This window comes from Nicotiana tomentosiformis, chromosome 12 (genome assembly GCF_000390325.3).
Source record: "Nicotiana tomentosiformis chromosome 12, ASM39032v3, whole genome shotgun sequence".
Taxonomy (NCBI): domain Eukaryota; kingdom Viridiplantae; phylum Streptophyta; class Magnoliopsida; order Solanales; family Solanaceae; genus Nicotiana; species Nicotiana tomentosiformis.
The window spans coordinates 84,367,307-84,439,395 of NC_090823.1; the positions used below are offsets into that span (position 1 = coordinate 84,367,307).

The window sequence follows — 72,089 nt, forward strand, 5'->3', positions numbered from 1 at the left end:
AAAATGAGTAAAAATGGCTAACACCGATTTTTTGTATGTTGTCCAGTATTTTCGCATATGCGGACACCAGTTCCGCATCTGCGAACTCGCATTTGCGAGACAAAGCTCAAATTTGTGGAACAAGGCAGCCAAGCAGAGGACCGCATCTGCAGACCTTCACATCGCAGAAGCGATTGCGCAGATGCGCAAAGGGATCCGTAGAAGCGCGAAAGGTCACATCAACGATCATGGCACCGCAGAAGCAGGCATCGCACCTGCGTCCCAAGCTTCGCAAAAGAGAAGATTCTCCCTTGGCCTCAAAATCACAGAAGCGACACTGCCTCCGCCGAAGCGGTCATGCACCTTCGGCCAAAATTGTGCAGGTGCGACACACTAGAACCAGACTTGCAAATTTTTACAAATATGGCCTGAAACTCGTCCGAAACTCACCCGAGCCCCTCAGGACCTCGTCTGAATACACCAACAAGTCCCGTAACATAATACGTAATTAATCGAGGACTCAAATCACGTCAAATAACATTGAAACTACAAATCACAACTAGATTCAGACTTAATGAATTTCAAACATTTCACTTTACAAAAGACATGTCGAAACGTAGTAAATGTATCCGAAATGATTTCAAATTTGGCGCACAACTCATAAATGTTGTAACAGAGCTATTCTAACTCTCGGAATCTCAATCCGAGTCTGATATCGATAAAGTCAAATTCGTGGTGAAACTTTGAAATCTTTAAGATTTCAAACTTCTAATTTTCAATAATTAGAGATAACTCAAGTTAGGAACCTCCAAATTAAATTCCAGGTAAATTACGATATGGACCCACCGGGACCATCAAATTATTGATCCGGATCCATTTGCTAAAAATGTTGACCGAAATCAACTTAAGTGAGTTTTAAAGCACCATTTCTCATTTCTTATCAATTTTTCACATAAATACTTTACGGAAAAATATACAGACTGCGCACGCAAGTCGAGAAATGTTGAAAGGTGCTATTCGAGGTCTCAAAGCATAGAATTAAATATTTAATTTAAAGATGACCTATCGGGTCATCACAATTACCAAATTACTCGTAGCTATTAGTGACATGATAAAGAAGCAATATTGATTGGTACATAAAGATACAGTACAAGGTCAAAAGGGCATTCAAATAGAAAGTCATTTTTGACTTTCTGGGTTTGATGCAATCACTACTAAAAAATAGTAGGTTGCGACAGAAACATTTGGACCACATTTTCGATAATATTAGGAGCAACGATTGGTGCTAAAGTCTGAGAAAATAATTTCCAACCGATTCAGTCGGAAATTAAAAGTCAAATTCTTTTGTTTGGCCTTTTGCGACCGAAATGGAAGCAAAATAGTTTCAAGAAAAAGTCAAATATTTTGGTGACCATTTGCGACTGAAATAGTCGTAAATTGTCTTACAATTTTATCTTCGTTTGCGTCCGAAACGGTCGAAAAATACTTTTAAATCCAAACCCCCGACCCCTATTCTTTTTATTCTCTTTTCTTTCTCCCTCAATTTGTGTCGCCCAGCTCTATTTGCCGCCGACCTCCGCTACTCGCCGGAAAAGGTTAGCCTCTCTCTCTCCAGTCTGTGTTCCCTTCCGCACCCCTATATTCTCTCTCCCTCCACTGTCCCCACCCCCTTCCTCGACCCCTCTGTGCTCCCCCTGCCCCCATCGCGAACCCCTTCCCCTCCCCTATTTTTTGATTATTTTTAAATTTTTAAAATTTGTTTGACTTGTATGATTATTACTTTTCATAGTCAAGAATCTTGATTCTAGATAATTTTTAGATCCCTACGTGAATTATATTTGAAATCATTTTAGAATTTCCATAGATTTGTTTTTAGAATTGCCATAGATGTATTTTGAAAATATTTTGTTTAGGTAATTATATTTGTTATTCAATGCTCTTGCAAAATAGTAGTAGTATTATTTTGACTTAACTCCCATACAAAGGTGAGAATGTATCACGACCCAAACTCCCTCCGTATAACATCGTGACGACACCTAGTCTCTACGACTAGGTAAGCCTAACAAATTTCGGAAAATAACAAAACGAAAATAAAACTTGGCAACTAACAAGAGTGGATAAGTGAGTAACTAGTAACAATGCCGCACGACATGTACAATAACCAATACTCTATAAATACACAGTCTTCCCAAAACCCGAAACATCATAAGTCACCAGCTACAGAAGGAAAACTAATGTTTCTATACACCAGAGTCTAACAAAAGACGTACGGAAGGTAAATGACATAGGAGAGAATAGAGGGGGACTCCGAGATCTGTGGACGCGGAAGATGTACCTTGAAGTCTCTGTACAACAGCAAGCACTCTCAGCTAGTAGCAGGGCTGATAATAAGCACCTGAATTTGCACACAAAACATGTGCAGAAGAGTAGTACGAGTACACCAAAATGGTACCCAGTAAGTGCCAAACATAACCTCAGTCGAGTAGTAACGAGGTCAGGTCAAGCCCACTGGTAAATAATAAATAAGGTAGGATAATATACATTATAATAAGATACTAGAATTTAACAAAAGGAAACACAGCAAGGCAACAATACAACACTCAGGGGTAAACAGCAGGGGATCTCCCGAGATACCATCTCGTAGTCCCAAAATAAATTTACAGGGAGAACTTCCGAGATACTACCTCGTAGTCTCAAAAGTAAATATGTAGGGAGAACGCCCGAGGTACCGCCTCGTAGTCTTAAAAATAATTGTGTAGGGAGAACTCCCGTGGAACCGGCTCATAGTCTCAAAAGTAAATGTGCAGGGAGAACTACCGAGGAACCGCCTCGTAGTCTCAAAAGTAAACACACAACTCAAACCGATAAATACAACAGTTAACATCACGTTTTCTACAGTTATACTGATAAAGAACAAGGAAAAGTAGGAATCAACTAGGCATGCTTCGTAGAGTTCAAATAAGAAGTTAAAACTCATAGACATACGATATTAGACTAAATAGGGATAACTACACATACTGGAATAGCTCAATTAAGAATGAAAAACAGACTAATGCTCATTTAAATAGAATAACTCAAATTAAAAGGAAAACAGGTTGATACTCAGTAAAAATTGGGTTTTACAACAAAATAGCCCGTGTACGTACTCGTCACCTCACGTACACGACGCTCACATATGACAACAGTACCAAATCCTAAGGGGATTTCCTCCATACAAGGTTAGGCAAGCCACTTACCTCGAACCAAACTCAATTAGTCGGTAACAATGCCTTTTCCACGAATATCTGACTCTGAATGGCCCAAATCTGGCCAAAATTAATTACATATCATAAATAAAACTATAATAGACTAATCTAATTAATGAAATCAAGACTTTAACAAAAAGTCCAAAATCCGTCCTAAAATGTCGACCCGGGACCACGTCTTGGAATCGTCAAAAATCACAAAATCTGTAAGCCCATTCACTCACGAGTCTAACAATACCAAATTTATCAAAATCCGACCTCAAATGACCACTCAAAACCAAAAATCAAACTCTTCAAATCCCTAACCTCAAACTCTCAAATTCCACCTTAAATACACACTAGCTAGGTGAAAAATAAATGGGGAAGAAAGATTATTGATCTAAAATAAGTACAAGGGACTTACCTCACGAAATCGCTCGATAATGCTCTCAAGAAATCGTCAACCCGAGCTCAAAAATGAAGAAAATGGCCAACAATCTCGAAGCCTCGCTTAAAACGGTTCTGCCCAGGCATTTCTGCATATGCGGACCACCGGTCGAACCTGTGACGCCGCACATGCGGAATTTCCCTCGCAGGTGTAGAAATGACTTAAGGAGGCTGGGTTCGCATCTGCGAGCAAGGGGCCGCACATTTCCCTCCGCTCCTGCGAATATCTTCCGCTTCTGCTATCCTCACGCTCCAAACCCCGTCCGCTTCTGTGCTCCATCTTCCATAGATGCGGCTTCGCTTCTGCCAGCCAATCTCGCATCTGCGCCCACAGACCAAGATTGACCAAACCGCACCTGCGCTCCTCCTTCAGCACGTGCGAGTCCGCACCCGCGGTCTTCCCTCCGCAGGTGCGAAATCACCAAAAACCAGAAACTTCAGCAATTTGCATAAGTCCAAATTCAATCCGTTAAGCATCAGAAACACACCCGAGGCCCCCGGGACCTCAACCAAACATACCAACAAGTCCTAAAACACCGTACGAACTTAGTCGAGCCCTCAAATTACATCAAACAATGCTAAAAACACAAATCACCCTTTGATCCCAACTTAATGAACTTGAAACTTCCAATTTCTACAACCGATGACGAAACTTATCAAACCACGTCCGATTGACCCCAAATTTTGCACATAAGTCATATTCAACATTACGGACTTCCTCTAACTTCCAAAATCGAATTCTGACCCAGATATCGAAAAGTCCACTACCGGTTAAAATCTCCAAAAATTTGACTTTCGCCATTTCAAGCCTAAATGAGCTACAGACCTCCAAAACACAATTCGAATATGCCCGTAAGTCCAAATCACCCAATGAAGCTAACGGAATCGACGAAACTCCATTTTGGCGTTGTCTTCATAAAATTTCGACTACAGACAAAATCCTAAGACTTAAACTTTCGTTTAGGGACTAAGTTGTCCCAAAATACCCCAAAAGCAAAAAACAAAACCTCCCGGCAAGTCACATTAGCTGAAACAGATACAGGGAAAGTAGTAAATAGGGGATCAGGGCTATAACTCTCAAAACGATCGGCCGAGTCATTACATCCTCCCCCTCTTAAAATAACCGTTCATCCTCGAACGAGTATAGAGACATACCTGAAGTGGTGAAAAGATGAGAATAACGGCTGCGCATATCCTGCTCGGTCTCCCAAGTAGACTCCTCAACCGGCTGAGCCCTCAATTGAACCTTCATGGAAGCAATGTTCTTTGACCTCAGCTTTTGACTTGCCTGTCCAAAATAGCCACTGGCTTCTCAATATAAGATAGATCTTTGTCCAACTGGTCTGAGCTGAAATCTAACACATGAGCTGGATCACCGTGATACTTCCGGAGCATAGAAACATAGAATATTGGATTGACCCCTGCAAGACTGGGAGGCAAGGCAAGATCATAAGCAACGTCCCCAACACGCCGCAACACCTCAAATGGGCCGATAAACCTTGTACTCATCTTGCCCTTCTACCCGAACCTCTTAAGGCCCTTCATAGGCTAAACCCGAAGCAAGACCCGCTCTCTAACCATGAATACAACATCGTGAACCTTCCAGTCTGCATAACTCTTTTGTCTGGACTAGGTTGTGCGAAGTCAATCCTGAATCACCTTCACCTTATCCAGGGAATCCCAAACCAAGTTCGTACCCAATAATCTAGTCTCGCCCGGATCGAACCAACCCACTGGAAACCGACACCGCCTACCATACAGAGCCTCATACGGTTCCATCTGAATGTTCGCCTGATAACTGTTGTTGTAGGAAAACTATGCAAGTGGCAAAAACTGATCCCAAGCACCCCAAAATATATCACACAAGCACGGAGCATATCCTCCAGTATATGAATAGTGCTCTCGGACTGTCCGTCCGTCTGAGGGTGAAATGTTGTGCTCAGCTCAACTCAAGTACCCAACTCCTACTGTATAGCCCACCAGAACCATGATGTAAACTGTGTACCCCAGTCAGAGATGATAGATATCGGTACTCCATGTAGCCTTCTCGGAAATATAAATTCGAGCCAAGTGCTCGGAAGAATATGTAGTCATCACAGGAATGAAATGAGCTGACTTGGTCAGCCTATTCACAATCAACTAAACTGCGTCAAACTTCTGCTGAGTCCGTGGGAGTCCAACAACGAAATCCATAGTGATCCACTCCCATTTCCACTCCGAAATCTCTATCTTCTGAAGCAATCGACCTGGACGCATATGCTCATACTTAACCTGCTGGAAATTTAGATATAGAGCCACAAACTCCACTATGTCTTTCTTCATCCTCCTCCATTAGTAATACTGCCTCAAGTCTTGATACATCTTCGTGGCACCCGGATGAATGGAGTACCGCGAACTGTGAGCCTCCTGGAGAATCAACACATGCAACCCATCCACATTACGCATACATAGTACGCCATGCATCCTCAATGCACCATCATCCCTAATAGTGACCTCCTTAGTATCACCATGCTGGACCGTGTCCTTAAGGAAAAGCAGATGGGAGTCATCATACTGACACTCCCTGATATGATCATAAAGAGAAGACCGAGAGACCACACAAGCCAATACTCGACTCGGCTCAGAAATATCCAATCTCACAAACTGGCTGGCTAAGGCCTGAACATCTAACGCCATGGGCCTCTCTGCTGCTGGTAGATATGCTAAGCTCCCCAAACTCTCTGCCCGACGACTCAAAGTATCGGCCACCACATTGGCATTCCCCGAATGGTACAAAATTATGATATCATAATCCTTAAGCAGCTCCGATCACCTCTGCTGATGCAAGTTAAGATACTTCTATTTAAACAGATGCTGCAAACTCCGGTGATCGGTGTAAATCTCACAAGGGACACCGTACAAATAGTGCCGCCAAATGTTCAAGGCATGAACAATAGCTGCTAGCTGAAGGTCGTGGACATGATAGTTCTTTTCATACACCTTCAAATGTCTGGCGCGTAGGCAATCACCCTAGAATCCTGCATCAACACCGCATCGAGACTAATCTGCGATGCATCACAATATACAATATAAGATCCCAAACCTATAGTCAATACCAATACTGGGGCTATATTCATAGTTGTCTTGAGCTTCTAGAAGCTCTCCTCACACACGTCTATCCACCTGAACGGAGCACCTTTCCGGGTCAGCCTGGTCATAGGTTCTGCAATAGATGCAAAACCCTCTACAAATCGACAGTAATACCCCGCCAAACCAAGAAAACTCCGAATTTCCGTAGCTGAGGACGGTCTGGGCCAACTCTGCACTGCTTCAACTTCTTCAGATTCACCTGGATCCCATCACTTGATACTGCATGACTCAAGAATGCCACTGAGTCTAGCCAAAACTCACACTTTGAGAATTTTGCATATAACCTCTTTACTCTCAGGGTCTGAAGCATAGCCATCAGGGGCTGCTCATCATCCTCCCGAGTCTAGATAGGATCGGAACATACTGTGCATCAAGTTCATAAATGTTGCTGGGGCATTGGTCAGCCCAAATGTCATCACAAGAAACGCGTAGTGACCATACCGAGTCCTGAAAGCAGTCTTCGGGATATCTGGCTCCCGAATCTTCAACTGATGATATCCTGAACGTAAGTCAATCTTGGAAAATACCCTGGCACCGTATAACTGATCAAATATATTTTAAATACGAGGCAATGGATACATTTTCTTCACTGTAACATTGTTCAGTTGGCGATAATCCATGCACATATGCATAGAGCCATCCTTCTTCTTCATAAACAAGACAGGAGCACCCCAAGGTGACACACTGGTCCGAATGAAGCCCTTATCAAGCAACTCCTGTAACTTATCCTTCAAATCCTTCAACTCAGGAGGAGCCATACGATACGGAGGAATAGAGATGGGCTGAGTGCCCGGCAACAAATCAATGCCAAAATCAATATCTCTGTCGGGTGGCATGCCCGGAAGATCAGCTGGAAACATATCTGGAAAGTCTCTTACTACTATAACTCACTCAACTATAGGGGTATCAATACTGACATTTCTCACATAAGTTAGATACGTGTCACACCCCTTCTTAACTATTCGTTGAGCTTTAAAAAATGAAATAATTCTACTGGGAGTATACTCTAAGGTACCTCTCCACTCTAATCACGATAATCCTAGCATAACTAGCATCACAATCTTAGCGTGACAATCAAGAATAGCATAATGGGGTGACAACCAGTCCATGCCCAAGATAACATAAAAGTCTACCATACTGAGCAATAATAAATTGGCTCTGGTCTCAAAACCACTAAGAGCAATCAAACACAACCGGTACACGCAGTCCACAATAAGAGAATTTCCCATAGGAGTAGACACATAAATAGGGGAACTTAAAGAATCTTGAGATACGCTCAAATACGAGGCAAAATAAGAGGACACATAGGAATAAGTGGAGCCTGGATCAAATAAGACCGATGCATCTCTATGACAGACCAGAACAATACCTATAATGACAGAGTCGGAAGCAACTACCTCTGTACTAGTAGGAAGAGCATACTATCTGGCCTGGACTCCCCCTCTAGGGTGACCTCGACCTCTCTGACCTCCACCACAATCTGGCTGAGCAGGTGGGGCTGTAGTTGGTGCTGGAATCATAGTCTGTGGACCCGATAGAGCATACGGTGGCTGAGATGTCTGTGTAGGTGCACCCCTCTTATGTCTAGGGAAATCCCTCACCATATGGCGAGTGTCGCCACACTCAAAACTATCTCTCGGAGAGCATGGCTGATGTGACTGGCTCCGGCCAGGTTTGCTGGACTGACCGCTAAAAGCACCCCATGCAGGAGGCACACTAGATACTGGTAGTGCATAATAAGGCTGGAAGAGATGAATGAGCGGGGTGACTCACATAACCCCTACCATGGCGAGCTGCTAGGGCACGAGCACCATAATAAGAACCAGTCTCTCGAGACCTCTTGGTTTCTCTCTTCTCTCTATCCTGGGCAAGCATGCCCTCCAATCTCTTGGCGATACTCACAACCTGCTGATAAGAAATATCCATCTCCAACTCCCTGGCCATTTTAATCCGGATAATGGGGTGGAGTCCCTCAATAAACCGTTGAACCCTCTCTTAAACTATGGCAACCAATGCTGGTGCATGTCTGGCCAAATCACTGAAGCAGACTGCATACTCTGACACAGTCATAGCACCCTGGCGCAGTTGCTCAAATCCACGCGCCATGAGTCCCTGAGGCTCTGCCGGACATACTCTCTCAAAAACATGTCCGAGAACTGAGTCCATGTAAGTGAAGCTGCCTCAGCCGGACTACCCAACTCATAAGCACGCCACCACTGATAGGCTGCTCCTCTAAGATGGAATGTAGTAAAAGAAACCCCACTCGTCTCCGCTACGCCTATAGTACGGAGAATACGATGACACTCCTCCAGAAAACCCTGAGCATCCTCTGTAGCCAATCTGCTAAAGGTAGGTGGGTGGTACTTCTTATACCTCTCAAGTCTGAGCTGCTCCACCGTAGAAGCTGCTACCCTAACCTCGGTCTGGGCTAGAGCTACCGGCTGCATCTGTATAATCTCTAGAACATGATCGACCTGAATCCTCTGCTCAGGAGTACGAGTTGCGGGAGTCTGTACCCCTCCCCGGCTTGAGATGTGGTAGGAGCTAGTGGAATCAATCCAGCCTGAGCTAAGATTATGAACATGCTCATGAACTGAGCTAGAGTTTCCTGGAGGGCTAGTGCAGCAATAGGTACCTTAGGTGTCTGCCCTCCAGCTGGAGCTACTGGGGTCTCCTTTGTGGCAGCTCGTGCAGGTGCTCTGGCTGCACCGTGTACGTCCTCTGCTTCTAACCCGGGCTCTCGCAGGGGACGCGAGTGCCTGGTCATCAGATCCGCCTATATATTTCGTCACTGTTTAACCAAAGGATTAGATTCTCAGTCAAAGCCTATTTTTAGAAGTACCAAGGTTACTGATAATCAAGAAATTCAATATTCTCTCAGAAATAAGAAATGACAAAGTAATCAATAGAAAGCACAAGAAAGTAATTATCTTCCAATAATAATCAGAGCCTCCCTGTACAATTGAAATCTCCTTCCCTTATAGAGGAGTCTATAAGTACAACGTCTTTTCCCTTTTATGACGGAATCATTATGAGCATTAATGATATTAATGAGACGTTATAATTGGTAATCATAACTGTTCATGAAGATTCTGTAACGTTTGTGATCATTCACGCTCATTAATTGACGATTCATGGATTTTCCCTTTTTACTGTCTTGATTCATTCCGCCGATGCCTCTTAATTTAACTATTTAGAATCGAGCGACCATATCCTTTCATCTTGTGGGTGATTTGCTCGTATCTGTTATGACTCGTGTCTCTTTTAATGAATCTCTCCAGCTGTCGTGTTTTAATAATCCACGTGTCTTGCCATATCAATCACATATTTAATTCCACGTGTAATATTATTTTTTACCAATACAGATAGTCCCCCCACTTACCAATTATTCAATAATTGAATATTTGGGATGTGGATCATATTTATGGCGGGAATATTTTGCCGCCGGTTCTCATGTATCATTGTGTCTTCATTTGAACCAACGTATCGTATGTCACATTTATTTAATCCATGTGACATATGGCATTCATTGATTGGCTCTGCAACTCTTCAGCGGGTTTTAGGGCTTTTTTGCGGCTGCGTCAGTCACAAAATGACTGTTTCATTATGACGTTTCCATCATGACCCCCTTTATATGATTGTTTCTTCTTCGTATAAATACCTCATTTGCCTTTTTTTTACGAAAAAGTTCCTACAGTGTTCTTTGTTCATAATAGTTCTTGTTCATCAGTACATATTACCTTCTTATACAACTATGTCTTCTCCAAATCCTGATTCTCGTAAAGTACTTAGAGTAGATGAACTTCCCCCTTCATCTACTCCTATCAGAAGTAGAAGAGATGGCAGGTTACGTAGTTTAGGGTCTGTAGCTATCTGTAGTTCTTCTTCTCAACCCAGTATTACTACCCTTTCGTCTTCTAGAACTGGGACTTCTTCTTATCTTCTGCTAGATATAGAGATTATTCCCGCTCAACTTTCCTTCTTTACTGATAGGGAATCGATTAGAAATCAAGTTACTTCCATAACTTCTCATGATCGTGCTGATGTTTACCCTTCCTAGATTACTGAGGTCTTGATTTCTCTTATGCGAAGAGAATGTCATTAGAAATTTGATTTCCCAATTTTAGTCCCTAATGAAAATCAAAGGATCACTTCATACAAAGCTGGTTATTCTTTTGTTTACACATATCCTTTTACATTAGGCTTCAGACCACCTATCGACCCAGTCATCATAGAATTTTGTCGTTTGTTCAACGTTTGCTTAGGACATATTGGCCCTATTGTATGGAGAGTTGTGGCATGCTTGAGATACTTGTCAAACTTGACCTCTTTACCCTTTACATTCTATCATTTGATTCATCTTTATTCCCCCAAGTTATTTCGTTTTGGGTTTTTTACTCTCGTGGCCAGGAGTAAGAGGGTTTTAGTGAGCCTCGAAGATGACAAGGATCGTGGTCGGTATGCCCGATTCGTTGCTGCTCCCACAAGTGGGTTAGTGGGTAAAGAGAACATGCCTTTTCCAGAAAAGTGGAACTTTGCACGTATGTTTCTTTTCAGATTTTTTTCCTTCACTTCTCTTTTTTGTGAAGAACCTGCAATCTCGTGACTGTTTTTCTTTTCTCTTTTTCAGCAACTATAAAAGATGTTAAGGAGATTCCAAACTTCCGTGGTTGGGTAGAAACATTGTTAACTATTCATCCTATGAAAGAAAGGTCCTTGAAGTACCTTTCTAATAGGTTTGGTTGGAAAGTGAAGACTCATGGTATCTTTCTCTTCTACTTTCTACCTTACTTCCATACTTAAAAATTTACTAACTCATCTCTTTACTAGGATTTCCCATTCAAGGTGTGAGTGCCGCATCTATTGCTGCTTCGAGACTCTCTCTGTCGATGGCTTAAGAGATGATCTTGAGTTCCTCATCAAAAAGAAAAGCTGATAGAGCACAGAGTTTTGAGGGTGAAGAGGAACGAGATAAAGGCTTGATAGTTCGTAAGCCTCGAGCTAGGAGACGTGTCATTTCGGATGACGAAGCTACTCCTCCTCCCAGTTATGTTCCCATGCACAATCCCGAAGGTGCTACCTTAGTGAATTCTGATGAAGAGATGCCTGCCGCACCCCGTGACTCTACAGAACAACTCTTTTCTCGTGGGTTTGATAATGAAGACTTCGGCTTTATTTCTGAGGAAATGCCACTTGCCTCTTTTTCTGTATTTGTTCTAGTTGATCCTCAGTTCCCCGCACCTGTTGCTTCTACCACTGCTCCGCCCGTGGCTATTTTGACTCCCTCAACTGCCCCTACTATTACAACTTCCCATGTTGAAGTTGGTTCTTCCAGTAACAGTAGGGTAATGAAAAGATTTACCATAGAGGTTCCTGAGGATGGTAATCTCCTGAAGAAATCTGGCCAAGCTGATGTATGCCTGAAACCATTGATTGGCGCAGTTGAGAAGTCCAAATTGGAAAGCCACAGTTCTTTAACGTTGATGAATGATATTGTACATTCATCTTTAAAGGTATAAGCCTTAGTTTTTTATTTTGCATGTGATTTCCTTTTCATCTCTATTTAATAATCACATTTTCCTTTTCATTGTTTAGATCAACCTAATTGGAACGGAGATGATGAAGAGGATCGTCCATACTGAGCAGTTAATGAACGACTATCGTACCAAAGCGGACAACTGGAAGGAACAGTTCGAAGGTCTTTCAACTTGAGAAAGAAGTCTTAGAGGAAGAAAAGTGTACCTTGGAGCAGCAGGTGAAGGTAATGGCAGCAGAATTGGCAGTTGAGAAAGCCTCATCCAGTCAAGCGGGCAAAGATAAAGACCTTCTCGAGTCTTCATTTGCTGAGCAGTTTTCCAAAGCCTCTGAAGAAATTAGGGGTTTGAAGGAACTGCTGAACCAAAAAGAAGTTTATGCAGGGAGCTTGTTCAAACGCTTACCCAAACTCAAGAAGATCTCTGTGCGTCTTCTAACCAAGTTTTGTTCTTAGAAAGGTCTCTTGCCCCCTTAAAGGCTTCTTATGATGCTACTTTGAATGAGAACATGGAGCTAAGAACTGAGATTGAGTAGTGGGAGAGGGATTATGAAGCCCTTGAAGACAAGGCTACTATTGATGTTAGTTGGACTTTCTTGAACACATGCCTCGAAACTTTAACGGAGGCAAGCCGGGAAGGCTTTGACTTAGCTGCTGAAATAGCAAAAACTAAAGAAACTATTGAGAAAACTCAGCAGAGTCAAAGCTTTTCTTCACTTGAGGTCGGCATTCCCGAGGGTGATGAACTTACTCCTCATGAAGCTATTGTTTAACCCTCCTCTGCTCAAGTCGTTCCCTCTGTTGTTGATGATGCCAATTTGAATCCTTCTGATAATACTGGTTCAGATCCTTCCCCACAGTGAAAGTTTGATTGAAAAGTTTGAAGTGTTGTTTTGTTTTTTTTATTGTTGAGAGTTTACCCCTGATCCGTTTTGGGGTTTGGTAATGATTTGGAATGTTTTACCCCTGGTCAGTTTTGTGGTTTTGTATAAAACAATTCGGTTGGAACTAAGTTTATACTTAGTTTTAACCAATTTATTATAATATTACTTTTTGAGTTTTTGTTCAACTCTTATAATATCTTATTTTGAGTTTCTGTACTACTCTCTTATTATGCATTTAAAATGCTTCAATACTCCGTGACTTTTTGAACCGACATGAATTATAAAAGAGGGCCCTTTTATAAATGACACTTAATGAAGAAGACGTCTCAACTACATATTGGTGTAAACATACGAAAGAAGGGATAAGAACATATATGTTTATTTGAATAATTTGAGGAAGTTTTGTATTGTTTGAACTTCCAAACTGCATAATACTTTACACATATTCAAGGGTAACACATACTCTACAACTCTTTCGTAACTGTTTTCCTTATAACAAATTTTACAAAATTCAAGGGTATATCTTGCAACCCATGACTAAATATTGCCTTTAACCTACATAATCGTAAGATTTTGTAATTTAAATCCACGAGTGTATTCCTCATCATAGGTTTTTTAAATCAAGCTTGTGTTTTTGCTCTTAACTTTCGATTTGTTGGGTAGATTGCCTCAGGCTTGACTCGAATTCTGACTTTTCCAGTCTTCTTTGCCTTTCATATATATAGTCCCCCAAGTGTTAGAGATTTGAAGCATGAAATCTCGAGCACTTGATTATTCCTTCCATGGGGTCCATTTCCTTAAAAGGAAAAACATACGGGACTCGGAGGTATATATATTTTAGATGATGACTGCTTAAACTTTTTTATTTCCATTAGAAAGGTTGCAACCCTAGACCGGAAATAATGTTTCTTCTGCATGTCTTTCAGGTCTAATATCATCATTTGGTGTGGGCTAGCTTTTTGTCTATCATCTAAAATTGTTAGCATAATTTTAACTGTACAAAACAAAAATTGTAATTGAACGATACCTGACTGTGGGAATTTCTTTTGCTCAGAAATAGTATTTGTTTAAATGAACAGCATTCCAACTCGAGGATAAAATCTTTCCATCCATGGTTTCTAACTCGTAGGCACCTTTTCCAGCGATATCTCGAACTTTATAGGGTCCTTCCCAATTTGGATTTAACTTTCCTGCTCCGGATGTTTTCATTGATTGGAAAACCTTTTTATGAACGAATTCCCCAATTTTAAAGTACCCGAGGTGAGCCTTTCTGTTGTAATATCGTTCTATGATTTGCTTTTGTGCTGCCATCTGTATTAAAGATGCTTCTCTTCTTTGTTCGAGTAAGTCCAATATTTTCATAATTCCTCATCGTTCGACTCTTCCGTTTCCAATGTGAATCTCATGCTTGGTTCTCCTATTTCAACTGGGATTAAAGCTTCTGAACCGTACACAGGCAAAAATGGAGTTTCTCCCGTGGCTGTTTTTGCTGTGGTTCTATAAGCCCATAACACTCCTGGTAATTCTTCAGGCCAATTCCCTTTTGATTTTTCTAGTCTCTTCAAATTATTGATGATAATCTTATTCGTTGACTCAGCTTGTCCATTTTCCTCGGGATGGTAAGGTGAAGAGGTTATTCGTTTGATTTGCCAACTTTGAAAGAAATCCGTGATTTTCGAGCCTATAAAAATTGGGCCATTATCACATACGATTTCTTTTGAAACTCCAAACCGGCATATAATGTTTTGCCAAATGAAATATTTCACCTCCTTCTCTCGTACTTGTTTGAAAGCTCCTACCTCTACCCATTTTGAAAACTAATCTGTTAACACTAATAAGAACCGTACCTTTCCTTTAGCTTGTGGTAAAGTCCCTACTATATCCATTCCCCATTTCATAAATAGCCATGGGAAAATAACTGTATGTATTAACTCTGCAAGTCGATGCATATTTTTCGCATATCGTTGACACTTATCACATTTGGCTCCAAAAGATTAGTGTTTTAACTATAGAACTTCCACCTGCATGATTTCCACAATGTCCTTCATGTACTTCCCTCACACGTACTCTGTTTGATTGGGTACAAGGCACCTTGCTAAAGGACCGCCAAATATTTTTCTATATAAATTATCTCGAATTAGGCAGTAACGAGCAGCTTTTCGTTGAAGCACTTGAGATTCTTTCTTGCCTTCAGGTACGATCCCATGCTACAAAAAATTAACAATCTCGTTTCTCCAATACCAAGTTAAATTATTAAAGCTTACCTCATGTTTATCATGGTCAAGTGCTGAATGAAATAAATATATTACAATAGCATTTTCTTCACTCGTTACTTTTGCAACTGAAGCAAGGTTAGCCAACGCGTCAGCTTTTGCCTTTTTTTCCCTGGGTATTTGCACGATCTTCCATGATTGGAATTGCCTGACCAGTTCTCTGGTCTTTTCCAAGTATTGTTGCATTCGTGCCACTCTAGCACTATAAGTCCCCTGCATCTGATTGACTACCAGTTGAGAGTCACTTTTAATCATGATTTGCTCTATGAAGAGTTCTCGTGCTAGTTCCAAACATACAATTACAGCTTCATACTCTGCTTCATTGTTAGTAATAGGGTAACATTTAATTGCTAGTCCTATACTTTCACCTGAGGGTGGGATTAAGACAATACCTAAACCGGCTCCTTTGACATTTGAAGAGCCATCAGTAAATAAAGTCCACATACCTGGATTAGCTCCAGTAAAAATTTGTAATTCCTTTTCTACTTCAGGAATTATTTTGTATTAAAATCTGCGACGAAATTTGATAAAACTTGAGACTTTATTGATGTTCTATGTTGATAAATAATGTTATATTCACTTAGTTCTTTTGCTCACTTGGCTAGTCTGCCTGACAATTCTTGTTTATGCAAAATATTCCTTAATGGATATGCAGTTACTACGGAGTTAGGATGGCATTAAAAATATGGTCTCAATTTCCTAGCTGCCATGAGTAATGCTAAAGCTAGTTTCTCTAGATGAGGATATCTAGTTTCATCATCTAATAAAGATTTACTAACATAATAAATAGGAGATTGTTTACCTTTGTCCTCCCTTACTAAAACTGCACTTACAACTACTTCTGCAACTAGAAGATATACAAATAGTCTTTCTCCATCCCTTGGTTTAGACAGTAGGGGAGGATTTGTTAAGTATGCCTTCAAATATTTGAGGGCTTGTCGGCATTCCTCAGTCTATTGAAACTGATTTTTCTTCTTCAATACTGAAAAGAATTTAACGCTTTTCTCTGAAGATCTTGAAATGAATCTTCCCAAAGTTGCAATCCTACCTGTCAATCTATGTACCCTTTTTTTGCTTGTGAGTATATCAAGTATTTCTTCAATAGCTTTAATCTGAACAGGATTTACTTCAATTCCTCTATTAGATACGAGAAAGTCTAGAAACTTACCTGAAGCTACGCCAAAAGCGCACTTTTCTGGGTTCAGTTTTATATTATATCTGCGGAGGATTTCAAAGGTAGTTGAAAGATGTTGAAAATGATCTTCCGCTTGTGTAGATTTAACCAACATATCATCAATGTACACTTCCATCGTCTTCCCCAGGTGTTCTTGGAACATCTTGGTCACCAACCTCTAATACGTGGCTCCAGCATTTTTCAAGCCAAAAGGCATGACTTTGTAACAATAAGCCCCCCTATTTGTAATAAATGAAGTTTTTTCTTCTTCTAAGGGGTCCATTTTTATTTGATTATAACTACTATATACATCTAGAAATCTTAATAATCTGTGGCCTGCGGTAGCATCAATCAATTGATCTATATGCGGAAAAGGGAATGAATCCTTCGGGCATGATTTATTTAAGTCAATGTAATCCACACAAACTCTCAAGTAACCGTTCTTTTTCGGAACTACCACAATATTAGCTAACCAATTAGGATATTTTACCTCTCGTATTGAATCGATCTTTAAGAGTTTCACTACCTCTTCATTGATCACTTGATTTTTGAACGATCCTTGCTTCCTCGTCTTTTGTTTGACAGGTATGAATGATGGATCTTCATTTAATTTATGAGTCGTTACCTTCGGAGGTATACCTGTCATATCTGAATGGGACCATGCAAAACAATCCGCGTTAGCTTTTAAATATTCAATTAACTTACCTCTCCTTTCTGGGTTTAACCTTGCTTCGATATGAATTCTTTGATCTGGCCATTGTTCGAATAGTGGAATAGCTTCAAGCTCCTCAATCGTTGTTTTAATGTTTTCGTTCTCCTATGGCTCTTGAATTACATCTGGTCTGGAGTCCACGTCTGTTTGTTTTGATACAATTTCTATTGAAATTTGATTTACCGCATCTTTCTCACTTGCACCCGCATCTTTTTGACTTGCACTCGTATCTTTTTGACTTGCATTCGTATCTTTTTTACTTGGTTGTATCACCGAATTGATGCTTCTTGAAGTTTGTTGATATCCTCGAATCTATTGAATTCCCCATTTTGAAGGGAATTAGATAAACTGATGTAATGTGGATGGCACATCATCCATATCATGAATCCACGGCCTCCCAAGAATCACATTATAGGCCATATCTGTGTCTATCACTTGAAATTTTGTTTCTTTGATGACCCCTTCTGCATATGTGCTTAGTTCAATATTGCCCTTTGTAATAACGGTAGAGTTATCAAACCCAGATAAGGAACATGCTTTTGGAACTACACGATCGCCCATCAGCATTTCGTTCACTACTCGTAATAGAATGATATTCACAAAGCTACCTGGGTCGATCAAAACTCGTTTTACATTAGTATCATGTATAATAAGTAAAGATATTACCAGTGCATGGTTGTGAGGAATCATTAATCCATAGGCATCTGCATCATCAAAGGTTATGTTGCCGTCTTCCAGAGTTTGGCGAGTTCGCTTCCCATGAGTTATTGTGAACTTTGTTGTTTTTCTCGTGGCTGTATAGGTTATGCCGTTGACTTCTTCTCCGCCGTTTATCACATTTACTGTTCTCTTTGGAGACGGAGGTATTGGGGGCTCTTGCCTATTTTTCATGTAAGCTTATTTGTCTTTCTCGCTAAATAATTCCGTCAGATAGCCCTGCTTCAATAAATGTTCCACCTCACATTGTAATAATCTGCATTCTGATGTTCTATGGCCGTGATCATTATGGAACTCGCACTAAAAGTCTGGGTTTCTTCTATTTGGATTTGATCTCACCTCTTTAGGCCATCGTACCTTATCCCCCATGCTTCTTAAAATAGCGACCAACTCGGAGGTATACACGTTAAAATTGTAGTCCCCAATCCTTGCGTTTGTATTAGCATCTCAGTTACGTTCACCTCGATCTTTTCTGAATCTCGACGATGATGAACCTGAATCTCTATTTATGAACCTGTGATCAGCCAGCACGTTTTCGAATTTGGAACGAGCTTCTCGCCCCGAAGGTCCCATATACTGCTCGTACCTATTCTTTCCGCACCTCTTCTCAGATTCTGACCGCCTCGAACATGTTTTTTCTTCAACCCTTGACTGAGCTACGATATCTTCTTCGATCCGCAACTTGGTACTGTACCTATTATAGACATCATTCCCTGTCGTGGCAGGGAATTCTCATAGGCTCTCTTTAAGCCTCCTCGTAGCTTCTAAACTTTTCTTGTTTAAATTGCTTACAAATGCCATGGCTGCCCAATTGTCAGGTACTCTTGGTAGCAACATTCTTTCACGTTGGAATCTGTCTACGAATTCTCGAAGCAATTCTGTATCTCCTTGCTTTACTTTAAATATATCCTCCATTCTCTTTTCAACTTTTTGTGCACCCGAGTGTGCTTTTAGAAATAGATTTACAAGCTCAGCAGAAGAGTCAATAGAATATTCAGGCAAAAGAGAGTACCATGTTAACGCTCCTTTGGTAAGTGTTTCCCCTAACTTTTTGAACAACACAGATTCAATCTCTTACTTGGTTAAATCATTGCCTTTTACTCCCGTGGTAAATGCAGTAATGTGGTCACATGGATCAGTTGTTCCATCATATTTCGGGATGTCAGGCATTTTGAACTCTTTAGGAATTGGTAATCAAGCTGTGCTTGGTTTCCATGGTTGTTGTGAATATTTGTTGATATCAACTCCTTTGATCACAGGTGGTACGCCGAGTATTTGCTCAATACGGTCGTTTTATTCGGTTGTTGATATCAACTCCTTTGTTTCTGCAAGGTTAGTATTAAAGTTTGTAAATTAGAATTATTAGGCGTACATGATCTCCCATTACGTGACCCGTTGGGAGATCTTCCGCTTCCAGAATTAGCCAACCCTGATCGTGGAATTTCCACAGTTGCAGTATTATTTGGTGGAGGTGTGGGTGGCACAACTGGTAGTCCCCTCACAAAAGCCTGGAGAGCAACATTTCTCTGCTCGACAGTTTGTTCATTTCCATGTTGTTTATTGTTATGAGTAGTGGATCTTTTTGGTGATGCTTCTCTTGAATTGCGTGGGGTTCCTTGAGGTGGCGGAACTAGGGTTCCTTCCACCTGTTGGTTGTTGTCATTGACATTCGACATGATTCAGTTGAGAGAAAGTGATTTGGAAAGTAAGAGAAGATTATTAGAATTCCCGGCAATAGAACCAATTTGTTTTACCAAAGAATTAGATTCTCAGTCAAAGCCTATTTTTAGAAGTACTCGGGTTCCTGATAATCAAGAAATTCAATATTCTCTTAGAAATAAGAAAGGAAATTAGAATAATAAATGATAAAGTAATCAATAGAAAGCACAAGAAAGTAATTATCTTCCAATAATAATCAGAGTCTCCCTGTACAAGTGACATCTCCTTCCCTTATATAGGAGTCTATAATTACAACGTCTTTTCCCTTTTATGACCGAATCATTATAAGAATTAATGATATTAATGAGACGTTATAATTTGTAATCGTAACTGTTCATGAAGATTTTGTAACGTTTGTGATCATTCACGCTCATTAATTAACGATTCATGAATCATTCCTTTTTATTGTCTTGATTCATTCCGTCGGTGCCTCTTTATTTAACTATTTAGACTCGAGCGACCATATCCTTTCATCTCGTGGGTGATTTGCCCGTACCTGTTACGACTCGTGTCTCTTTTAATGCATCTCTCCAGCTGTCATTTTTTAGTGATTCACGTGTCTTGCCATATCAGCCACATATTTAATTCCATGTGTAATATTTATTTTTACCAATACACTCACCATCTGTGAGAGAATAGAATATAGAAGTTTAGAATTTCGAAGTCAACAATTTCGCACGACAAGGAATCAAAGAAGTGTAATTTTTCCTAACAGTTTCATAGCCTTCCGAAGATAAATACAGACGTCTATGTACCGATCCACGAGACTCTACGAAACCTTCTTGTGACTCACGATACCTATGAACCTAGAGTTCTGATACCAACTTGTCACGACCCAAACTCCCTCCGTATAACGTCGTGATGGTACCTAGTCTCTATGACTAGGTAAGCCTAACAAATTTTGGAAAATAACAAAAATAAATTAAAACTTGGCAACTTACAGCAGTGGATAAGTGAGTAACTAGTAACAATGGCGCACGACATGTACAATAACCAATACTCTATAAATACACAGTCTTCCCAAAACCCGGAACATCGTAAGTCACAAGCTACAGAAGGAAAACTAGTGTCTCTATACACTAGAGTCTAACAAAATACGTACGGAAGATAAATGACATAGGAGAGAATAGAGGGGGACTCCGAGGTCTACGGACACGGCATATGTACTTTGAAGTCTCCGTACAACAGCAAGCACTCTCAGCTAGTAGCTGGGCTGATAAGAAGCACCTGGATTTGCACACAAAACATGTGCAGAAGAGTAGCATGAGTACACCAAAATGGTACCCAGTAAGTGCCAAGCATAACCTCGGTCGAGTAGTAACGAGGTCAGGTCAGGCCCACTGGTAAATAATAAATAAGGCAGGATAATAAACATTATAATAAGATACTGGAATTTAACAAAAGGAAACACAACAAGGCAACAATACAACACTCAGGGGTAAACAGAAAGGGATCTCCCTAAAAACCATTTCATAGTCCCAAAATAAATATGCAGGGAGAACTCCCGAGGTACTGCCTCGTAGTCACAAATGTAAATATACAGGGAGAACTCCCGAGGTACCGCCTCGTAGTCTCAATAGTAATTGGCCAGGGAAAACTTCCGAGGAACCACCTCATAGTCTCAAAAGTAAATGTGTAAGGAGAACTCCCGAGGAACCGCCTCGTAGTCTCAAAAGTAAATGTGTAGGGAGAACTCCCGAAGATTCGCCTCGTAGTCTCAAAAGTAAACACACAGCTCAAACCGATAAATACAACAATTAACATCACATTTTCTACAGTTATACTCATAAAGAACAAGGAAAAGCAGGAATCAACTAGGCATGCTTCGCAAAGTTCAAATAAGCAGTTAAAGCACGTAGACATGTGATTTTAGACTAAACAGGGATAACTACACATATTGGAATAGCTCAATTAAGAATGAAAAATAGATTAATACTCATTTAAATAGTATAACTCAAATTAAAAGGAAAACAGGTTGATACTCAGTAAAAATCAGGTTTTACAATAAATAGCCCATGTACGTACTCGCCATCTCATGTACACGGCGCTCATATATGACAACAGTACCAAATCCTAAGGGAATTTCCCCCACACAAGGTTAGGTAAGCCACTTACCTCGAACCAAGCTCAATCAATCGGTAATAATGCGTTTTCCACTAATCTAATTAATGAAATCAAGATTTTAATAAAAATTCCGAAATCCGTCCAAAAAAGATGACCCGGGCCCAGGTCTCAGAATCAGAAAAAATCACAAAATCCGAAAGCCCATTCACTCATGAGTCCAACCATACCAAATTTATCAAAATATGACCTCAAATGACCACTCAAAATCCAAAATCAAACTCTTCAAATCCCTAGCCTCAAACTCCCAAATCCCACCTTAAATACACACTACCTAGATGGAAAATAAATGGGAAAGCAAGATTATTGATCAAAAATAAGCACAAGGGACTTACCTCACAAAATCCCTCGATAATGCTCTCAAGAAATCATCAACCCGAGCTCAAAAATGAAGAAAATGGACAACAATCTCGAAGCTTCGCTTAAAACGGTTCTGCCCAGGCATTTCCGCATATGCGGACCACCGGTCGCACCTGTGACGCCGAATCTGCGGAACTTCCTTCGCAAGTCCAGAAATGACTTAAGGAGGCTAGGTCCACATCTACGAGCAAGGGGCCGCACCTGCGCGCCCGCTCCTGCGATCCTCACGCTCCAGGCCCCATCCGCTTCTACGCTATATCTTCTGCAGATGCAGCTCCACTTCTGCGGGCCAATCTCGCACATGCGCCCATTGACCAAGCTTGACCAAATCGCACCTGCGCTCCTCCTTCTGCACGTGCGAGTCCGCACCTGTGGTTTTCCCTCCGCAAGTGCGAAAACACCAAAAACCAGAAACTTCAACAATTTGCATAAGTCCAAATTCAATCCGTTAAGCATCCGAAACACACCCGAGGCCCCCAGGACCTCAACCAAACATACGAACAAGTCCTAAAATACCATACTAACTTAGTCGAGCCCTCAAATCACATCAAACAATGCTAAAAAAATGAATCACCCTCTGATTCAAACATAATGAACTTGAAACTTTCAATTTCTACAACCGATTCCAAAAACTATCAAACCACGTCCGATTGATCCCAAATTTTTAACACAAGTCATATTCAACATTAAGGACCTACTCCAACTTGCAGAATCATATTCCGACCCCGATATCAAAATGTTTACTACCGGTCAAAATCTCCAAAAATTCGACTTTCGCCATTTCAAGCGTAAATGAGCTACAAACCTCCAAAACACAATCCGGACACACCCCTAAGTAAAAAAATCATCCAACGGAGCTAACAGAAATGACGAAACTCCATTGAGGAGTTGTCTTCATACTGTTTTGACTACGGACAAAATTCTAAGACTTAAACTTCCGTTTAGGGACTAAGTGTCCCAAAACACCCCAAAAGCCAAAACAAAACCTCCTGGCAAGTTACATAAGCTGAGATACGGGAAAAGCAGTAAATAGTGGATCCGGACTATAACTCTCAAAACGACTGGCCGGGTCATTACAAAATGATTAGGTGGATATGCTAAAATGAAATAATATTTAACCTTTTAAAATAAGAACCTTTAAATGAAATAATATTAAACCTTTTTGCGTAGATGTAATTTGAACATCGTAGATCGATGTATAATAGGAAGCATCCTAATCATATGGGATTAATGGATGAATTTAAAGAAGGACTTGCTGGATTTATTGCTAAGGCAAGGACACTTGATGCTTTTTGTGTTGAAGGAACGATTAGATCTCCTTGTGTGAAATGCAAGTGTCTTAATTTATTAGGATAAAATTTTATTACATGTCATCTTTTTAAAGAGGAATTTATGGAAATTATTATGTGTGGATTGCTCATGGTGCGAATTGTGATAGCGTAGATGATGTTGATTTTTATAATTCTTTTGGCGGTGAGGAGGGTAGTCCCATAGTGGAAAATAATGTTGAAAATTCTTGCTTCAATGAAATTATGAGGGATGACTTTGAGTTGTTCTTGGGAGCTCAATCTAAACCAAATGATGAGGCTAAACGGTTCTTCAAACAGTTAGAGGAAGCTAGTTGTCCATTGTATGAAGGCTCAATGCATTTCTGTTGTTGTTCGATTATTTCAGATTAAGTCGGATAGTCTATTTCTCAAGCGGGTGTGAAATCTATCATTGGGCTTATGAATGAATTTAATCCGAGTAATATTGTCCTACCCAAAGATTTATACACGGCAACAAATTGATTTCCAAGTTGGGTCTTTCAATAGAGAGGATTTATTATTGTGAGAATGGTTGCATGTTATTCTATAAGGATGATGCATCTCAAGAGAATTACAAATTTTGTAACAAGTCTCGTTACAAGGATGTCACAAATAATAAAAAGAAGAAGATTCCATTGAAGTCGATACACTACTTACCCCTTATACCAAGGTTAAAGAGGTTGTATGCATCAATGAGCTTCACTCTTCCTATAAGATGTCACTATGAGCATAGAAGGCCAGATGGTGTTCTATGTCATTCGTCAGATGAATAATTATGGAAGCATTTTGATAGGATGTTCCTCCACCTATACCAAATATGAGCCCTCCTCCTGTTCCTCCTTGCCCTTCCATACCGGCTTCACAACCAACTGACTTTTTAAAAGTTCCTCCCCCATCTAGCTCGCTTTAGTATTACTCTATGTCTTATCATGGTGGCTTATATTTAAATACTATTAATTTTATTCCCATACCACATTTTTCAGCTTGTTCCCTGCGTGATCTTGCTTCTCAGTTTGGTGGCTCCCACCAATTTCATCCCCGAGCTATTATAGTAGCTAGCATGATGGTTTGTCTTTTGTACCTCAAACATCGTCTATTCAATTATCATCTCCAATGTCATCCACTACAAGTATATTTAACTTGGATATTGGAGGCTCTCACACAGTTGCATTCCCATCTATAAGTACTTCTTCAGTTGCTGGAACCTTGAGACAGTGTACTTGAGGGACTGTACAATACGATTCTCTTCATCGGCTGATTATCGTTCCCTATGGTGATGAGTGAGTTTTCCTTTCCTTTTATAATCTTTCAATTTTTTTTTGCATATAATGAATTTACTGAATGCTTATTTTATATGTTAAATTTAATGCAGGTTTTTGCCATCCTATCAGGCCGCACATATGGTGGTATAATCTATGAAGCTATTTTTTCATGAGCCGTTGAATTCCTGGAAAGATATACGATACCAGATCAGAATAAATATATGACAACAATTAAGGTAATAATAAAATATATTTTTTCAATATTTATCCTTATTTGTCTAATGTTATTAATTATTTTTTGCATGTTAGGTGCGTATGAAAGCCTGCAATTAAAAATGAGGTGAATGTTAATTTCGAGAAGAAAGCACAAAAATGGATAAAAGATTCATATCATGTTGCTAGGAAAGATAGAAACAAGCTTGATTGAATATGTGAAGATGTCTAGAATCGGTTCTTGGTGAAGTGGAACACTGCCGAATGGCAGAAGAAGAGTGAACATGCAAAAATATATAGAGCTTCTAATAAGGGTGGAGTTGATTTCATATTGGAGGTTCAATTAGTTTTATGGCTCATCATTTGAGAATGGTAATTTCATTATCAAATATTTCTTAGTTTTTCAAGTATGCACATAGAACATACATACATATATATATATATATATATATATATATATACACCCTTTAATTTTGTAGGAAAAGGAACATGGGTAGAGAGATGTGACTCATGCTCAGGTCTTTGTGGAGACCCACAAGAAGAAAAAAAAGGATGACACAAGAGAAGAATGGTCGAACCGCGTGCTTCAAAGATATTTGTATGATCCGAACTCCAACATTATATTATTTTTCTACGATTATTTTGTTTATACAATGTGTATAATTTTTATTTTAGGAAAAGTATTAGAATAATCTGGATGAATGGCAACAAACTTAGCTTGATGAAACTTAGCCGGCCCAGAGGATATGACTATAATATGGACACAAGCGATGTGTGATGTGAATAAAGGTATAGAGGTATGCAAAATTATCTATTTTATATTAGTTTGAAATTTGTGTGTTTATTTTCTTACTCATTTTACTGTTTTTCTTTGTCTTTCATGAAAACAAATAAAGTTCGAGTCGATGGGCTTGGAGTACATCCATCCTATAGTCGTTCAGCAGCATTATTTGCTGGTGCATCAGTTTTTCAAGAAGACATGGAAGCTATGCGTCAAAAAAATGATGAAATATCGTAAGAATGAAGCACAACTCAGGCTTTTATTCAGAAATTATTTAAAAAGAAGGCAGTCAACCTACAAAGAAGAATCTGAGAGTGACGAGTAGACTGAGTCTGAATAGGAGTAGCTATTTGAGTTGTATGTTATGACATGGTTGTAATATGTAGACATTCTTGGAATATTTATGATTTATACTTGAATAATCATTTAATATTTTAGGCTTGAATGTGGATGTTATATTTTAGACTTCATTATGATTTGGTTAGTATATTTAAAATATGAATGTGAGTTAGTATTTTGATTTTTGAATGTTATTTGGCTTTGATATAAGGTGTTTTGTTTGGTTTGATGTGATATTAGGTGTTGGATTGGTGGATGATTAATTAGGTGTTTGATTGGTTGGTTGTTCTATTTGGCAGGCGATGTAGTTGAAAATATAAAAGAATTTTACTAAATATTTTCCAGATGTGGGGCTTATTTGCGCCCGAATCAGTTGTTGTCACGACCCGGTATTTTCACCGTCAGGACCGTGATGGCGCCTAACATTTCACTTGCAAATAAGCTATAACGAGTTTAAAATGAGTGTGAAACTATGTAATAGCCTCATTATATATATACTACTACCCATATTTGGAGTCACAATTCACGAACTTCTAGGATTTACTACAAGTAAAAGTTTGAAAGAAATACAACTATTTGAATGAAAGAAACAGTAAAAAAACAGAAAAGATAGACGTGGAATTCAAGGTCTGCGAACGCCAACAGATCTACCTTGAGTCTCCGATGAATCAGTCTGAGCTGCTACGCCTCTCGATCAGCTGGGACCAACACCAAAATCTACACAGGAAGTGCAGAGTACAGTATCTGTACAACCGACCCTATGTACTGGTAAGTGTCGAGCCTAACTTCGACGAAGTAGTGACGAGGCTATGACAAGACACCTACATAACAAACATGTGTAATTTAATAGTATATGTACAAATAACAGCAAGGAAAAACTTGACAGGTAATACGAGATAGAGAACTACAACAGAATGGTAACTTGAACAACCAATATACTTTGAACCAATAAGAACAAGTAAACACAGTAAAGGAAAAATGTACGGCATCACCATTCGTGCTTTTACTCTCAACCTCACCATAAAATCAATAAAAACAACACGACATCACCCTTCGTACATTAACCCTCATAACATGGCACGACATCACCCTTCGTGCATTAACACTCATAATATGGCACGGCATCACCCTTTGTTCATTAACACTCATAATATTGCACAGCATCACCCTTCGTGCATTAACACTCTCCCTTATCATAATGCAATGAACAAATAACAACAGGGAGATAGAATAATAAGTACAAGCCTTACTTCAACATTTGGTTTCCATAATATCAACCTCAACTTCAGAATCAATACTCAATTATCACCAGGAGATCCGTAAACATGATAAGAACGATCAATTTAACAATACTAGTCTAAACACGGATAACATGAACAAAAGAAGCTATAATTGCGAGAAACCAAGCCCCACCCGCATGCTTTAACCCGACTACAATGCATAAGTACTTGTCACCTCACATATACATTGTTTCCCAACATTTAAACATGTAGAAAATAGACAAACAAATCCTATTCCCTCAAGTCAAGGGTAACAACGACACTTACCTCGCTCCAAAGGCCACTCAATGCTAAATTACCGCTTTTCCTCTAGAATCCACCTCCAAACCACTCGTATCTATCCACAAACGACTTAATAATATCAAATATTGCTAAAGAAATCAATTACAATGCATAAATTTAGATTCCCCAAACTTTCCCCCAAAAGGTCAAAAATAGACCCGGGCCCGCTTGGTCAAAACCCGAGGTTCGGAGCAAAATCCATTCACCCATTCACCCCCAAGTTCGATTACAAAATTTATTTTGAAATCCGACCTCAATTCGAGGTCTAAATTCCAATTAAGCAATAATCCCTAATTCTACCCAAAACCCCAATTTCCACCATGAAAAACCTAGATTTTAGGTTGAAAACTGATGAAAGGTAATGGGTAATTGAACGAAAGTAGGTTAGAATCACCTACCAACGAATTGGCAAGAACATCTTATGGAAGAATCGCCTCTAGGTCTTTTAGTTTTGAAAATTTTCAAAGAATGGCAAGAATCCCATAATTGGGACTGTTTTATCACTAAGCGTCAGTGTTCATCGTGTTCACGTGAACACTGACGCGTTCGCGAAGTGCACAGCCCTAGTGGATTACGCGATCACGGGAGACACCACACGTTCGCGAAGGTATAGCTCGCTTCACCTTCGCGTTCGCGAGATAGGGCTCGCGTTCGCATAGAGTCACCTTAAGCCCCCTGCCCCGCCTAGCTAAAGCTACGCGTTCGCGTATGACGGGTCACGTTCGCATAGAGAAAACTCCCCAATGTTCTGTGTTTGCGACCATGGTCTCGCGTTCGCGTAGTGAAAAATCCTCCCCCAACCCAGATCCCCTTCGTGATCACGAGAGTTGTTTCGCGATCGCGAAGCACAACGGACCAGAACACCAGTTGCAGCAAAGCATTAACTTTGTCTAAGTCCAATTCACCCCATAGCCTATCCGAAACTCACCCGAGCCCTCGGGGCTCCAAAAACAAATATGCACACAAGTCCTAAAACATCATACGTATTAGCTTGCGCGATCAAAAGACCAAAATAATGCCTAGAACTACGAATCAGACACCAAATCAAAGGAAATTTTTAAGAAGACTTTAAAACTTCTATTTTCACAACCGAATGTCCGAATCACGTCAAATCAACTCCGTTTCTTACCAAATTCGACAGACAAGTCATAAATATTATAGTGGACCTGTACCGGGCTCCGAAATAAAAATAACCCGGTAACAATAAATCTAAACTTCAGTCGATTCTTAAATATCATAAATCTTTCAAACTTTCAATTTTTAACAAAAAATCAATAACTCGGGCTAAGGACTTCCGAATTCGATTTCGGGCATACGTCCAGATCTCAAATTACGATACGGACCTACCGGGGCTATCAAAATATGGATCCGGGTCCGTTTGCTCAAAATGTTGACCAATGTCAACTTAAATGAATTTCTAAGGCAAAATATCTTATTTTTATTGGTTTTTAACATATAAGCCTTCCGGAAGAACACCTGGATTGCATACGCAAATCGAGGTAGGCTAAAATGAGATTTTTGAGACCTCAAAATACAGAATTAGATTCTAAAATATAAGATGACCTCTCGGGTCATCACAGTTGCAAATCTTACAAGATATTTCCCAAAATTGCGAACGATTCAGTGGAAAATATGAATTTCTTTAATTATTTTATTCTCACATTCTATGACAGTTTTGGCCGGTAAATTTAATTAAGTTATTTTATTATTTAATTTTTTGACCGAATTGGTCAGAATACTTATTTATTTATTCATTTTACTATTTATATTTTGACCGATTCGATCAGAAATTTACCAACCAATGCAGTCGCAAATCCCTAAAAATTCAACAAGTCCTTGTTTATCCATTTTGCGACCAATTCAGTCGGAAATTTTCGATCGTTTAAGTCGCAAAATATTTTCGACCATGTATTTTCTAACTGATCATTTTCGGTTGGTAATCCGTAGGGAAAGCTCGATTTCGACCATTTTGATGGTCAAAACTTATCCATTTTCTAGTAGTGAATGAAGAGAAGGGATCCATTCTTCCATTAACTCATTGGTCGCTAAACACACATGGTATGAAATTCGTGTTATGGTATTCTTGCCTTGTATTGGCACACGTGTCTTATTATTTTTTACATATTCAATATCTTATAGATCTTGGACTAGGCGCCTACAAATGTCTAACCTGAATTTCTCACTTCGATAATCCTCAATCCATCTTCTTAGAGAAACTCACATCTAGCTTACAAAATAAGTCATAAACGAATGGTGGAATTCGTAAATCTGGCTAGTTGCCTACACCTACCTTTACAAGTGAAATATGCGCTCGCACTATTCAAGGTTTTTGTCATGACCCAAAAACCACACCAAGTCATGATGGTACCTAACCTACCCCCTTATATAAACTAAACAATATAAATTACTACTACTATGATAAATCATCAATATTATAAATGAAACTACACAAGAAGTCAATACATCTATCCCAAGGACTGGTAGTACAAGCCATGAGCCACTATGATTTGGATTTATAAAGCTGGTAAAAGAAATATATACAATAGCTATTTGAAGGTTACATAAATAAAAATGAGATCATATTCTACCATGAACAATGGTAGTTCAAAACTGGAACGAAACTACAACTTCAATGCATGCCTTTATCATCCGCAGCAACTCAGTTTCAAGAATCTGCATGCAAGGTGCAGAAGTGTAGTATGAGTACAATCGACCTCATGTACCCAGTAAATATCTTGACTAACCTTAGAGAAGTAGTGACGAGGTTTTTAAGTCAAAAGATATTCACGTTGCAGAACCCGTACAGCTCAATAACATGTATAATACAGAGAAAAATATTCTAAAAAGACAATTATAGAATAAAAAATATCAACAGTAGAGGTGCACTAGGATAGGGTAATAAACAAACTCTACCAATTAGACAGGTTAAACAAATACAACTTGAACCAGCCCCCGCTCACAAGAGGTATTCACCGTATCATATGTGTGTTAAATACCCATACATGACTGTAAACCTATTCCCAACATGGTCCGATTACATATCAATTTCCAAATGACACATCCAAGAGAACCTTTTAAGAATCAAATACATCAATGCATGATGACAATGTTTTTTACACATCAATCCGACACTAACAACTCAATAGAACATGAGATACCAACTCCACGTAGGTAAATCCATATTGATAACTAAATCATCAAATAATAATAGAGGCATAGATTATCATGTTAGAAGCAACACAACAAACCATGTAAAAATACATGACACGCATAAAGAAGTCATATCCACAATCAAGAATACCACTTCCGTACCACCACACAGACATAATCAATAAAATCTCCCCTAGACCATCACATAACCTCCACACAATTCCACCCTTATTTCTCCGCATGTGTATATCACCATGGCAAAGACCTCGTGCTGACACCCCCAATCACAATCGCACTAAAAAGTCCTCGTGCCAAAATATCATCACAATCAATCCTCTCAACATGTCCACAATTCTAGAATCACAACAATGCAAGACAATAATTTATCATCAAGAGGCCTATCCTCATAACTTATCAATAAAGCGCACAAGGACATGATAACAATAAAAATGCGGATAAGGAATGACTACGGCTAAATCGATTACAACAACCAAGTTCAGTAGTCATATAGAGGATTGCATATGTATCAAAGATTGCACAGGTCCCAACCAAGGCACAACAAAAGAACATGTACAGATGTGTGTTCATAACATATGTGTATGTACATCTGAGGAAAGTTTAGCATAAATCTCAAGATTTGCTCATCATGTTCTGCATAAGGTACCAATTTCCTCAACATTTCTCTAGCATGATTTATTGTGCTCACGTCGTCGATTAATTAAATAATATATAGAATCAAGTAAAACAAACAAACAAATAAGACATAGAGTAAACTAGAATCTACCCCGAGTATGAATACCGATGACACATGTATATACTCTTGTCACATCATATATACATCACCCCCGCATGTAACAAGTAATACTAATTATTAAGAAAAATTTCTTAAACCAAAGTTAGACAAGACACTTACCTCAAACAAGCTAAATCAATACTCTAAAAATGTCTTCCTGTATGAATCGACCTCTGAATGGCTCAAATCTAACCAAAAACAACTCAATAACATCAAATAATACCATAGGAATCAAACCCAAACGATAAAGGTCGAATCTTTAATCAAATGCTCAAACTCAACAAAAAAGACAACCCACATCCACACCCCAGAACCCGATAACAATCACTATGCCGAACACCCATTCAAATATGAGTCCAATCATACAAGTTTCATCCAAAACCTACTCCAAATCGGGGTTCAAATCTCCATTTTTCACTCTAGAAAAGTGTTGCCAAAACCCCCAAAATGCACTTTCTTTTCTTTCAAGCCAAAACCCTCTTTTCTTCTTTAAGATCACTTGATTTAGAGCTAAAATCAATGATAGATTCATGTTTTAATTATAAATTAAAGATAGATTTACTTACCCCAATGAAGTAGATGGAAACTCCCTAAACAATCGCCACTTCTCGAGCTCCAAAACCTTGTGAGAACAAGTAACTAAATTTCAAAATAAGTAAAACAATGCAGCAGCTGTCCTAGCCCGAATCAGATCCTACATGATTCAAAAACTCACATTTTATAAGCCCAACATAATCTTTGCAAGATAGCCTTCTGAATCACCCAATTTGGCCTCAAAATGAGGGAGATATGATGTTTTTAAGTTTAAAGAAAGTCTGAATATTTGAGGGACATAATCAGTATTTTTCAGAACTTTTACACCATAAAAATCAACAATCGTAAAAGCTTTATTCTAGTATCCAAAACTCATTCGCAACCTCCTGGATACAAACCATATATGCACTTCAATCATAAATAGGCTACGAATCTGCTTGCACGCTCAAACACCAAAAAAGGTCATCTTGACCCGATATGGACCGTGGTCAAACTCCAAATCCTTAACTTAACTAGTCTCTCAAACAATGATCCAAAATTCATAAAGCCCCTTATGACCCCATCCAATAATACTAACAAGTACAAATACATTATCCAAAATTATTCAAAGGCTCAAACCACCCACGGGAACATCACAACAAAGAATCTAGACTCAAACAGAATAGAACTTCCCTTAAGTTGTTAAATTTTCATTCCTTCAAAAGAGTGTCTGAATCACACTTACACACTTCATATTACTTCCAAACTTTGTACACAAGTTCAATTCAACTAGGTAGACCTTTCCAAAGTCTCGGAACAACAATTGGAGACCCATAATATCAAAGTCAACTTTTGATCAAACTTATGAACTCTTCAAATTGTCAACTTTCTACAAATAGTGTCGAATTCTTCTAAGAACTTTCAAAACCAAACTCGAATATACGTACAAGGACAAAATTATCATACGAACCTATCAGAACAATCAAAACCCAATTACGATTTTGTTTACCTAAAAGTCAAATCTTGGTCAACTCTTCCAACTTAAAACATCCAAATTGAGAGTCATTCTTCCAAATCAATCCCGAACCACTCGAAAACCAAAACCGACCATACACGCAAGTCATAATATATCATATGAACCTACTCAAAGTCTCAAACTATCGAATGGAATGCTAAATCTCAAAATGATCGATCTGATCGTTACATTCTCCCCCACTTAAATATATTCATCCTTAAATGTAGTAAAAGTCATTCCAAAGTCATCAAATCACATTATTAGCTCACCACACACAATACCCATGAGTAATCCCATGCCACCACAATACATCTAAGACCATTGGCACAACCCTCACTGAAGATCCTTTCTTCCACCTTAGCCCATAATATTAGGACAAAATCCCAACATCCAGAATTCCATATAAGATCTGATTCTCGCATATACACCCCGTACAAGTCTCAACAAGCTGCATCAATCCATAACTATTTTCCTAGGATGTACCCACACAATGTACCACATAACTCATGTATTCATAGTAACAACTTTCGACCATAAAAGCTTCTAATTATCAAATCTGGTATCAGTAATATACCTCATATCAAATAGAACCTTGTTTGAAACCTCCAAAACGCTGCAAATGATAAAAGAAACATGTAAAAACTCTTAACAACCAATCAACAAGTCATGGAGCTCGCTCGCCCGATAAGGACCGTTGCTAAATTTTGAGCTGACTAATGACTTTATTCTTCTAAATATACCTTACCCAAATCTCATTGCTCTAATTCTAAGTGCAATAACCTTATCTCACCTAGTACAAGCTTCCCGACCGACATGCGACACACAGTGCCACCTAGAGCCAAATATGACATAATTTGCACCCAACAAGCAACAAATCGAATATAACCAAATATGGAAGGAGAATCAAATAAGAGAACCACCCAACAAGTTTAATAAATACCACCACAAAGCACAACGCTATGAACCCATCTCACAAGGGAGAAACAAAACACACGAAGTAAGCACGAAGAATCATGTCCTATCATAACTCCGCCATGACATGTTGACAGATCCAAACATACCAATCCACATGGAATACCCATCTAGCGATAATGCTCACAATCAACAACCACATGCGTATCAACAACAAGCGCACGAAGTGCATGACTATAACCATGGAGAAACAGATAGCACAATATACCATAGACAGGGAAATATACGACCAAGGTAAAATAAGCAACTAAATACCCTAAGAGACATCTCACTCAATTCTCGCTACAAGGCCTAAGAAGAATCATATCGTGGGTGTGAATAGTCAAGTAGCCTCACAACCTATCGTAGCCTAAAAGAGTAACACATAAAACAAGGAAAGACATGAATGAGATCAACACTAGCCATTGACTCACCCCCAGCAACAATTGTGCTGAGTAAACAACCCGATTCGATGCAGAATACACACTCCTACATGGCCTACCAACAGACCCCTATATCAAATCTGATCATTCAAGAATAAATAAATAATCTTCCAAAAGTCTAGAGTAACATATCCATAAGAAATAAAATCAGCTGTCTAACCCTAAACATACCTTCACAGTCTGCAACTAAGGAATTGTTTGCCTCTTAAAACATCTAGTCTCAATAACTCAAGAATACCAAAATCCCCATATTTGATCCCGACTCTACCACTCAAAGGACTGCCACATCACTCATACACAATTAACTCATAAGAAATATTTCCATAAGCCTTTCACCCCACGTAGAAAAAAATGATCTCATCAACAGTCAACAACCAGGCGATCTCTGTAGTACTAGTCAAGCATCCACAAGTCAAAATACAATGCGTCTTCGACAACACACACTCTTCTAAGGCGACAAAATATAGTTCTAGCATCCTCTGAATATATGAAATCTCTCATGCTATCTAAAACTCATTACCTTATTTTAATACTGAACCACAACCTTGTCCATGAAAATCGCAATCCCACACGGCGCAATGCATATTATCAATGCTAAATTGTAAAAATACAAAAATCTCATAACCAACTCTGAATCACAAGAAGGATAAATACCCTATCAATCAGAAACCTTCTACTTAAACCTAATCCAGGAGAACATCACAACACGCATTAGACCTTATATACTCGTAGAGGACATCAGTCTATAATTGTGGTCATAACCATCACGAACTCTTCAAAACTTGTTATCACATAATCAAGCCATTAGAACTGTGTCTATCCACTCATCCAAACCTCGCTGACTGCCAAGCCCAAAAGTAACTCAAATCGAAATGCTCGCTCTTATGAGACCTTCTATGAATTCGAATCATTTTCTTGTATCTCTCTAATACTTTCATGTAGATTCAATAATGATATACAAGTACCGCAAGTCTAGAAACCATACAACACAGATCTCAAAGAGAATCCTTAAATTCCACATAGGAGTCTTAAACCGATTTGAACTTTCTCGAAGATCATTCACCTTGCTCTAATCCCCAATGCATAGCCAATACATATCGAACAATTCGCGCTCCTCTAGCACATGAATATCCAAGAGAAGCAACCAAGAAATTTCTTTTCCTTGCACACTATATCCATAACGAGTATCAAACCTGAATCATCCCAAGACCTTTATATACCCACATGGTGTAGTACATCATGCATCCATCTGATACCTTGATAAAAATCATCATTGATGAAATCTTTCTCAAATCATAGCTAATTAGAAAGCATATCCTAGTCCAAGAACTAATATAACGCATGACTATGTGTAAAGATCCGACCGATCATTTTATGTATTTCATTCATTTTGGTATTTTAAGTCCATGAGTAGCTTAATATGGTGTATTATGACTTGCGTGTATGGTCAGTTTTGGTGTTTGAGTGGTCCGAAATAGATTTCGAAGAATGATTTTTTAACTAGTAAGCGTTAAGTTGGAAGAGTTGACCGAGTTTGACTTTTGGTGTATATGAACTTGGATCAAAGTTTTTATGGTTCCGTAAGGTCGGGATGGTAATTTTGGACTTGGACGTATGCCCGAATTTGCATTTGGATGTTTCTAGAAGGTTTTGTTTCTAATTGGCAAAAGATTGGAATTTCAAGGTTTGAAAAATTCATATGTTTGACTTTGATATTATCGGGTTCAAATTGTTGTTCAGGGAGTTGTAATAGGTTCGTTATGTCATTTGGAACTTGTCTGCAAAATATGAGGTGATTATGAGTTGTTTGGACGTGTTCGACATAAGTTGGGAATATGGAAATTCGAAATTGTTCATTAAGCTTGAATTGAGGTGTGATTCATGGCTTTGATGTTATTTTGTGCAAATTTGAGGTCTTGAGTAGGCTCGTGTTATGTTTTGGGACTTTTTGCCATGTTCGGGATCCTTAGGGGATCGAGTGAATTTCGGGGTAGTTTAGGACCATTTTGGAGATTGCATGAGATGCTGGTTTTCTAGTGCTTTAGTTGATCTTTGCGATCGCGGGAGCAGAATCGAGATCACGTAGAGTATTTGGCTACTTGTGTTGGTAGTTCATCTCATTTGCAGAGGATCCATCACGTTCATGGAGAAGGAGATTGGATTGGAAGAGATTGCTCTTCTTGTTCGCGTGAAGCCAGTCACGTTTGCGATGGGGAGATACGAGTTGGTGTTGTTGCTTTGGCATTCACGTGGTCACAACTGCGATCGCGGAGGTTGACTGAGTTGTTCATTGTGATCGCGATCTTGGAACCGTGAATGCGTAGTATTTTCCTAGGCAGTGTTCCTTCAGTGCTTCGCGATCACAAATTGTGTCCCGCGATCGCGAATGGTACACCTGAAGTAGAGATATAAGATATTTGTTTTGAACTTTGAGCTCATTTTATCATATTTTGTGTTTATCATGTTTCGATTGTATTATTCATGCTCGGGTAGTGCTTAGACTAAGATATGTCTTGGGTTGATTACTAAGCTTCATGTTGTGATGATTCTTATATTTCTACCCCCGTTGTGAGCTATTTGAGCCATGTCTGAGGTTTCATAGCGGTTAATCTCCTGATTGAACCTGATAATTGCTACTTCGGTGATATAACTGCCTGATCTATGCAATGATAGCACACTTTGCACATGCCTACACTTTAGCATGTCAGTTTTATAATTCCAAGAGTATTGTAACGACCCAACTTGTCGTTTTAAAAATTAACACCCCGTTCAGTGACTTAAGGTCTCGAGAAGCTTTGTAATATGTATTATAACCCGCGGGTGTGGTCAAATTTTATTTTCGGAAGATTCAGGATTAAATTGAAAGAACAATTCTCATTTTTGAAGCTTAAATAAAAAGAGTTGACTAGAGTTGGACTTTTGACTAAACGACCCCGGAATAGAGTTTTGATTATTCCAATAGCTTCGTATGGTGATTTTGGACATAAGAGTGTGTCCGAAAAATTATTTGGAAGCCCATAGTTAAATTAGGCTTGAAATGGCAAAAACATGAAGTTTAAGTTGGAAGTTTGACCGGGGAGTTGACTTTTTGATATCGGGGTCAGAATCCAGTTCTGAAAATTTTCATAGGTTCGTTACGTCATTTATGACTTGTGTGCAAAATTTGAGGTCAATCGAACTTGATTTGAAAGGTTTCGACGTCGAATGTAGAAGTTGAAATTTCTTAGTTACATTAAACTTGAATTCATGATTTTGATATTGCTTGATGTGATTTGAGGCCTCGAGCAGGTTTGTGTTATGTATTGGGACTGGTTGGTATGATTCGATGGGGTCTCGGGGGCTTCGGGTTTGATTCGGTGTGGTTACAGACAAAGTTTAGGTGTTTTGATGATGTTGGTTGCTGGTTACTGATTCTGGTGTTGTTCGTCGCGCTCGCGAGGAGCCTCTCGCATTCGCAAAGAAGGATTTTGCAGTTGGGACTTTGTTCTTTGCATTCGCGAAGAGGCTCTAGCGTTTGCAAAGAAGGAATTTTTGATGTCTGTCGTTTGAATTTGGAGGCTCATAGCTCGAAATCTATAAAGAATTTGATAGTGATACAAACATGAAAGTTGTAGTCCTTTGTGTCTAGTATTTAGAAACATAAACCATTTGCCATTTGGAGTTATGTACAAGAAGTTATGGTCAATACACTACAGTCTATCTGGGAAGAGTTTGGAAATCTCTATTGCATAGGGCTGACTTTGAAAGCTTATATCTCACAATATATAAGGCGTTGAGATGATAAATAAATTAATGTTATAGCCCTTGGACTCTAGTTTTCAGAAAGTTAAACCATGCATCATTTCAAGTTTTGTACAAATAGTTATGATCATTATACTAGAGGCTGTCTGAGAAGGGTTTGAAAATGGTTGTTGGAGAATTTGTTCATCGCAAACGCGAGGGGAGGGTCGCGAACGTGAAGAACAAACCCCTGGGCAGCAGATTAAAGTCCAAATTCATCTCATTCTTCCATTTTTGGTCCAAGGAAGCTCGGGTGAGGCCATGTTTCGATAGTGTTTCAAGGAAAACATTGATGTACGAATTCCTAACTTGATTTTGGTTAAATTACATGAATCTATAGTTGTTTTTATCACTAAATTAGTGAATTGGGTTGAAAATGGTAGAAATTCTCTAGACTTTAATTTAAGATTTGAAAGGCGATCCGTTACCGAAATTTGTTAATTTTGGTATGGTTGAACTCGTATCGGAATAGGTGTTCGGATTTTGTAAAACTTTTGTCTGGTTTTGAGCGATGGGCCCCGCGCTGACTTTTTAGAATAAAATTTTAAGTTGGTGCTTTATTATCCGGAATTGTTTTCGATGAATTTTAATGAAGTTATACAATTAATTTGGATAGATTTGACCTGTCCGGAAGTCAATTCAAACAAGAAGGCTATTTTTGAATATCGGACTAACTTCAAAAAGGTTAGTATGTTGCCTAACCTTGAGTGGGGGAATTACCCCTTAGGTATCGAGTATTATGTGCCATATGTGAAATATGAAAAGCCGTGTACGCTAGGTGACGAGTACGTACTGGGGCTTATATGTGCAAAATATATTGGGAGGTCTTATGCATATTGTATAGTAAATTGGATAATTGTTGACATTTATTAAATCATCTATTTAGCCATGCCTCAATTCGTGTTTGTTGAATTTATTTTTATATGACAATTTGATGTGATTATTACTTGTATATTTATGTGGATTCCGTGAATTGATGATTTGATATTTCTTGGAAATTAATTTCATTATGGATTTTTCATCTGCAAATAATTAATTAAATAAGCTTAAGAAGAGGTGTTTATATAATTATTAAGAATTTAGATTAATGAAGGCATTGCCCTATACTGAGTATTTTCCATCTCTGTTGATTGTTTGAGGTTTTATATACGTTGCGTGCAGCCTTGGGCTATTTGTTAAGAAATGTATTGATTCTGCTACATATTTGGAATTTGAGTGTGGTTAGTGGCAAATTGTGAAATGAATTGTTGTATTGCGTTGTGGCTTAAACACTCTCCTTCATGTTATTTATGCTTCCTACCTTGCTTGTTAATGATATACATGTGCTTGGTAAGGAAGAGCGTAAAGCACGAAGGGTAATACCGTGCCATTTGAGAGTGTAAAGCACGAAGGTTGATGCCATGCCATTTGAATTATATTATCATATGAGGGAGATTGTAAAGCACGAAGGGTAATGCTATGCCATTTCATTTATATTATCAGACGAGGATGAGAGTAAAAGCACGAAGGGTGATGATGCGCCATTATTTTTTTATTATCATATATTCATGGCACAAAGGGTGTTTCCGTGTAGGGGAGGATGAGAGACATACATTATATTGTGATATCGTTTTGTTGTGTCTACATTTATGCCTTTATCTTGAGATGCTATTGTGCACCTATGTTTTCTATGTGACTTGTAGTCATTGTTGCTTATTGTGTGCCTCCCACCTTATTTCTTTTATTGTTATTGACTTTTCTCCCACCTAGTTGATATTGTTATATGTATGCACAGTGAGAAAGAGATAAATGCACGAAGGGTGTTGCTGTGCCAATTGATTTGGTCTACATATATATATATATATATATATATATATACTGGGTGAGAATGAGACAAGTGCACGAAGGTATTGTCGTGCCATTTGATATGATATGTAGAATATATTTCTCACGCTAGGAAAGTTAAATGAGGTATCACATGGTGACTTTAATTTGAAAGAATTATATTTGAAAGATATTTACTTGAAATAATTATATTTCAATGATATTTTACTTGAAAGAATTACATTTGAAAAAAATTTACTTGAAAGAGTTATGTTCGGAAGATATTTATTTGAAAGAATTATGTTCGAAAGATATTTATTTGAATGAATTATAATGGAAAGATATTTATTTGACGGAAGTATGTTCGAAATATATTATTGAAAATGATTATATTCTAGAGACTTTTATTGAAAAACTTATAGATAAAGGATGTATATCTTGAAGGACTTGATTAATTGGTTGTACTTGTGTTTATTATTCGTTTGAGAAATATTTATGGAGTTCATGTTGCCTTGCAGTTTAAATCACTAGTTGATTGGTGTTGCTATCACTGCTATTTGTTTTCTATTATTTTTGTATTCTATATTGCAGATGTTATTTGACTAGTGAGTGTCTTGACTGTATCTCGTCACTACTCCACTGAGGTTAGTCTTGATACTTACTGGGTACCGACCGTGGTGTACTCATACTACACTTCTGTTCATTTTTGTGCAGAGCCAGGTATTGAAGATATCAGATTCGGACAGAGATTTCAGTATGATTGCAAGGATTCAAGGTAGGACTGCTTAGTCATCGCAGTTCCTTGGAGTCTTTCAATTTTATTGTACAGTTAATTTCTTATTCGAACAATATTGTACATTCGGTCCTCGAGATCATTCCTTGTATTCAGTTAGAATTCGTGACTCAGTATTACCAGTCTAGGGAGGTTGTATTAAGTTATATGTTTTTTAAAAAATGGCTTGAATTATGATTATAATCGGCTTACTTAGGCTTAGAGACTAAGTGCTATCAATACGCCTGTGGTGGGAATTTTTGGTCGTGACAAGTTGGTATTAGAACTCTAGGTTCATAGGTTTTATGAGTTACGAACGAGTCTAGTAAAGTCTTGCGGATCGGTACAGAGACATATTTACTTATCTTCGAGAAGCTACAAAACTGTTAGGAAATTTCCACTTATTTCATTCCTGTCGTGCAGAATTTGTTGATTTTGGAATTTGAGCCTTTGTATCTCTATCCTGGCACAAATTGTGAGGACACATGCTACCGGGTCATCTGAGCAAACACCCGCGCACACTGCTAGAGCCGCAAGAGGCTGGGGGCGAGGTAGAAGCCGAGGTAGAGGCTGAGTCAGGGCACGTGTCATAGCTAGAGTACCTGTCAAAGTAACAACTGAGGAGCCGTCAGTAGCTCCGGTTGGGGGACAAGTACCGGAAGCACCTGTTGTTAACCCAGGATTTCAGGAGACTTTAGCACAGTTCCTGAACATGTTTGGTATATTAACTTAACCAGGGTTCATCTCCGTTGCACCAAATATTTCACAGATTGGGGGAGGAGCTCAGGCTCCTACCGCTCGTACTCCAGAGCAACATGTCTACATTGGTCAGGTTCTGGTGTAGTGCCGGTATAATATGTTATTCCGGTCTAGTTTGAGGTCGGGCCAGATGCATTAGAAGAACAAAAGGGGATTGAGAGGTTTAAGAGATATAGTCAACCTACTTTAGTGGCACAACTACCGAAAATACCCAGGGATTTCTAGGAAAGTGTCACCATATTTTCCGCACCATGGGTATTGTGGAAGTGAGTGGATTTTCCTTTACTACATTTCAGTTGTAAAGAGCAGCGTATCAGTGATGGCAAGTTTATGAAGAAGGTAGACTTGCCGGTGCAATGGCACCAACCTGGGCTCAATTTTCGGAGATGTTTTTAAAAGGGTTTGTCCCCTAAACTCTCCGGGATGTGTGGCGCATAGAGTTTGAATTGTTGTGTCAGGGCATGATGACGGTGTCAGAATATGCTATCAAGTTCAGTGAGTTAGCCTGCCATGCACCTAACTTGGTTTGAACAGTTAGAAAGTGAGTCCGCAAATTCATTGAAGGGATCGATTATGATTTTAAAATATGTATGGCTCGAGAGTTGCAGACTGACATTCCATTTCAGCTAGTAGTAGATATTTCTAGGATGTTAGAACATGTTCGAAGTGAGGAAAAGGAGGCTAGGGAGGCCAAAAGGTTTCGGAACTTTGGAGGATTTAGTGGATTTTACTCTGCAGCTATGACTCATCATGGCGGAGGCTCGGGCATCGGTCAGCTCAATCTGCAATTCACAATACTCGTAGTGCTCCAGTAAATAATTTAATGTGCCATTGGAACTAGGTTCTTACGGTGGTTATTTCAGTTATCCAACACAGACTCAGTATGAGCAGTCGCGGCCTTAGATGGGTTGTTATGAGTTTGGTGATACTAGACATATCAAGAGAAATTGTCCCAAACTTGGGAGGGGTGGATTTCATCCGAGCACTCAAGCTAAAAGCTTTATTCCAGTTAATACTCCACGTGCACAGCCAGTTAGGGGTAGAGGACAGGCGGGTAGAGGGCGCCTAAGAGGTGGAGGCCCGACCCGTTGATATAATTTCTATGACTTGGCTAAGGCCGATACACCAGATAGTGTCATTATAGGTATGAATCAATTTACAATAAAAGGAGCACTATTCCTATTTTGATTCAATTCCGATTATCGAGGTGAGAACTCCTTTCATGCTCCTTATATGGTGGATTAGTTAATTTGTACTCCACTCCCGTGTTTTCCCTGTTGGGAGATTTTATGGTGTTATCCCGTGTGTATCATTTTGTTTTGTATATTATTATGGGCTATGAGTCCAAAAGGTGACTTCTTATAACTCACTACAATGGGTTTTGATGCGATTTCGGGATAATTGATTACAATTTTATGAATTACATGCACTACTGGTTTGGGGGTTCATTATGTATTGTGGAAATTGTTTACGAAATTTATTGAAAAGAAGAAAGAAAGGAAATTGAAAATTTCAGTTGGCACAATATGCAAAAATTTTTGTGATTCGGAGTTGAGGACGAGATCCTCGCATTTTTTTATATGGTGTGAAATAATTAAACTTGGCTATAAGCAGCGGTGGAAATTATATAAGGACGAGGTACTTGTGGTGAAAAACTTATGAGTTTAAATTCTCCTTTTGTGAAATTAAAATTTGTACTATAGTATTAATAAAAGTCATGCCTTTTAGGCTTATTTGATAATTCTTTTATGTGTTTATGTGCATATTTATCCATAATTGTTAGGATAATATTGAGTTTTAGCCCATGAGGTGAGTGCCCAGGCGGCGTTAAATGTAACTCATTAAGTCAGGTAAATAGTTATGAGGTCTTCATGCCTCACATTTTGTTGTCAGTGTTGTGAAAATTCAAAACGAGGTTTTGGTTATTATGATGTTAATTGGCGATGTTGTAATCGATTATGAACAACTATTAAGACCAGAGATGTGGAGATGGGAATACATATGATGTGCTTCATGTCCTAATATCATTATGATAATGCAGTGCTTGTAATGCTGAGATTAGTGTTATTGATATATACATTGTGGTGCTTTGTTGGGTTGAGGATGTGTTGTTAGGATTTGTTTGGTGTTACTCTGGCAGGTGGATAGGCCCCATTCATAGGGGAGATTCTGTCGAAATTTCTGATAAATTTGGGAGTTAGTAAAATTTGGGGGATTGAGACGTGCGAAATACGAGATAAGTTATGTTATGTGTTTGAGGGCGGACTCTACTTCTCATTCAAGGGAGAATGATCCTAAGTGGGAGATAATGTAACACCCTGAAAAAATTTTAAAGTACTTCAACACTATCAAGAAAGTTGATGTGTGCGTATGCACGAGTTGCTATAGCCAATTGAGACTAAGACCATGCGTTGATGTGAAAATCAGGCCATTTGAAAATGTTTGGAGTGTAATAAATTGGTTTTAAAGTTTATAAGTATGGATAAAAGAAATAATTTTAACTGAGATAGTGTTGTCGGACCCATGTTAAATTGTTGAAAATAGAATCACTAGCGAGTATGTGTGTAAGAATACATTCAGTAATTTCATGTCATCAGAAAGATTCTTGGCACGTTCGAGGACGAACATATATTTAAGAGGTGGAGAATGTAACGACCCGACGTGTCGTTTTAAGAATTAACGCCCCGTTCAGTGACTTAAGGTGTCAAGCAGCTTCGTAATATGTATTATGACCCGCGGGTGTGGTCGATTTTAATTTTCGGAAGATTCAGGATTAAATTGAAAGAACAATTCTCATTTTTGAAGCTTAAATGAAAAGAGTTGACCAGAGTTGGACTTTGACTAAACGACCTCGTAATAGAGTTTTGATTATTCCAATAGCTTCGTAAGGTATGTTTGGACTTAGGAGTGTGTCAGAAAAATTATTTAGAAGCCCGTAGTTAAATTAGGCTTGAAATGGCGAAAATATGAAGTTTAAGTTGGAAGTTTGACCGGGGAGTTGACTTTTTGATATCGGGGTCAGAATCCAGTTCTAAATATTTTCAAAGGTCCGTTATGTCATTTATGACGTGTGTGCAAAATTTGAGGTCAATCGGACTTGATTTGATAGGTTTCGACGTCGAATATACAAGTTGAAATTTCTTAGGTTCATTAAACTTAAATTGGGGTGCGATTCGTGGTTTTGATGTTGTTTGATGTGATTTGAGGCCTCGAGAAGGTTTGTGTTATGTATTGGTACTGGTTGGTATGATTGGACGGGCTCCCAGGGGCCTCTGGTTTTATTCGGGGTGGTTCTGGACCAAGTTTGGGCATTTTGATGCTGCTGGTTGTTGGTTCTGGTGTTGTTCTTCACGTTCGTGCGGAGCCTTTATCGTTCACGAAAAAGGATTTTGCTGTTGGGACTTTGTTCTTCGCGTTCGCGAAGAAGGAATGTTTACTGTCCGTCGTCTAACTTTGGAGGCTCATATCTTGTAATCTATAAGAAATTTGGAGATGATCCAAAAATGAAAGTTGTATCTCCTTGTGTCTAGTTTTCAGAAAGGTAAGCCATTTATTATTTGAAGTTGTGTACAAAACGTTATGGTGGAGACACTACAGGCTATTTGTGAAGAGTTTGGAAATCTCCGTTACACAGGGCTGACTTTGAAAGCTTATATCTCGCAAAATATAAGGAATTGGGAGATGAGCAACAAATGAAAGTTATAGCTCTTGGAGTCTAGTTTTCATAGAGTTAAACCATTTCTCATTTGGAGTTTTGTACAAAACGTTATTATGATTATACTAGAGGCTATCTGAAAAGAGTTTGAAAAGGGTTGTTGGAGAATTTGTTCATCGCGAACGCAAGGGGAGGGTCACGAACGCGAAGAACAAACCCCTGGGCGGCAAAATAAAGTCCAGTTCGTTTCATTCTTTCATTTTTGGACCAAGGAAGCTCGGGTGAGGCAAGTTTTCAAGATTGTTTCAAGGAAAGCATTGGGGTAAGAATTCCTAACTTGATTTTGGTTAAATTACATGAATCTATTATTATTTTTATCACTAAATTAGTGAATTGGGTTGAAAATGGTAGAAATCCTCTAGACTTTAATTTAAGATTTGAAGGGCGATACGTTATCGGAATTTAATAATTTTGGTATGGTTGAGCTTGTATCAGAATGGGTGTTCGGATTTCGTAATTATTTTATCACGTTTCGAGGGGCGGGCCCCGCACTGACTTTTTAGAATAAAATATTAAGTTGGTGTTTTATTATCCGAAATTATTTTCGATGAATTTTGTGTAGTAAATTGGATAATTGTTGACATTTATTAAATCATCTATTTTGCCATTCCTCATTTCGTGTTTGTTGAATTTATTTTTATATGATAATTTGATGTGATTATTACTTGTATATTTATGTGAATTCCGTGAATTGATGATTTGATATTTCTTGGAAATTAATTTCATTACGGATTTTTCATCTTCAAATATTTAATTAAATAAGCTTAAGAAAAGATGTTTATATAATTATTAAGAATTTAGATTAATTAAGGTGTTGCCCTATACTTAGTATTTTCCATCTCTGTTGATTATTTGAGTTTTTATATACGTTACGTGCAGCCTTGGGCTATTTGTTGAGAAATGTATTGATTCTGCTACATATTTGGAATTTGATTTTGGTCAGTGGCAAATTGTGATATGAATTGTTGTATTGTGATGTGGTTTAAACACTCTCCTTGATGTCATTTATGCTCCCTACCTTGCTTGTTAATGAAATACATGTGCTTGATAAGGAAGAGTGTAAATCACGAAGGGTGATGCCGTGCCATTTGAGAGTGTAAAGCATGAAAGGTGATGCCGTGCCATTTGAGTTATATTATCATGAGAGGGAGAGTGTAAGCACGAAGAGTGATGCCGTGCCATTTCATTTATATTATCCGGTGAGGATGAGAGTAAAAGCACGAAGGGTGATGTCGTGCTATTATTTTTATATTATCATATATTCATGGCATGAAGGGTGTGTCCGTGCAGGCGAGGACGAGAGACATACATTATATTGTGATATCGTTTTGTTGTGTATACATTCATCCCTTTATCTTGAGATGTTAATGTGCACCTATGTTTTCTATGTGACTTGTAGTCGTTGTCGCTTACTGTGTGCCTCCCACTTTATTTCTTTTATTGTTATTAACTTTTCTCCCACCTAGATGGTATTGTTATATATATGCGCAGTGAGAAAGAGATAAATGCACGAAGGGTGTTGTCGTGCCAATTGATTTGGTCTCCATATATATATATATATTGGGTGAGAATGAGATAAGTGCACGAAGGTATTGCCGTGCCATTTGATATGATATGTTGAATATATTTCTCATGCCAGGAAAGTTAAATGAGGTGTCACATGGTGACTTTTATTTGAAAGAATTATATTTGAAAGATATTTACTTGAAAGAATTATATTTGAAAGATATTTAGTTGATAAAATTATATTTGAAAGATATTTACTCGAAATAATTATATTTGAAAAATATTTAATTGAAAGAATTATATTCGGAAGATATCTAATTGAAAGAATTATATTCGAAAGATATTTATGTGAAAGAATTATAATGGAAATATATTTATTTGAAAGAAGTATATTCGAAATATATTTATTGAAAATGATTATATTCTCAAGACTTTTATTGAAATATTTATAGATAAAAGATGTATATCTCGAAGGACTTGATTAATAGGTTGTACTTGTGTTTATTATTCGTTTGAGAAATACTTATGGTGTTCCTGTTGCCTTGCAGTTTAAATCATTATTTGATTGATGTCGCTATCACTGCTGTTTGTTTTCTATTATTTTTGTATGCTATATTGCATAGGTTATTTGACTAGTGAGTGTCTTGACTGTACCTCATCACTACTCCACTGAGGTTAGTCTTGATACTTACTGGGTACCGAACATTGTGTACTCATAGTACACTTTTGCATATTTTTGTACAGAGCCAGGTATTAAAGATATCGGATTCGGACAGAGATTTGAGTATGATCGCAAGGATTCAAGGTAGGACTACTTGGTCATCGCAGTCCGTTGGAGTCTTTCCATTTTATTGTACTGTTAATTTCAATTATATTATCAGGTGAGCATGAGACGACGTTAAATGTGAGTCGTTAAGTCGGGTAAATGGTTATGAGGTATTCATGCCTCACAATTTGCTGTCAGTATTGTGAAAATTCAAAACGAGGTTTTGGTTAATATGAGGTTAATTGGCGATGTTATAATCGATTATGAACAACTATTAAGACCAGAGATATGGTGATGGTCATACATATGATGTGATTCATGTCCTGATATCTTTATGATAATGCAGTGCGTGTAATGCTGAGATTAATGTTATTGATATATACATTGTGGTGCTTTGTTGGGTTGAAGATGTGTTATTAGGAGTTGTTTGGTGTTACTCTGGCAGGTGGATAAGCCTCATTTATAGGAGAGACCCTGCCGAAATTTCTGAAACAGTTGGGAGTTAGTAAAATTTAGGGGATTAAGACATACAAAAGACGAGATAAGTTATGTTATGTGTTTGATGGCGGACTCTACTTCTCATTCAAGAGCAAATTATCCTAAGTGGGATAGAATGTAACACCCCGAAAAAATTTTGAAGTATTTCAACACTATCAAGAAAGTTGATGGGTGCGTAGGCACGAGTTGCTATAGCCAGTTGAGACTAATCCGTGCGTTGATGTGAAAATCAGGCCTTTCGAAAATGTTTGGAGTGTAATAAATTGGTTTTAAAGTTTATAAGTATGGATAAAAGAAATAGTTTCAACTGAAATGGTGTTGTCGGACCCATGTTAAATTGCGGAAAATAGAAACACCAGCGTGTATGTGTGTAATACACTCAGTAATTTAAAGTCCCCAGAAAGATTCTTGGCACGTTCGAGGACAAACGTATGTTTATGAGGTGGAGAATGTAACGACCCAACTTGTCGTTTTAAGAATTAACGCCCTGTTTAGTGACTTAAGGTCTCGAGCAACTTCATAATAAGTATTATGACCTGCGGGTGTGGTCGATTTTGATTTTCAAAAAATTCGAGATTAAATTGAAAGAACAATTCTCATTTTTGAAGCTTAAATGAAAAAAGTTAATTATAGTTGGACTTTTGACTAAACGATCCCGGAATAGAGTTTTGATTATTCCAATAGCTTCGTATGGTACTTTTATACTTAGGAGTGTGTCAAAAAAATTATTTGGAAGCCCATAGTTAAATTAGGCTTGAAATGGCGAAAATATGAAGTTTAATTTGGAAGTTTGACCGGGGAGTTGACTTTTTGATATCGGGATCGGCATCCAGTTCTGAATATTTTCATAGGTCTGTTATGTCATTTATAACTTGTGTGCAAAATTTGAGGTCAATTGGACTTGATTTGATAGGTTTCGGCGTCGAATGTATAAGTTGCAATTTTTTAGTTTCATTAAACTTAAATTGGGGTGCGATTCGTGGTTTTGATGTTGTTTGATATGATTTGAGGCCTCGAGCAGGTTTATGTTATGTATTGGGACTGGTTGGTACGATTGGACGAGGTCTTAGGGGCCTAGGGTTTGATTCGGGGTGGTTCCTGACCAAGTTTGGGTGTTTTGATGCTGATGGTTTCTGGTTCTGGTGATGTTCTTCATGTTCGTGAGGTGCCTCTCGCATTCGCGAAGAAGGATTTTGCTGTTGGGACTTTGTTCTTCGCGTTCGCGAAGATGGAATTTTTGCTGTCCATCGTCTGACTTTGGAGGTTCATATCTTGTAATCTATAAGAAATTTGGAGATGATCCAAAAATGAAAGTTGTATCCCTTTGTGTCCAGTTTTCAAAAAGGTAAACCGTTTGTCATTTGGAATCGTGTACAAAAGGTTATGGTGGATACATTACATGCTATCTGGGAAGAGTTTGGAAATCTCTGTTGCACATGGCTGACTTTGGAAGCTTATATCTCGCAATATATAAGGAATTGGGAGATAAGAAACAAATGAAAGTTATAGCCCTTGGAGTCTAGTTTTCCGAAATTTAAACCATTCATCATTTGGAGTTTGGTACAAAACGTTATTATTATTATACCAGAGGCTGTCTGAGAAGCATTAGAAAATGGCTGTTGGAGAATTTGTTCATCGTGAACGCGAGGGGAGGGTCGCGAACGCGAAGAACAAACCCCCGGGCAGCAGAATAAAGTCCAAATTCATCTCATTCTTCCATTTTTAAACCAAGGAAGCTCGGGTGAGGCGATGTTTCAAGAGTTTTTCAAGGAAAATATTGGGGGTAAGAATTCCTAACTTGACTTTGGTTAAATTACATGAATCTATTGTTGTTTTTATTGTTAAATTAGTGAATTGGGTTGAAAATGGTAGAAATCCTCTAGACTTTAATTTAAGATTTGAAAGGCGATCCGTTATCGAAATTTGATAATTTTGGTATGGTTGAACTCGTATCCGAGTGGGTGTTCGGATTTCGTAAATGTTTTGTCGGTCTCCGAGGGCGGGTCCCTCACTGACTTTTTAGAATAAAATGTTAAGTTGGTGTTTTATTATCTGGAATTTTGTTCGATGAATTTTAATGAAGTTATACAATTAATTTGGATAGATTTGAGTTTTCCGTATGTCATTAAAACAAGAAGGCTATTTAGGAATATCGGCCTAACTTCAAAAAGGTAAGTGTCTTGCCTAACCTTGAGTGGGGGAATTACCCCTTAGGCATCAAGTCTTATGTACATTTTGTGAAATATGAAAAGCCGTGTAGGCGAGGTGACGAGTACGTACTCGGGCTTATATGTGCAAAATATATTGGGAGGTCTTAGGCATATTTTGTAGTAAAGGTCTTAGCCATTGAGAGTGTAAAGCACGAAGGGTGAATGTGCACATATGTTTTCTATCCGACTTGTAGTCGTTGTTGCTTACTGTGTGCCTCCCACCTTATTTATTTTATTGTTATTGAATTTTCTCCCACCTAGTTGGTATTGTTATATTTATGCACAATGAGAAAGAGATAAATGCACGAAGGGTGTTGCCGTGCCAATTGATTTGGTCTCTCTCTCTCTCTCTCTCTCTCTCTCATATATATATATATATATATATATATATATATATATATATTGGGTGAGAATGAGATAAGTGCACAAAGGTATTGCCATGCCATTTGATGTGATATGTTGAATATGTTTCTCATGCCAGAAAAGTTAAATGAGTGTCACATGGTTACTTTTATTTGAAAGAATTATATTTGAAAGATATTTCTTGAAAGAATTATATTTGAAAGATATTTAGTTGAAAGAATTATATTTGAAATATATTTACTTGTAAGAATTATATTTGAAAAATATTTACTTGAAAGAATTATATTAGAAAGATATTTAATTGAAAGAATTATATTCGAAAGATATTTATGTGAAAGAATTAAAATGGAAAGATATTTATTTGAAGGAAGTATATTCGAAATATATTTATTGAAAATAATTATATTCTAAAGACTTTTATTGAAAAACTTATAGATAAAAGAAGCATGTCGTGAAGGACTTGATTAATTGGCTGTACCTGTGTTTATTATTTGTTTGAACAATATTTATAGTGTTCCTTTTGCCTTGCAGTTTAAATCACTGGTTGATTGATGTTGCTATCTCTGCTATTTGTTTTCTATTTTTTTGTATGCTATATTGCACAAGTTATTTGACTAGTGAGTGTCTTGATTGTACCTCGTCAATACTCCACTGAGGTTACTCTTGATATTTACTGGGTTACGACCGTAGTGTACTCATACAACACTTCTGCACATTTTTGTGCAGAGCCAGGTATTGAAGATATTGGATTCGGATAGATATTTGAGTATGATCGTAAGGATTCAAGGTAGGACTGCTTGGTCATCGCAGTCCCTTGGAGTCTTTCCATTTTATTGTACTGTTAATATCTTATTCAAACAGTATTGTACATTCGGTCCTCGAGATCACTCCATGTATTCAGTTAAAATTCGTGACTCAGTATTACCAGTCTTGGGAGGTTGTATTAAATTAAATGTTTTTAAAAGAAAGGCTTGAATTAAGATTATAATCGGCTTACTTGGTCTTAGAGACTAAGTGCCATCACGACGCCTGTGGTGGGATATTTGGGTCGTGACAAGTATGAAATTTGATATTCATTGAACATTTACATGTATTCTTGAATATTTGCTTTTTGTGTAATATGGTTTGGACTGGTAGCCTGTGACCACGCGGGGGCGGATTGTGATATTGTGCCTGTGACCACCCAGGGCGGATTGTGATATTGAGCATATGACCAGGCTAGGAAAATTGTGATATTAAGCATGTGACTATGCCGGGCAGATTGTGACATTGAGCTTGTAACCACACCGGACGCATCTGTGATATTAAGCATGTGACCACGTCGGTAGTTATGATATTGAGCCTTTGACCATGCAAGGCAGATTAAGGTAGCACGTGAGTTGTCCGTGCTACATGTGGATATGGATCCATACCCCTAGGGTCACCCTCTCATATGTCTTTTTGATGGTGTACATAAGTATTGTGAGAATTTGACAGGTTTCTAGTTGATGTGGGCGGGAAGGTTTATTAGTGGTTTGGTTCGGTTATTGAGATCTGATGTGGTCCTTATAGTTGTATTGTGATATCTATTTGGATCGGGTTATCCGACGAAATGGATTGATATTTGGTTATTATATTTCTTCTTTACTTGTAATTTTCCGGAAAGTTTTTATATGAAAAATTGATTAAAATGTGAAATAGAGCCTTAAAATTCAATTGAGCTGACTTTGGTCAACATTTTGAGAAAAGCAAACCGGATCAGTGTTTTGACACTTCTGGTAGGTCCACATCATGATTTGGGACTCGGGCGTATGCCTGGAATTTAAATTGGAGGTCCGTAGCTCATGTTATGGCCATTTAACGAAAATTAGGAATTTAAAGGCTAAAGATTTCCATAGTTTGACCACGTATTTGACTTTTTGATATTGGGGTCGGAATCCGATTCTGGAAGTTGGAATAGCTCTATTAATATGACTTGTGTGTCGAATTTGAAGTCATTCCAGATCCCTTTAATATGTTTTGGCACGAGTTTTGCAAATTGAAAAGTTTGAAACTCAAAAGTTCGGATCGAGGTGTGAATTGCAATTTCGATGTTGTTTGACGTGATTTGAAACCCCGAGTAAGTCCGCATTATTTTATGGGACTTGTTGGTATATTCGAACAGGGCCCCGAGTACCCCGAATGTGATTCGAATCGAAATCGGAACAAATATTGGACTTAAGCAAAATCTGGAATTTTTGCTGCTTCTAGTGCCTTCTCTTCTGTGAAGCCTTAGCCGCAGAAGCAGCTCCGCGGAAGCGTGAATTGCATCGCAGAAGGGGAAGTAGAGGATTTGGGCAAGAAGCCTCAGAAGCGAAAAGTTGGACATTCCTGCGAGTCCACAGAAGCGGACATTTGTTCGCAGAAGCGGCACTTTCAGTCGCGAAAGCGACGCCCCAGATGCGGCAATTGCGTCGCAGAAGCGACTGTTGATAGAACCTTAAGGGGTCGAAAATGGCCATTTTTCTTCATTTCGTTTAGCTTTTAAAACCTCGATTTTTGGGCGATTTGAAGGAGTTTTTCACAATTTTGAATTGGGTTTCATAAATCCATGTCTATATTCATCCTTTATTTCGGATTTAGATGGAAGAAATTGAAATTTTTATTTCCAAAAAAGAAAATTTATGATTTGAAGGTCCATTTGACATCGGAATTTGGTAATTTTTGTATGGTTGGACTCGTCTCAGAAAGGGTGTTTGGATTGCGTAAGTTTTTTCGAGATTCGAGACGTGAGCCCCACTAATGATTTTTAAGATGAATTTCGGATTTTAATCCAGAAAATTAGTAAATTCATATGGAATTAATTCCTATGATTTGTATTGAGTATATTAAATTATTTATGACTAGATTTGATGATTTCAGACATGAATTCGCGAGGCAAAGGTTTATTGGATTCTTAAATTTGGTCGCAAAGCGAGGTAAGTGACTTGGTTAACCTTGACTTGAAGGAGTAGGACTTATTTGTCTATTTGCTACGTGATTTAATATGTGAGTACAATGTATATGTGAGGTGACGAGTAATTATGCGTTGTGGTTGAGTCTAAGCATGTGGGTGGAATTTTTTTAATATGAATAATTGCCTATTTAATTAAGATATTCCTGTTTAAGTTTATTATTGATTATTTGATCATTATTCGTGAAATTATTATTCATTTAATTATTGTTGAATATGTTGGAAGGTGAAGTCCGTATTCTAGTATTGAATTGATTGATAAGTGCATATCCCCGCATTTAAATACTCTTCCAAATTAATATTATTATTTTCATGGTAAGGAAGAGTGTAAAAGCACTAAGGGTGATGCCGTGCCATTTTCATTATCTATAATATCATTATCATGGTAAGGAAGAGTGTAAAAGCACGAAGGGTGTTGTTGTGCCATTGGTGAGTGTAAAAGCATGAAGAGTGATGCCGTGTATTTTTCAGAGAGTGTAAAAGCACGAAGGGTGATGCCGTGTCAAATGAGAGTAAAAGCACGAAGGGTGGTGCCATGACATTTTCATATCATCAGTTGCTCATTTTATTGTTGAAGAATTATTTGGCTGCTAAGTGATAATTCTCCTGCTAAAATTATTATAACAACCCCATTCGCATGTTCCCTCCCAAATTTATAAAGCGTTATTTATTGTTTTATTGTTGCTTCGTATTTGTATATACTTGTACAAGTTGTTTACATACGTGTCCTGCCATAGCGTCGTCACTACTTCGTCGAGGTTAGGCTTGACACTTACGGAGTACATGGGGTCGGTTGTACTTATACTACACTCTGCACTTCTTGTGCAGATTTGGGAAGTTGGTCCCAGTAGCGTACCATAGACGTGCTCGGATTCAGCTACTCAGAGGAGACTTGAGGTATAACTGCACAGCGTTCGCAGTTCTGAAGTCCCATTCTATCTATCTCAGCTGTGTATTATCTTACAAACAACTTGAATATTATTCAGACCTTTATTTGTATTATTCTAGTAGCTCGTGCACTTGTCACACCAGATTCGGGGATGTATTTTGATAATTCGATATTTATGGCCCTCCGCTTTTTATTTCAGCAATTGACTTCTATTTAATTAAAATTGCTTAAAAATAGTTAAGATTATTTTAACGTTGGCTTGCCTTGCAAGTGAAATGTTAGGCGCCATCACGATCCTGAAGATAGGAATTTCGGGTCATGACAGTTTACCTGATTTATTTGCATATCTTCCTTATTAGCTGTATTGTTGACTAAGCAGAGCACGTTAAGAAAATTATGTGAACCAAGGTGTTCTTATCTATGATTTCATGATTTGTTCATCTTACTGATCTGTACTCATTGGAATTTTATGAATTATACAGGTGATTGGCGAGTATCATTTATAATTCTTCCTTCTACTACCTCACTGAGATTAGTTATGATACTTGATGAGTACATGCGATCGATTATACTTATACTACACTTCTGCACCTTGCGTGTAGATCTTGGAGCTTAGATGTTATGGATGATGAGAGTTGGCACTGATGGTGCACCTGCCTTTCGGATATAGCTACCACTTATCCTTGGTAGCTTTAGATTCAAATTATGTTTATGTACATTCCAAACAGATGTTGTATTTATTTCATAACAACTTTGTAAAATCTAAGTCTTCGTGACTCATGACTTGTACTACCAATCCTTGGGTTATTGTATGAGAATTCAGTTATTTCACTTATTGTTTTCTTATTATTTTCATTAGAATTGGTTTGATGGTTATTTGGCTTACCTAGCGGGTTGGGTTAGGTGCCATCACAACTACATGAATTTTGGGTTGTGACAAGTTGGTATTATAGCTCTAGGTTTATAGGTTCTACGAGTCAGGAGCAAGTGTCTAGTAGAGCCTTGTGCATCGGTATGATGACGTCCACACCTATCTTCAACAAGCTAAAAGGCATTTAGGAAATTTCCCATCTTTCTTTCTTTATCGTGTGACATTTATTAACTTTGAAGCATATCTTTTTTAATTCCTTCCATCAAATTGCGTTACATTGAGCACTCGATATCGGCTATGCATCGACAACTTGTGATCTCATAGTTGATTCTACATGAGCTTATGAAGGATTTAGTTGGAGCACAGTGTTGTTATGGTAGATATGGTGTAAGGGTACTGTGGGTTATCAGATGTTTTGCTCTATTACTTCAAGCTAAGTGGGGGAGTCTACTACTAACAATTAGACTGTATGTTCATGTGGTATATTAGTTTCGGTCTGAGGCATATTTGTGGATTAGTCATGACTTGAAGAGGTTGGTTTTGGGCATTACTAGAGCAAGGAAATTGCTGGATGCCTGATGTGCCATACTTTATTGATATATGAAAATCTAGGAATGATTCAGGTTTGTTATTCGTGGTGGATGTAGTGTGCTAGGAGAAGGGATTCACCCGGTTATTGAAAAGTGGAGTTACTTCTTATGTGTTTTGTGTGCTAATGGAGCACAAGTTGTTCGGCTCGTTTTGGTGGTGCATTGGAGATTAGAGTAGAGTGGATGATTTTCGAGAAGGTTCTAATGAGTTCAAGATTTATATATGGTATTTGATAATTTTCCGAATTTGTAAATTGCTAAGATATGAGAATTGCATTTTATGGTGTCTGGGCTTGCCGTATTTATGTATCAGTATGGATTCTATATTTTCGTGTAAGGGAGGTTAGGAAAATATTTTCAAATTTACAGAAGGTCTCTTCAATCGCTATATGGATGCAGCATTATTGGGTGCTTAAGAGAGAATACAATGGCTTATGGGCCTTAGGAAAATGGGGTTTCACGCTAGGATCTCTTGTGGTGAGCTTTAGATAAGGATCGTAGTGTAATAATAAGGTGAGGTATTAACTTTAAGGAATGTCGAGAGGGACTCAAAGAAAGGGTCAGCTTGGTAGTGGTTTGGGTCGGCATGGTAATAAACATGATCTGTTCTTTTGGTTTGGCAAGGCATTGTAGGTGTGTTGTGGCAATACTCTTGGGTTTGGCAATTTGCATGATTTGGTTGAATTACAGGGATTCAGTTATGATGGCTTGGTTTCGTGCTAATATGTTTCGAAGAGTTCTCGATCATTTCGACCAAGGCTTGGGGAAGATGTTTTGTACATGCATGGGGAGTTTGTGCATGTAGTGATTATCTCATGGATAAGGGTCAAGTGGAATGTTACAGGTTGATGGGGTGTCTATCCTACTTGTGATTCAGAATTGATAATGGGTCTCTCATGTTTTTATATAATGGCATGACAGATGAAGTACAACGCTTGGGATTGAGGTTTACAAGTATAAGGTTGATGTTCCGTTCGAAGGGAAGGTCATGAGTTCTAGGTAGCATGTACGTTTTTAGATGCTTAGAAAAAGGTTTGCACTATTTGGTATCACCTAAAAAAGTGTGCATTTTAGAAAGGCGCATTCTGTTTTGACTCGCGGATGCTCGATAAGTATTTCAGTAATCGCGGGGTTGTTGGCTGTTGATATTCGGATTTTCTACGTGGCGCAGAAGACTCATGTGTGTTTCTCGTGAGATGATTATGTATTAGGGGTGTGTCAGTATTTGAGTAGTGGATTTGGGATCGGATATGAAGATTCTTGTATTCTTAGGATTTGGACAGTGGGAGTTCTCAGAGCCAGATCGTTCCTTGTTTGTGGATTGTTGAGGTATGTTAAGAGTTTGATGGCTGATTTTATATGTTATGGTTAGGTTACTATGGACTTTTAGAAGGTTATTTATCTATTTTGGGATGATCAGAATTGATTTGGGGGCCCATTGAAAGGCCTAATGAGAATATGTCTTCTATATCGGACATGGTTGATTTACTCAGCACAACCATTGTTGGGGGTGTGTCATCGCTAGAGTTGATCTTATTCATGTTCTAATATGTTCCATGTGTTACTCTCTTGTGCTACGATGGGTTGTAAGACTATTGGCTATTACACACACGATGCGGTTCCGTTTGGTCCTTGTGGCAAAATTCGAAGGAGATGGCTTTTTGGGTGTTGAATGGTGGATTGCGCCTTGGTTATTGTCTTCTTGTTTGTCGTATATTGTGTTATCCATTTCTTCTTGGTTATGGTCATGCACTTCGCGTGCTTTATGTTGATATGCATATGGTTGATAATTGTGAGCATCACGACTCGATGGGTATTTTATGTGGACCGGTATGTTCGGATTGGGTCATGCATCGCAGCATAGTTATGTTGGAATATGATCCTTGGTTCTTATTTAGTGTATTTTGTTTCTCCTCTGTGAAATAGGTTCATAGAACTGCATTTTATGGGGGTATGTGTTGAGATTTCTGGACAGTTCTCTCATTTAGTTCTTCTTTCATCTTTAGTTACATTTGAGTTGTTGCTTGTTTGGTGCACGAAATGCATGGTGTGTGGATCTTGGTGGTATTGATGTGGCATGTCGGTCGAGCAACGGGCACAGTATGAGATGAGGTTATTGAATCCCGGATGAGTACTATCGGAATTGATTAAGGTATGTTTGGAGATGAGATTATGTCACTAGTCATCTTCGAATTTGGCTATGGTTCTTGGCGGGAGAGAGAGCTCCACGACTTGTTGATCTGATGAGTGGTTATGAGTATCTACTTGTTGTCTTTCATCATTGGGAGTGTACGAAGGTTTAGAACAATGTTTTACTTTATATGAGGTTTGTTACCGGTACCGGGTTTGTTATTGAGTAGCTATTGTGGTTGGAAGTTATTGCTCTGAGAATCTGAGTTATGTGGTATATCATGTGATTATACCTTGGGATATGGTTATGGCTTGATACATGTTGTTTAGGTCATATGCAGTGTGTAGATACGAGAATGGAGTCTTATAAGGAGTTCTGTGTGTTGGTGATTGGGTTCTAATGCTTATGGACTAAGGTGGAAGTAAGGATCTTCAGTTAGGTTGTAATGGTAGGCTTATTTGGATTGAGGTGATGTGGGATCACCCGTGGGTATGTGCATGGAGATTTTATATGATGATTTGATAGCTTTAGAACAACTCTTGGCACTTTCGAGGACGAACATATGTTTATGTCGGGGAGAATGTAACGACCCGACTGGTCATTTTGAGCATTTGCATTCAGTTTGGTGATTTGAGGTCATGAGTAGCTTCACATGGTGTTTTATGACTTGCGAGTATGGTCGGTTTTGGTTTTTGAGTGGTTCGGGACTGATTTGGAAGAATGATTTTTCAACTAGAAAGCTTTAAGTTGGAAGAGTTGACTGAGTTTGACTTTTGGCATATTTGACCTCATATTAGAGTTTCTATAGTTTCGTTTGGTTTGGATGGTGATTTTGGACTTGGGTGTATGCCCAGATTTGCATTTGGATGTTCCTTGAAGGTTTTGGCTCTAATTGGTGAAAGTTGGCAATTTCAAGGTTTGGAAAGTTCATAAGTTTGACTGGGAGTTGACTTCGATGTTATCGGCTTCGGATTGTTGTTCCGGGAGTTGGAGTAGATTTTTTTTGTCATTTGGAAGTTGTGTACAAAATCTGAGGTGATTCCGAGTTGTTTGCACGTGTTCGACATAAGTTTGGAAATTGGAAATTTGAAATAGTTCATTAAGCTTGAATTGAGGTGTGATTCGTGGATTTGATGTTATTTTGTGGGATTTGAGGCATTGGGTAGGTCCATGTTACATTTTGGGTCTTGTTGTTATGTTCGTACGGGGTCCTGAGGGAATCATGTGAGTTTCAGGGTGATTTCGGACAATTTCAGAGTTTGCATGAGATGCTGGTTTTCTGGTGCTCTAGTTGAGCTTCGCGATCACGGGAGCAGAGTCGCGATCGTGTAGAGTATTTGGCCAGTGGTGTTGGTAGTTCATCGCATTCGTGGAGGATCCATCGCGTTCGTGGAGAAGGTAATGGGATCGGGGGATATTACTTTTTGTGTTCGCATGAATCCAGTCGCGTTCGTGAAGGGGAGCTGTTAGCTAGTTCTGGTGCTTTCGCATTCGCGTGGTCTCAACTGTGATCGCGGAGGCTAGGCTGAGTTGTTAATCGCAGTCGTGATCCTGGAACTACAGACGCGTAGTGTTATTGGGCAAAGTTCATTCAGTGGTTTGCGATCGAGAAGTGGGTCCCGGCGATCGGGTAGTGGGTCCCGCGATCGCGAAGGCTACACCTAAATCAGGGATATAAGATATTATTTTAGGACTTTGAGCTCATTTATCACATTTTTAGTTTGGGAGCTCGTATTTGGGCTATTGTGGTGGGGATTCTCACCACATGGATTGGGGTAAGTATTTTTGACTCGGATTTCATTATTTTACATGATTCCATCTTTGATTTTGGTATTTGAGTGATGAATCTAGAAGATAAATTGGGGGGGGGGGGGTTGTCTAAAATTTTTTAAATTGAATATTTAGATTTTGAACATCGATTCAGAGTCGGATTTAAGTGAAACTAGTATGGTTGGACTTGTATTCTAATGGTTTGTTGGAATTTGTAAGTTTTGTCGGGTTCTGGGGTACGGGCATAGGTTCACATTTTGGTTGGCTTTGAGTGGTTGATTAAGGATTGGACCTTTATTATTTGGGTTTGATTCCTATGGCATTATTTGATGTTTTTGAGTTGCTTTTGGCTAGTTTCAAGCTGTATGGAGGTTGATTGGTGCAGGATTGTGCTTCTAGAGTATTGATTTGGCTTGCTTGAGGTAAGCATCTTACCTAAACCTGGTTGAAACACTAGTTGCCTAAGTTATATGTGATAGATACACGCTAAGGGTGGCGCACATGTATGGTTATTGAGCCCATGTGCGGGCACCGGGGTATTAATCATGCTCGGGTAGTGCTTAGACTATGATATGCCTTTAGTTGATTTCTATGCTTCATGTTGTGATAGTTCTTATATTTGTACCCCTGTTGTGAGCTATTTGAGCCATGTCTGAGGTTTCATAGCGGTTAATCTCTTGATTGAACCTTATAATTGCTTCTTTTGTGATGTAATTGCCTAATATGAGCTTTGATAGCACACTTTGCACATGCCTACACTTTAGCATGTCACTTATACATGTCGATGAGTATGAAATTTGATGTTCATTGAACATGTACATGTATTCTTGAATAATTGCTTTCTATGTGATATGGTTTGAATTGGTAGTTTGTGACTATGCTGGGCAGATTCTGATATTTAGCCTGTGACCATACCGATCGGATTGTGATATTAATCCTGTGACCATGCCGGTCAGATTGTGATATTGAGTATGTGGCCACGCCGGGCGAATTGTAATATTGAGCCTTTGACCACGCTGGGCGGATCTGTGATATTGAGCATGTGATCATGCCAGGCGGTTATGATATTGAGACTCTGACCATGCCAGGCAGATTATGATAGCACGTGAGTTGTCCGTGCAACGTGTGGATATGGATCCACCCCCCTAGGGTCACCCTCTCATGTGACTTCTTTATGGTGTACACACTGATTGTGAGAAACCAGTGGGTTTCTAGGTTTTGTGGGCCTTGAGAAAGTTGATCAGTGGTTTAGGTTTGATTATTGAGATTCTGAAGTAGGCCTTAGAGCCGTATTATGATTTCTATTTCTATCGGGTTTTGTGCCATAATAGAATGATATTTGGTTATTGCATTTCTTCTTTACTTGTAATTTTCCTTGGTTTTACCTAGTTTATCTTCCTTATATGCTATATTGTTCACTAAGACGAGCATGTTAAGAAAATTGTGTGCACCAAGGTGGTCTTATTTGTGATTTCATGATTTTTTTATATTACTGTTTTGTACTTGTTGGAATTTTATGAATTGTACACGTTATTGGTGAGTATCATTTATAATTCTTACTTCTATTACTTCGTCGAGGTTAATTATGATAATTGCTGAGTATATGAGGTCGGTTGTACTCATACTACACTTTTGCACCTTGCGTGCAGATCTTGGAGCTGAGATGACGTGGATGACGGGAGCTGCCACTGAAGATGCACCTGTTTTCCAGATATAGCTACCACTTGTTTGTGGAAGTTTTATATTCGAATTCTATTTATGTATATTACAAACAGATGTTGTATTTATTTATTACCAACTTTAAAAAATCTAAGTCTTAGTGGCTCATGACTTGTACTACTAATCCTTGGGTTATTGCATTCGAATTCAGTTATTTCACCTATTGTTTTCTTATTATTTTCATTAGAATTGTGTTGATTGTTTGGCTTACCTAGAGGGTTGGGTTAGGTGCCATCACAACTAGATGGATTTTGGGTCGTGACATCAATCAATCCGATCGTCGATAGCAGACTCTCCCACTTGGCTTGAAGCAATATAACACATCATCTGTAACCAAGAGTACCCTTCCTTTATAGCTGCCCCGATCCCGCACTGTTAATTAGTTTAGTACATCATAAACTTATAACATTAGTCATAAAACACTCCAAAGACTCTGCTAAATGCAAAATCATCCTTAAGACAGTCAAGCCAACTTACGCAAGTGCTTCGAAAGGATAGTATATGCATTCCAATGAATAGAAGCCTCATACGAAACACACAACCTCAAATCCCACCGGCCCAAAATCCAATCGTCTAGCCTCAAATCAACATTTTCCCACAACTCTACCATGATCACAAAAACTAGGCAACCGGTTAATCCTCCTGAGTCTACAATCATCAACAAGATATAAGAATCAACTTAATTCCTCAAATGAACAACCGAAAGATCCACCGACACACCCACTTCTCAAAACAGTACTACACATCGAGATGATGATCAAGTATTCCTAGATTTTCGCATCCCATCCGCAACACCACAAGCCATCAGTGCACCACTGATATTGAGTGATCAACATCACATACGATTGAATGGAAAGAAAATAAAAGGTATAAGCTTCAAGATGAAACAAAGTCACACGATAAGGGAAGAAATATGGGAAATTTCCTTGATACTATGTAGTCTCTCCAAGATAAGTATGGACGTCAAGTCGTGATGGCACGTAACCCAACCCACTAGATAAGCCAAACAATACAAGTTACTACAACTATGAGAAATCAGCAATATTATAAGTGAAACTATACAATAAGTCAATACAACTACCCCAATGACTGGTAGTACAAGCCATGAGCCTTTATGATTTGGATTTACAAAGCTGGCAAAAGAAATAAATACAACATCTGTTTGAAGGTTACATAAACAAAAATGAGATCCTATCCTACTATGAACAACACGGTTCCAAACTACAACTTCAATGCCTGCCTTCGTCATCCGCAGCAGCACGGTTCCAAACATTTGCACGCAAGATACAATAGTATAGTATGAGTACAACCGACCCCATGTACTCAGTAAGTATCTTGACTAACCTCAGAGAAGTAGTGAAGAGGTTTTTAAGTCAATGGATACTCACGTTGCAGAACATGTGCAACTCAATAACATGTATAATAGAGAGAAAAGTATTCCAAAAAAATAATTATAGAATTAAAAATATCAACAGTAAAGGTGCATAACTGGGATAGGGTAATAAACAAACTCTACCAATTAGACAGGTTCAACAAATACAACTTGTACCAGCCCTCTCTCACTATGCATCGTATCATATATGTTTTCAGTACCAATACATGACCGTAAACCTATGCCCAACGTGGTCTGATTCCATATCAATTGCCAAATGACACGTTCAAGAGAACCTTTTTAGAAGCAAATACATCAATTCATGATAACAATTTTTTAATCACATCAATATGGTACAGTACCAACAACTCAGTAGAACATGAGATATCAACTCAACGTAGGTAAATCCATCTTGACAACCAATTCATCAAATAATAACAGAGGCATAGATTAGTATGTTAGAAGCAACACAACAAACCATGCAAAAATGCATGACACACATAAATAAGTCATATGCACAATCAAGAAAGCCACTCTCGCACCCCTACACACACATAATCAATAAAATCACCTCTAGTCCATCACATAACATCCCCACAATGCCATCCTTATTTTTCTGCATGCGTATATAACAATGAAATGCCTCCTTTATTTTGCCACATTCACATATCGTCACCTTATTTTTCCATGTGGGCAACCCCAGAAAATGCCACCCTTATTTTTCCCCAGGCGCACAACAATAGACACGATCGCACTGCAAGGACCTCGTGCTAACACCCCCAATCACAATCACACGGCAAAGACCTCATGACACAATATCATCACAATAAATCCACTCAACATGTCCACATGTTCAATAATCACAACAATGAAAGACAACAATTTATCATCAAGAGGCATATCTTCATAACTCATCAATAAAGCGCACACGGATATGATAACAATAAAATGCGGATAAGGAATGACTACGGCTAAATCAATTATAGCAATCAAGTTCTAGTAGTCATACAAAGGATCACATAAGTATCATAGAGTGCACACGTCCCAACCTAGACACAACATAAGAACATGTACATATATGTATTCATAACATATGTGTATCTACATCCGAGGCAAGTTTCACATAAATATCAAGATTTTCTGATCATGTTCAGCATAAGGTACCAATAGTCTCAACATTTCTCTAGAATGGTTTATTGTACTCACGTAGTCGATTAATTAAATAATACATAGAATCAAGTTAAACACACAACCAAACAAGGCATAAAGTAAGCTAGAATCTACCCCGATCATGAATACCCTTGGTACATGTATATACACTCATCACCTCATATATACATCTCCCTGCATGTAACAAGTAATAACAATTATTACGAAAAATTCTCTCAACCAAAGATAGGCAAGACACTTACCTCAAACAAGCCAAATCAATACTCTAAAAATACTTTCCTGCATGAATTGACCTCTGAACGACTTAAATCTAGCCAAAACAACTTAGTAACATCAAATAATATCATAGGAATCAAAACCAAACGATAAAGGTCAAAATTTTAATCAAATATTCAAAGTCAACTAAAATTTTAACCCGGGACCGCACCCAAAAACCCGAAAAACTAACAAATTCCGAATACCCATTCAATACGAGTCCAATCACACAAGTTTCATCCAAAACCGACTCCAAATCGAGGTTCAAATCTCCATTTTTCACTTTAGAAAAGTTTTTCCAAAACCCCCAAAATGCACTTTCTTATTTTTAAAGCCAAAATCATCTTTTCTTCTTTAAGATTCCTTGATTTAGAGCCAAAATCAATGATAGATTCATGTTACAATCAAAAATTTGAGTTAGGTTTACTTACTCCAATGAAGTAGATGAAAACTCCTTCAAAAATCGCCTCTTCTCGAGCTTCAATTCATTGTGACAAAAAAGTAACTATGCTTCAAAACAAATAATAAAATACTGCAGATGTCCTAACCCAAATCAGATCTTAGATATTCCTGAAACTCACACTTGATATACCCAACATAATCTGTAATGACCCGACCGGCGTTTTGAGCATTTGCATTTCGCTCGGTGGTTTGGGGGTATGAGTAGCTCCGTACAATATAGTATAACTTATGTGTATCGTCGATTTTAATTTTTGGGTGATTCAAAATTAGTTAGGAAGAATGATTCTCAACTAGGAAGCTTTAAGTTAAAAGAGTTGACCAAGTTTGACTTTTAATTATTTGACCTCAGATCGAAATTTTGATGGTTCCATTAGGTCCGGATGGTGATTTTGGACTTGGGCGTATGCCCGAATTTGTATTTGGATATTTCTAGAAGGTTTCGGCCCTCATTCGTGAAAGTTAGAAATTTAAAGGTTTGGAATGTTCATAAGTTTGACCAACAATTGACTTCGATGTTGTCGGGTTTGGATTGTTGTTCCGGGAGTTTGAATAGGTTCAATATGTCATTTAGAACTTGTATGAAATTTTTTAGTTCATTCCAGATTGGTTAGGCTTGAATCGGACGCTTGGTTTGAAGTTTATGAACTTAAGAGATTGATCTTGATCGGCGATTCATGATTTTGATGTTGTTATGTGTGATTTGAGGCCTCAAATAGGTTCGTGTTATGTTTTGAGACTTGTTGGTATGTTCGGACGGGGTTCCGAGGGGCCCTAGTGAGTTTCAGGGTGGTTTAGTACAATTTCTAGGTTATTTTTAGCTGCTGGTTTTTAGCTATAAGGGTGTACATTGGGATCGCATAGAATTGGTCTTGATCGCGAAGAGTGAAATAGGAAAAATAGACATGTGAATCGCGATCGCGTAAGACCTTTCGCGATCGCATAGAAGAAAATTCTGCTGTCATTGATTCGACTTTGGAAACTATATCTTGGAATCAATAAGGAATTTGGAGATGATCCAAAATAACAAAAGTTGTAGCTCTTTGTGTCTAGATTTTGGAAAATCAAACCGTTTGTCATTTGGAGTTTTGTAGAAAAGGTTATGTCTAATAAACTACAAGCTGTCTGAGAAGAGTTTGGAAAGGGTTATGGAAGTTTGTTCTTCGCGATCGCGGAAAAATGGCCGTGATCGCATAGGGTAAATGTAAGGCCCCGTTTAAATAATTTCCTATAGATTTAAGATTTTAAAGTGAGCCAACGGTATTCGGGAATAACGTATTCGAGTATTAAAGGAGACCCATGGGACAGAACCACATCATTTTGAAATGAAAATATATGTTTAATGTGTCTTGGAACATACTGAGGAGTTTTGTGAATGGCAAGAACTTGTGTGAAACAAGTTGTATACATTAAGTGGAAAGGATGTTTCAATTAGCTCAAGACCCGAATTCAAATGAATAGAACTCCCACAATATAAAGACATAGGTGGTGATATACCTATCAAATTAACGCCCTCTGAGTCTAGTTTCCAACGCATCAAACCATTTGTCATTTGGATATTTCTATAGAAAGTTATGGCCATTTTACCGGACCTATGCCCTATGTGTGCCCAGATACGCGACCACGCATATTGGAGGGTATTCTGCTTTGTGTGTGCGGCCATATGTGCGCTCACTTTCCCAGGTGTGCGACCGCACACGTAGGAGTCCTATAAATACCCCAAAGGCTGCGTAGAGAGAGTGTCTAAGTCATTTCTTTGAGCTAGGGCTTGCTCTATCAAGGGGAATTCGTCCTATACTTCCCTCCCATGAACCAAGGTAATGTTTTTGGAGTATTTTGAGTTGATTACTACTCCTAAACACTTATATTAACAAGGAATAATATTGAAGATCCATAGATTTCCATTCAGATTCCCAAATTGGTCAAGAAGACAACAAGTTGTGATTCTAAAGAGTTTCACTATAAGAGGTATGTCTACCATCTCTAACTAATCTATGGTGATTACTTATGTATGAAACATGTGTTATGACTTATGGGATGGTGATTGGAAGACATAAGTGCCTAGCCTAGGCTGTGTTGGTATTGTTGAGATTGTAAAATGAATTAATTGATAACATTTATGGGTTGGGAGTGAAGTGTTGGGCATGCATGTGCTTATGGAAGTTGTGAGGTGAATCATTGTTGTGGAAGGTGGTTGTTATGTTAAGAAATTCCATTGAAGAAGGTTGTGGAAAGATATGAACATTAGATGTTTGATAAAAAGTCTAAATGACTTAATGTATAGAAATCTTGCTAATATTGGTGAAATTGTGTTGCATTGTTGTAGATTGAAGTTGTTTAGTGTGGTGAATCGTCGTAGTATTATTAAGGGATGAATTCCAGGTATGTTGGCTAAACTCCTCTTTTATAATTGAACCCCACAATGGCCTTGTAAGTCCCGTGTTGCTCATTATAAATTGATTATTCCGAATAAGCCATGTGTTAAGAGATACATGCGTTCAATTTGTAGTCCAAATGTGCCTGTTATGTTGAGTTACTACCTGTTATGGAATTTAGGATAAACTTTCCATCTTTCTTTCCTTATCGTGTGGTATTGATACAGCTTGAAGCGTAAACATTTTGAATTCCTTCCACACATTTATGTGCGCATGTGAGCGCTCTGTATCAGTTGTGTATCGTCAGCTTGTGATATCAAGGATGATGTGCGAGGTGTGTATTATGTGTTTTGGTGATGGGCCAGTCTAGATTTAATGAGGCCATGGTTGAACCATATCTTAAGCTCGGTAGCTTTAGTTGTAACTTGTACATTTGGACTCAAATGTCCGGTAATGTCCCTACGAGTGGAATTTGTGGCTCGATGAGCTGTGAAATGGCTTTGTGATAAGTATGATGTAACTGCGGGGTGTGTTAAGACGATGTGAATGTTGCGAGAAGTGTTTCATTGAAGTGTAAAGGAAGGTCGTTGAGTGCTTGATTTTCGTTTTGATGTGACATACAGTCTCAGATGTGAATTTTTTTTAATGATCTTTCACATTGTTAAATTTTGGGGCAAATTAAATTCCCGTGTCTGGTTAATGAGTTTGGACTCAAAAGGATTAAGTGATTTCATAGTAATTGTGGCTACGAAAGGGTATAACAAGATGCCAGTTTGAGATTAGGCAGGTAGATTATCTCCTGCGGAGTAATCTACGTAGGTGTGTTCCTTATAATGTGAATAGAGAGTTTTTTTTCTTCCAGCGGGGCGTATGTGTTGAGACTTGAATTTGAATCTGGTTGAGAAAGTTGACTTGACTGTCAAGAGAAATAAATGCGTGCTTAGCGGATGATGGACGTATTTTATGGTTGGTGTTGCATGAGCTTGAGAAGAATTTTCGTTGAACTCACTGTAGTATCATGGCAGAAATACAGTATGGGTGTTGTGATTTATTGAATGAAATGATCTATGGCTTTGAGCCAAGTGGGGGTGCCTACTATTGACGATTTAATTTCATAGTTATATGTTAAAATTTTAGTTTTGGTCTGAAAAATACTTGTAGATCAGTTATGAATGCAGAGGTTGAGATTAGGGATGACTCGAGTAAGGAAATTCCTGGATACGGGTTATATTACACTCTATGAAAATATGAAAATCATGCAATGATTAAGTTGTTATTTTAAGGATGTAGTGTGCACGGAGTATGAATTTGATTGGTAGTGTTAAAGTAGGGTTAATTCTTTGAGTGTTGTTGTGGTAATGGGGCACGTGTCTTTCAGCCTGTTTGGGTGGTGCAATTTAGATTTGAGAAAAATGGGTGACTCCTGAGATGGTTCTAATGGGTTCAAGATTTATATATGGCAATCGAGAATTTTGTCGGATTTGTGTATGGATAGAATCTGAGATTTACATTTAATGGTGCCGGACTTGCTGTAATGCTATATGACTATGGATTCTATAGTCCAGCATAAGAAAGGTAAAAGAACAATTTTAAATTCACATAAAATATTTTCAGAGTGGGCGTTTCGGTTGTGGTACTTATGGGGGTGCTTAATAATAATACAGTAACTTATGGTCCTTAAGGCGATGTGGTTTTATGTTAGATGTCTTGTAGTGAGCTTTGGGTAAGGATTGTGGAGTTCTGACAAGGAGAAGTGTCAACTTGAGGATAATTCAGAAGAAACTCGGAGAAAATAGAACGACTGGTAGTAGGCTAGACCAGTATGGTAATGGTATAATCGGTTCTTTGGTTACCTATGATGTGGTTAGGCTCTACAGACAATTTGGTGGCAATATTCTTAGGTATGGTGACCTGCATGGCTTGGTAGAGTTAGGGAGATTCATCTCTAATGGCTTGGTTTAGTGCAAATAAATTTCAAAGTGTTCTTGATGGTTTCTACCATGGTTTGAACCGGATATTATTTTTTTACCGATGTGGGGAACGTGTTGTGTATTGTGATTTCCTCCTGGAAGGAAGCAAGAGAAAGGTTTCTTACTAACCAGGTATGTAATTTGCTGGTGACTTAGAGTTCCTAATGAGATTCTTGTGCTTGTCACATGATGGCATGATAGATGTGGTGTGTTGTGTTGAATTAAGATTGACATCTACAAGTTGGTAGTTCAGTCTTGAAGGAAAGGTCAAGAATTTTGGACAATATGGTCAGCTTCAGATATTTAGGTGAATGTTATAACTGCTCGGTAATCCTTGAAGGGTGCGCATTTCAGAAGGTGCATAGTGTTTTGACTTACGGATCTTCATCAGTATTGTGGTACTCACCTGGTTGATAGACTGTTGATATTCTAGTTATTGCTATGTGGCACGGAAAATATTTGGAAGAATTCCTCGTGGGATGATTGTGCATGAGAGATGTGTTAGTCATTAAAATGCTAGAGTTGGGATCAATTATGGTGATTCATACGTCCTATGAATTTGGAGACTGGAGTTCTCAGAAGCATATTATTTCAAGGTTGTGACCTATTTGAAGTGAGTATTATATTCAAATCCAGTGGAGGCACTAGTTGCGTTAATTATTTTTGATATCTATGCGCTATGAGCGTGCATATATGTGAGGTTTGAGCCAGTGTGCGGGCATCAGGGCAAGTATTTATACTCGAAAGAATGCTTAGGCTATTATATGCCTAGAGTTGACTGTTAAGCATAAAGTTATAACGTTTCTTGTGTTCTTACCTTTGTTGAGAACTATCTGGGCTACACTTGAGGTTACAAAAGGCTAATTCCCTGAACAAACAGGGTAGTTACTATTTCTGCGTTAAATTACCAATTTGAAGTGTGATAGCAGACTTTGCACATGCTTACACTATGGCGTATTATTTATACTAGTCCAGGAGCATGAGAATCTTATTTCATTATCATATACAAGTATACTTGTTTAATTGATCTTGTATGATATGCTGGGACTGGAGGCTTGTGACCATGCCAGGCGATTCATATTATTGGCACGTGAGTTGTCCGTGTCGTATGTGGGAATTTTATTTCTTTGATAATTTATCGGATTTCATTACTTCCTCTATGATAAAAATTACATGAGCACCATATTTTAGGAATTGTGTACATGCGCCTACGATTATCCTCTTCACAAAATTAGAGGAGTTGGTTGTAAATATTAGGTTGTGGTGGTGCTAGCTGAACTTGCAAAACAGTTCTATTCTTTGAGATATTTTCCATTTTTGGGTGCACGGATTGCAGAGTTTTGGCTTGAGATATATTGGTGTGGCGTATATATGGAATATTTGTGGTTAATAATATAAGGTCATTGGACCTAGAATGGGTACTATCAGGTTTGATTACAGTATATTCGGGAGAATAATATTGAAAGTCAGCTTAGAAAGTTATTATGGTTCTGGTTGGGGCGAGAGAGCTCCATGACTAGTTGATCTGATAAGTGGTTAATAGATTCCACTTGTTTCTTTAATTATCAGCAGTGTACGAAGGTTTTGGGAATGAGGTTTTGTTTGATATGTGGTTTAATACTATTATCGGGCTGGTTTTCAGTAGTTACTGTGGTCGGAAATGGTGTTGCGAGTATGCTAGTTGTGTAGTATGTTATGTGATTATATCTGGGATATGGTTAAGGCCTAATACATCTTATTAAGACTCATACAGTGTGTAGATGTGAGACTCGGGTCTTGTAATAAATTTTGAATTTTGGAAATTAGGTTCTAAGTTTTAAGGACTAAGGTTAAAGTAATGATCTTCAATTATGTTGTGTTCTTAGACCTATATGAAATAGGGTGACGTGGGATCACCCCGGGTATATGTGTGGTAAGGTGGAATAGTGATTTGAAGGTTTAGGAACATCTTTTGGCATGTTCGAGGACGAACGTATGTTTAAGTGGGGGAAAATGTAATGGCCCGACTTGTCGTTTTGAACATCTACGTTCCTTTTGACAATTTGAAGTCTTGATTAGCTTCGTAATGTGTATTATGACGTATGTTAATCGTCGGTTTTGATTTTCAGGTGTTTCAGGATTAGTTCAGAAGAATGAATTTCTTGTTGAAAGCTTAAATGAAAAGGGTTGATCGGAGTTTGACTTTTCTGCAAACAATTCCGGATTGGAGTTTTAATGGTTCCAATATCTCTGTATGGTGATTTTGGACTTAGGAGTATGTCCGGAAAATTACTTAGAAGTCAGTAGTTAAATTAGGCTTGATATGGCTAAAATAGAAATTTAAAGTTTGAAAGTTTGACCGGGGAGTTGACTTTTTGATATCAAGGCTGGAATCATATTTTGGAATTTGGAATAGCTTTGTTATTTCATTCATGACTTGTACACAAAATTTGAGTTCATTCTGGATTGGTTTATCATGTTTCGGAATCGAACCTAGAATGTTTGATGTAGATTTTTTAAGAATATGTGGTATCACATTAAGCAAATGAGCTCCAAATTCAGTTTTGATTGAAGCATTAGATTCGTATTGAAATCTACGGAGCCATAGCAAAAAGAATCGTCGAATTCGGACATCATAAGAGAGAGTTATGCTTATTTCCGTGTCGAGAATGATTTTCCGTCGCCACGAGCGCCCAGGGTAGCGTGGGGCGCTAGCCCTGGCGCTGGAAATTTTGGGATGCTGGAAACTGTGCCACAGACAGCGCCCCACGCTACCTGTAACGACCAAAACAGCT

At 38.3% G+C, this 72,089-nt stretch overlaps 1 protein-coding gene across 1 annotated transcript; it reads right to left on the reverse strand.

The window, feature by feature from the left end:
• Positions 1–17,694: 17,694 nt before the first annotated feature.
• Positions 17,695–18,246, reverse strand: LOC138902961 (uncharacterized). The gene has a single exon (XM_070190866.1). The coding sequence runs from the start codon at positions 18,244–18,246 to the stop codon at positions 17,695–17,697; it is 552 nt and encodes a 183-aa protein (XP_070046967.1).
• Between the last annotated feature and the right edge of the window lie 53,843 nt (positions 18,247–72,089).

What these genes read in the sequence shown, in the direction of transcription:
- LOC138902961 (XM_070190866.1), bottom strand. Translation starts at nt 18,246, where the DNA reads ATGAAAAATAGGCAAGAGCCCCCAATACCTCCGTCTCCAAAGAGAACA.